The following is a 72,089-nucleotide window of genomic DNA, read 5'->3' on the forward strand; positions in this document are numbered from 1 at the left end:
GGTCTTACTGAAGAGCTCAGTGACTTTCAAAATGGCACTGTCATAGGGTGCCATCTTTCCAACAAGTCAGTTTGTCAATTTCTGCACTGCTTGAGTTGCCTCTGTAAACTGTAAGTGCTGTTATTGTGAAGTGGAAACGTCTAGGAACAAGTGGTAGGCCACACAAGCTCCCAGAAATGCTGAAGATTATAAAAATCACCTGTCCTTGCAACACTCACTACCGAGTTCCAAACTGTCTCTGGAATCAACATCAGCACAAGAACTGTTCGTTGGGAGCATCATGGAATGGGTTTCCATGGCCAAGCGTCGGCTGGAGTGATGTAAAGCCCACCGCCATTGGACTCTGGAGCAGTGGAAATGCGTTCTCTGGAGTGATAAATCACTCTTCACCATCTGGCAGACGGACAAATCTGGGTTTGGCAAATGCCAGGATAACACTACCTGCCCCAATGCATAGTGCCAACTGTAGAGTTTGGTGGAGGAGGTATAATGGTCTGGGGCTGTTTTTCATGGTTCGGGCTAGGCCCCTTAGTTCCAGTGAAGGGAAATCTTAACGCTACAGCATACAATGACATTCTAGACGATTCTGTGCTTCCAACTTTCTGGCAACAGTTTGGGGAAAGCCCTTTCCTGTTTCAGCATGACAATACCATACAGAAATGGTTTGTCAAGATCGGTGTGTGGAAGAACTTGACTGGCCTGCACAGAGGCCTGACCTCAACCTCCTTGAACACCTTTAGGATGAATTGGAATGCCGACTGCGAGCCAGAAGAGTGGAGGCTGTTATAGCAGCAAATGGAGGACCAACTCCATATTGATTTTGGAATGAGATGTTCGGCGGGTGTTCGTCTGGTGTCGACATACTTTTGGTCGTATAGTGTAATTCATGATAACAGAAATTGACAAACTATTATAGTTGCTCCTTGTGTGATTTAACCTGAGACTTTTCAAGTTTGTTTGTGGTTTGCTGTCTTTTATCAGTAAATGGGTTATTTTCTAAATAGCTATGCAATGACCCTGCACAGAGGCAGGTAGATGTGACCAAAAGAAAGCCCGTTCTTGTCATTGCTCCCAGAGTCTACTGACTCCCTCCTAGTGATCTTGGCCATGTAATGTCCATCCTTATTGGTGGTTGAAGTCCGGGAACTGCATTAAATGGGTGTTCACCTCCACTGAGGCTGACCAGCCTCCTTATGAGAGTAACATAAACTAAGACAAAACATCACATTGTTTCTGGTTGCGTAGTTCCACAGTTCTCCTCATTGGCAGGAGCTATTTTGACCTTATGAGGGGTGGAAGGTTACCAGTGTCAGTAGGGTCTGATTAATGAGTTGGTATGACTCCCTCCTGCTGCAACGAGCACACGCAGTCTAGACTAAGATTACCTCCAAAACTCTCTCTTGCCAAGGGAGACAGACATAGCCAAACATTCAGAACTTCAGTCCCAGTGACCTTTGTCTTCTTGAACTTGTTGAAACACCTTTGTTCCCTGACATAAAAAAACGAATTGATTTTTAAGACAAGTGAAATCAAGGCACAGAAGTAGGTTCAAACATTGAAAAGGGTAGAAGTCATCCAGAACTTTCAATTTAATTCAATCTATCCCCTCGTGGTTTATCTCTTGAATATCATCAAAAACCCAAAGGAGTCTTTCATTGAAGACAAAAAAAAAATGGTTCTTCATCGGTCTTAATTTCTTTCAGCGGAAGAATCAGGTCACAAATAGACGTTTTGTCGTTTTCGATCTCTCTGCTGATCTGGGTTCATTTGCAGCCGTCGTCTAACAGTGGAGCTATAACCAGTGAACGACAGCACTTTGTGGCAGAGCAACACCAGCCCTGTGATTTATAGTGTGTAGAAAATCAGACGTGGCTGATTCACGGTGGTCACTGACACCTCAACAGGTCCATCAAACCTGCTCTTATTTTGAGAAAGAGACTCTTGAATAATGGAAACAGGGTACCTTTAATAGAGAGTGCATTACAAAACAGCAACACCATAATGAATACATTGGGTGTCTGGGATGTTTCTCAGGGAATCCTATTTCCTTTTCAGTAAGAGTGCCATGCTGAGAGCCACTATCTCACCTGACCTTTACTACAAACACTATTCTTATTTCCAATTCCCTGTGAGTGTTGGGAACAGCCGGGGCTCTGCTGGGGACTATAGGACTCAAATTATATCATTTGTCCAATTTGCTATTGTTTCATCCATGTCAGGATAATTTGCTTCGGGTTTCTCTGTAATGTCTGGGGTTTTGACAACGCCCCCTGAGAGGCCTGCAATACAGTGTGTGCCCTAGATAGCCTGTTTATCAAGTGCCCCTGCGTTCTGTCAAGTTGACTTTCCAACCAGGATACACCGATGAAACGTACAGCTTCATTTCAGCTGTTCTCTGGAGAAATAACCCAGTGACCACTTGTGGTTTTAATTGGGGCCGAGTTGGTGCAGCAGAGAAGGGTGGTTCAGACGATCAAGAGAGAGCAGCAGTCATTACTCAACAGCTAGAATGACACGCTCCTCTCCCTCAGCAGCCATTCTCCTACTGATTCATCTCCTCATCTCTCCTAATAGTTGGACGGTTAGCAGCTCAGCTTATTAAATTAGTGTCTTCCCTATATATTATATACTGTGAGAGGGTGACCTATTGTCCAATCATTGTGATCTCAGACACAGAGCTGCTCTCTCCTTTGCTAGGACAGATTGGTGAGAATAGTCAGCATGAGCATTCTGATTCGTTCCACCCCATACCTCTTTACAAACATCATCTGGGCTTTAGAGGAATTGCACCTACCCAGTGGGGTAAAAAGTAAATATGATTATATCCGTATGTTTACAAACCTGAAGGATGCCATTAATCATGAATCAATAGCTTCAAGTAAATGGATTTACTGCATTATCGTGGCAGTCCTGCGAGTAGTTCGGTGTTAACAATCGGTGTCCGATTTTTGACACGAAATATGATTCTATCTGTATGTTTACAAACGTGAAGGACGCTATTAATCATGATTCAATAGCTTCAAGTAAATGGATTTACTATAAGAGGAGTGCATTATCGTGGCAGTCCTACGAGAAGTTCTGTGTTAACAATCGGTGTCCGATTTTGACAAGACATGGCACAGCACTCATTAATCACCTCGTGAACTCGGCCATTTTCTGCCTCCTGGGTTCACTAGGCACATGAGTAATAGACAGACAGCGGCCACAGGACGCCATGCAGCCCTGCGAAGACTTCCTGACAGCACAGTCTGGCTTCTCCAAAACATACGGCAGCCTTTTTTTGCTGTGAGATGGGGACAAATCAGTCGTCTTTGTCATTAATAATGATGAAGTGTTAAAACCTCATCTCCTCCTTCATCTTTAGCAGCCAGGGTGTCATGCTTCTTCAATTAATTGCTTGTGTTCCAAATGTATCTCTGCACATTATCTTGTTCCATCTTTTGATTGCGTGCGCTTAATCCTTATCGTAATTGGCTGTGTTGCGCGCTGCCACTGGGCCAGTCATGTCTCCTACCAAATTAGGCTTAAAATTGTTTTGCTGTGCTTTCTGCTTTTGATGCAGCTCTCTTTAGCTACGAATTTAATATCACCGAAAACCAATTATATGCTCCCATACTGAATAATCTGGACGGGGGAAAACAACAAATATAACAACTCTCTGGTGTGACTTTCACTGCATGATCTGCTGTTTGTGCTTCATGTAATTGACGACGAGAAGTTCACATCCAGTGAGATGTTGGATGTAGAGATGCTGCTAGACCCTCCGTACAGTACAGAAGTGTTGGGAACGGCACAGACAACAAAGAAGAGAGGCGAGTAATGGTGTCCATCACTATCATGAATGTGCTTCATGGGTAATGGGGCACTGGTTCTATTTCTGGTTGGGCTGTCAAGCCATTGTTCTCCCTGGAATGGAGCCGGAAAGCTGTTTGTACATTATAAAAGGAATTTACAAGTCAAGATGACATTCTTGACCATTTGAGGAGACAATAAAACAATCCATTCATGGCTTTTATTTTCAGCTAATAGCCCTGTCCTGTTCTATAGTAGGGGGTCAAATCACCTCAGCAGACTAGAGAGATAAATCAGATAACAGCCAAGCGGTGTGTGGCGTTATGGACGTTATTTACTGCTTTGTCATTAAACCAGTTGCTTTAGACCAGAAGTGAGAGATTTGATTGTCTCGGAGGTGTTCGGATGTCTTAAACAGATCATGTGAATATCTCTGGGGAAATGTAGTGGACATTCTGTCAAGGGTATCTCACGGTTTCATTTAGCTGAGTAGATCTGAAATCCCTCACTCCCTACAGAGATAAAACAATGGTGTGTAAGTCATTACGAGGCATGGGGCAAGGCTGCCTCCTGTTACGCTTTATATTATGGATGTTTTATACCTCGACATGTATTATTTATTTATTTCATCTTTATTTAACTTGGCAATTCAATTAAGAACAAATTCGTATTTACAATGGAGGCCTACCAAGTGTCAAAAGGCCTCCTGTGGGGACGAGGGATAATAAAAAAATACAAATCAGTACAAAACACAAAAAGAGAGACCAAAGACAACAACACAACATGACAACAACACGACATGGTAGCAGCACAACATGGTAGCAGCAGAGACATGGTACAAACATTATTAGGTAACAAACATTTGTGATTGTAGGTATATTTCTACTCCCTTACATTCAAGTTTTAGTAGGTCTAACATGAGATTCCATGTCGTGTTTATACATTGGCACATCAGTGCCTTTCCTTTCAAAGGTGCTCTAGTGTAATACAAAGTGCCTAACTGGTTCCATAGGGCCCTGGGCTTTTTCATACAGCTGAGGACCAGGAGCATATTGTCAGCTCAGCTGTCAGCTGTTTAACAAACTCCACACATCTTGTTTTCATGAGCATGGTCTTATCTATGCTGTTTGGTGTGCAATTGTTACGGTGTGTAAATTTTCTCTATGATCTTAAGTGACTTATTGCTTTAAAGCCACATAGTGCAGTGATTTAACACCAACAGGGTGGTTTTGAAGTCTGTCTGTCAAGCTCTGCTTGAACCAGTTTGGGTAGCACTGAAAGGTAGCAGCTATCTCCTGGAGGCTCTGCTGCTGAGGCATAGTCGCAGACATTGTTTGCCTTGTTAATTAAATTTCTTCTCCTCAGCAAATGAGGTCATATCCTGCCATGGGTGTAATGTCTCTCTCATGTACAACAAAGGGAACAGTGAGAGCCCAGGAAAATTAACTGAAACAATCAAGGCTGGATATCTTTGTTTGTCTGCAGATCTATATTTTTCTAAAGCATCACCACAGAGAAATGTGAAGCACCGCTAGTAGTTTTTATTGCATCAATTCTACAGACAGTGAGGATTAATGTCAGACTCTATAGCTTCCAGGAAGAACTGGCAATAATGTAGGGGCTTTTCCCATTATTCTGAAGCTATATAGGATAAAACATATTTGCTCTTAACTCACCTCGTGATGGTGGCACGATTGTAACTGTGGACCATTTAAAATGTCCTCCATCTTGATTCATGTCATATTGACTTACTTACACAGAATCTCCTGGGTGATTGTGTCTCATATTGCCAGAATCATCTCACAGCTATAAATATAAGCACAGGTATTTTATGTTGTTGTTTTTTTAAACATTTTTTTCAATTGTATGTGATCTTGAATGACATATGTACAGTATGTTTTTTTTTAAAACACAGCGAATGAAATGTGTTGAAATGCAATTGGAACTCTACAGGCCCGTTTAAGTCTCCAGACACATAAGGGGTTTACAGAGGACAGAGAAGAGAGACTTGTTAACACTGTTGCATCCCATCATGCCTAAATGCCATAAAGCACAGCCTTTTTGAACTGAAAGGAAACAGTCATTTCTCGTTTCAGTGGAACAGCTCACTTTACTTATCTCAGCACAGGGCCTCGCCATTCAAGTGAAGTAAACGTGCCGGTCCAATTAAACAGAAAGGGAACATTTACATTTTGATATCCATTTTTCTATTTCTCTATCCACCTCTTCGCTTTTGTTAAAAAAAAAACAACATTCGAGTTGAAATGAAATCAAAGGTTTGCATGGAACTGCTGTCAAGCATTTACATGTTATTTCCTGTCTTGTGTGGATACGACAATGCAACGTTGAGAATATTTCTGTGTGCCCTGCAAAAACATTTAATTGCTTTGGAATTCAGCGTTTACCGATAACATTGAAAGACCCGTCTCAAAAAGCAAAGTTGAGCAAATATAATCACTGTGACTTCAAAATATTTACAAAATTGTCAAAACTAAAAACAATTCATTACATACTATTGTTGCTGTTCTGCTCTGGAGCAGAGAGTGAAATTATATGCGATAACATCACAACTTATTTGAATTAAAAACACTACTAGTTACTTATATCAACTTTGACAAATGCAATATTTGTAGATACCTCATACAAGCAAACAAGAAAGAAATGTACAGCAATCACGTCCCTTTTGAAAGTGGTTATTAGTTTGTTTTTATGTTATTACTATCATGGGGACGTAACTCAATATCTTATACAGTATGAGGAAACAAGCCATATAAATTAATGTAATGCTCGTGCTTCTACACCTGCATTGCTTGCTGTTTGGGGTTTTAGGCTGGGTTTCTGTACAGCACTTTGAGATATCAGCTGATGTACGAAGGGCTATAGAAATACATTTGATTTGATTTGATTTGATTTGATTTAATGCTACCTTATGCATTCTACATATTACATTTTCTGCTATAACCCAGTGTCAAAATCAGAATCATGTTTTGTATATGAGCTATGTAAATGTGTATACCGTTATCATGTTCAGATGGAACCTGTGCATATCATTATAGTCACTGTTTTCAACATTTGATCCAAAACAGCTCATGTGCAGTACATGAGCCAGTCCTCTGAAGCTCGATAGTGTGTTCTCTCTAGGAGATAGGTATAAGTAGAAGCTCCAGTCAGGCTGACACTGATGACACAGTGAAGATTAAAGTGGCCGATAGGAAATCTCTATTAAATTTGCATTAACACATTGTGTAAATCTGCTGATGATTGCCTCACAGAGACCCCATGGTTCAGTGTGCCATCCCCAGCTCCTGTATATTGGCCAGATGGCCACTTCAGAATGAGATTGACACAGCGTTTCAAACTGATTTCATGCTAACTCTCAGGAGAGGGAGACAGACCATCCACTCTGTTGGGACTCGGGATTACAAAATAGCCAATTAAAAAGGAAAGTGGTGAAATCTTGGCCTGATAAGGTGGAGATTAAATCGGTTATAGTTTATTAGGCAAAATGAGTTATTAGAATCCATTCCTCTCCAAACAGATTCCCATTACCAGCCTCACTTCTTTTATCTGTATTCCTCTATCTGTAATTATGAGTCTCCCAAACAGCAATCATGACACCAATTGGACAGCATTTCCTGTACATTTCCATTTATTCATCTTGATGGCTTTCAAAGACCTCCTTGAAAATGCCCCCTTTGAAGAGGGAGACATGTGAGACATAACTGAGAGCAGATTGTTTTAGTGATAGAATGATCAACCTCAAAAACATTCTAACTTTGGGTTAAGATGAAAATGAATAAGATCACACTGAATCAGTTATCTAATAAGAGATTGCAGTTATTCTTTGTAAACTAACAAAAAACATCCCTATTGCATTTGTGCTCCTGTTTTCCCAGGATCCTTCATGGTCCTGCATCGTGTGGTGTGGGTAATTACTCGCCCACAACCAGACTGGTTCAGCAGATGTGAGGGGCCAAGGAGCTGTGGCTGAGACAAGACCAGGACCAGAACCAGGGGGTCTCCAGTGTACAGCCGCTCCTGCCCCAGTGTCCCAGTGTCCCTGGATGACTGGTGCTCTCTCGCTCTGTTCCCTCCCTCGCTCTGGAGGCATCTGTGCAGCACCTGTGGACAGAGCGCCACCCCACCTGCTCCTAAACATCAGCTGTCTACTCAGAGCCATCACCAGAGCCAACAGCCTAACAGCCTCCCTCCCCCAGAGCCATGGAGCCTCCCTCCCCAGGTCAGCCAGGATCATGAGAAAACACCCAGTCTACCCTTCTCACCTTCCTCCGTCAGCCTAGCTTCCTCAGCATTAAAGGGCTCCTCAGATGGTCTGAGGATGATCCGCTGCATGGGATATCCTCTGACCTCCACTCTGCCCTGCCCACCTTCCACAAACATCGTTAATCTCACACGACGAAACCTGAACCCCCTACAGCTAGCGGATGACAGTCAAAAGGAACTGGCACTTCACTACCGTCTAACCACCACCCCGTATACCAAACACTGAGCTCAAAGACACCAGAAGGTTTTCTTTTAGACCCCTTCATTCTCTCACTAAGGACCCAGGATAGTCATCGAATCAGATTTATAGAAGGCATTCCAACCTTGCCTTTTGTGTACAGCCATTTTGTATTCATGAAATGAAAGTATTTACCTCTGAGGTGAGCATCTACGATGTGTCATGCATATCATGCATATAGTGAAAGCTCAAGTGTTGATAACGTGCAGCAGTAATAATGGAAGGCATTTCCACATCCCCGTTCATCAGTGAAACCCAAAGCCCTCCACTTTGTGTGGCGATGCATAGCAGTGATTGTGCTGAAGAGAGAGGGAGATGAAGAACCATTCATTTGGCTCATAGAAATTAGAGGCGTGTGCCCAGGACAATGGGTTTAATACCCAAACCTGTTCTGTAAAGTGTTATAGCAGCTCTGTGCTTATCTTTAACTCAAGATACCTCTTGCGTATTAGAGGTCTAATAATGGAGGGTATTAGGTTTAATGATTTGGAACACTTGTCACTGATTAACTTGGCAAGTGTTACTGCAAACAAAATAATAACACATCAATTAGCAACATACTCGTCCAGCCAGAACTTGATATTAGCAACACTGTCTTCCTCCAGGCTTAGTCTATTGCTGGAGAGTAGAGGAAAAAATATTTATGTTGTTCCAAATCAACAAACTGGTCACATTTAGAATTTGGCATCATTTCATTGAATCGTTTAGGATTTCATAGCATACCGTATGCGATGCTGCGGCCACTGGTATTCTTGGGCACGTCTCTATGTCATGCAAATAAGGAGGGAAGGATTTCAGCTGTTGGGGGCAGAAGCTCATTCAATGTGAAGATAGCAGGATTCATTGCTGAGAGAAAGGGATATCGGGGCCTCCTTTTTGATTTCATTAGGAAGCTAAATTTGATGAAAGTCTTGATCTCAGAGGACACTTAGCAACGCCTCTGGCAAATTGACAGGCATAATGCTGTTTTATTTGCAACCCAAACTGAACAGCTGACTGGCTCTGAATATATTCCGCAAACAGATTGTTTGACGTTATTAAGCGGCAGATGACACCCCTCCACACAATAAAGAAGAGACAAGGAACAACAGTGTATAATGTGTGATGGTCCTGTTTTATCTGTGGTTCGTTATTGTTAGTTGGTCTGAGGAGGTCTGAGGATGATGGACATAGTGTTTAATATATGTTGTTTTGTCACACCAAATCAATAAGTAGCAGAAAGATTAAGCTATTGAAATAAAAGCACTGTAGCCGGGCTGCACAGATCTGTCCATTGCCAAACAGTAATGGTCATCACGGGTCCGGGTAGACCCCTTATAACTGAGACCCGACCCTGGTCCGATCTGGTTCGGGTCTGAAATTGTAACTTGTCCCCGATCGGGTCCTGTTTGATTGTCATTGGGTCTAGGGTCTATGTAACTATAGCTGATAGACACGAGTGGACACGAATGGACCTGACCATGGCTCTGTATAGCCTATAGCATATTTATTTTACGCTAATAAGGTGCATTTATTGACTTATAGAAGGCCTAGCCAACATATCAAGACCTATTCCTTATCCAGAAGAGAAAATTGGCTGATTTAAAAAAAAATGTCACTCGGGTCCAATCAGGTCTGGTTTAGACCCGGACCCGTTAGGGTACGTGTCGGATCTAGGTCGAGTTGTCCTCGGGTCCGTTCAAGTCCAGGTCCCCATTTTTTTAGTCTATGCAAGCCACTACTAAAGAAGATTCAGGCCTTTCTATTGGATAGTACATTAATCATTTGTATTTTGTGATCTGGCTGTAAGTATATCTGATGCTACAGTAGACATGTCAGTTTAACCCAGAAGAGAGGGTTGTCCATTATGGCTTTAAGTGGTAGCGTGTATATTAGAATACCCCCAAAATATTTCTGTTTGAATAATAAAGATTGAACACATATCCTATTTTTATTTTCGCTCACCCTGTATTGAAGCAATATTTGAAGAATCTCCACCAGCTCCTTATCAGTTTGCCACGGTAGAATCTTAAACTAATAGCCCTTACCATGCACATTGGGCTTTTGATGAAGACAATTGCACTTCCCCACACAATTACAGGTCACGTTTACCATCCTCCGCCCTGCACACACATTTCTTTTCACATGGTGTTCCGTCCCTGAGTGGCTGTCAGGGTCTTCTGTATCCATCCGTGGCTGACAATCATACTTTATTGAGAATGGAAAAGTGACGGCTAATTGATTTTACAGTGATACCGATGGAGAGACAATGAATGTGCCATCAATTCAATCCGCTATTTAATGGTTCCAATTTAGCCTCTGTAAACGCTCACTAAACTAATTTCTCCGGGTGCAGCAATCGGAAAAGCTATCATATATCTAATCTCCTCCTATATATTCATCAGGAAAAGGGAATTTAGCCAATTCCAAGGTGTGGAGATGATCTGTTAGCGCAGTGTAAATGTTTAGAACGCTGCAATCGAGTTCATTTATAAGGATATGAAAAGTTTTATTGGCAGGGTCAGTGGAGTGGAACTGTTGGATAATAGGCAGTTACCCAGAAGTGTTTGAAAGCTATGAAGCATAGAGATGTAGGGAATAAAATGCCGGGACATACCCTAATCGGAAGCTAAACTGAAATTCTAAAACAGCAGGGCTGTTAGATTCCCACTGATAAAAGGTTCAGTGGCACAGGCCATTGCTATTCAACCATCTATTTATTTTCCTCCCTGTAAGCTCTTCAATTTTGGCCAAAACTGGGGAGCAGTGAGCCGCATATGCCAATGCGATGTGAGATGGAGACGGGGATGCAATGGGCTCTACTTTTCCATCAGAACGTCTCCCAAACCCAATCATCATCGGATATGACTTTGACTTCACGAGGAGAACAGTATGATAATATGGCTATTCTCTCAATAAAGGGGAAAAATCCACAGTAGCCTTTTAGAGATGAGATCATTCCATTCAAAACACAATACAGTGTCCGTCAGAATAACCCCGATCCTTCCCTACCCTCCTCTTCTTCTTTTTTTTACTCGCTATTTCCGTCTCCTTCTTGGCGACAGACACACACCTAAACACCCTCCAAGGCCTCCAAGGTCCTGTTTTTGAGTTTTCTGAAAATGAAACTTTTAGAAGCTATGGTAGGTGTATCAGGTCCAATAGTCATCAGTAAGTGAAGAAAACAAAATAGTCCTTTTTCTTACAGAAGGTTCAGCTCCAAGGTTCATATTTGTCTTTATCACATGCTGTGAAAAATAGTAACCTGGATAGATTTCAGTGGGGACATTTCCTGATGCTGCTACACTGGCTGTCACTACGGAGAAGTCCCTACTGAAACCCCCTGGAGTGTGATGCTGTGGGGTTTAGCACAGCCCATTCCCACCCCGCTGCTGTTTGTTTACTGCAGGTTGGACTCACTAGGCTGCCATTTACTCACTAATTTAAGCTATTTGAGCCGTAATGTGCATCAATCCAAATAGATGGAATCAGGCAAGCAGAATTGGTGTTCTCCATTATCCAAATCAAGCCTTGAGATGAGATCCCTCCTTCACACTGAAAGATGAGACTCTGAAGCATGAGACCCTGAAACAAAAAACAGTATAACAATGTATCTCTTTGCTATATAGGTTAATAAAGTGGGGAAGACATTTTCAATCATGTCTCAATGGATGCACATTGTGGTGTTAATGTTGGCAATTAGTCTTGTGGAGAGTATTCCTGAGTGTCAGAGAGACAGGGGTCTGAGAGATGCTTGTGTCAGAGGCTGGTGATTATCTTCCAGTGATATTCCTTTAGGGGACTGAAGTTCTACACTTATGCCTGCTCCCTCAAGGTGAAGATGTAAATATACTGGATAAACTTGTTTTGTTACCATAGAGACAACTCTCTAGACTATTAACCTCATCGGGTTTCCAACACCTCTCTGAAATATTGATGGAAATCCTTTAAGAAATATACTTCCCATTTCAAAACTGCTTTCAAAAGTACTTATACATATTTTAATTGTTAACCATAGCAATATACTAGGTCACGAAATTGTACTTTTTTACAAAAATTTTAGAAAAAAAAGCAAGGTTAGAAAATATATTATAATAAGACATCGATTACAGTTTAAATGTAATATCCATAGCTTTCGGATTGTTTCTGGCTTATTGCATAGTATCGATTTAATCCAGCACAACATCTTGATAATTTCAGTGAGGCGCAAATTCATTTTTTTTAATTCATAAATTGAAATTGGAAGTTAATAGGCTCTTCCCTATTTTCGAGGGACATTATTAAAATATCCATTATGAGATCAGCTCTATAGTTTCTATGTTGTGGATTATTTTTATCGTCGTCAGCCTGATAAATTATGGAACTCTGCTCTCAATCTAATGAGGTAATTGCTTAAAATATATTCATTGTTCACTTTTCATTCCATCCTAGCAACAGAACTCTCTCATGGCTATGAGCTCTTCCCAGCAATTGTATTTTCTACTTTTCCCTCCATTACTTTATATGCTTATATTTAGTACACTTTTGTACCACGCATTTCATTTGACCTCAAATACGTTTACAGTGTCTCGTTTTCTCTCTGTGATGGTTGAGTGCTCCAATGTTTACTCAACCTGGTTTGCTCAGGTTCAAGTGAGCTAATAAAACTTGGTCAGTGGCCTATGCTGATGACAGAGAGTGATGGCACTGGAGCTGAATTATACCACTGTTGTGGCCAAATAGGGATGATGCCACAGAGGTAGGAAAAAAACTATAATCCCTGACAAACAAGCATCTTTGGCTGTGAGTGCTTTTGTGTTTGGTGGTGGAGCGGCACGAGGCGAGGCGGGGCGAGGGCCAGAGTTAAACAGTGGGCCCCCGAGTGGCCAGGGGAGAGCCCAGCTCAGCACAGATAAGGGCGATCATGCTGAAAATGACTCATAGGTAAGACCCCTATCTCTGGATACCCAGCTAGAACAAGCCTTATCAACCCTGGCCCTGATCTGGATCTTAAAGTCCAAACTGCATGAACTCCCCCAGCAGAGAGCTAATACAGTGGAGGGAGTGGTGGCTGCTTTACGGGATCTGAAATTGTAGGCTTACCCTGGGATAGGTTAGAGTGGTCACCCAGGTCTAAAAGATATAACCCATTTATTTTGGGAAGGGGGAGTATTGGTCATTTCACCTATCTCCTGGAGATTTGTCTTGGGATGTTTTCCTCAATTTGCCAGGAAGGGTTGTAGTGAGAGGAGAGTACACAGGCATATAAATGGAATGTTTTATTATTTGTCAGAATCATACCACTTTCATTACGGTGTCCTTACTGTATGTATTGTATGTATTGTATTTGCAAACATTACTTGCTTTGAAAGGGATTGTCAGCGATTTGGATTTGGATCATGAACATCTATTATTTTTCAAAGTACATAAACTCAAGCTGTGACGACCATTTCTTTTCATTTCAAATGAACAAATCATTTGCAGCTATTGTTGATGAGAAGCTTAAAACATTTAAAACTCTCCTTCTGAACTACTTTGAACTCACTCTACCCCAGAGCACAAGGCTCAGGGATCTCATTGTAAGGCTCTTGTAACGGATCTCATTGTAAGTGCACAAACCTAATTTGCAAGTTTTATTTCAATAGTTAAGGAGAGTGAGATAAGGATGTTTCTGTGAATCAGGAGTATTCCCTTTCAAAATCCCATCACAAGTCCCAACACACAAGACTCCGGATTAAAAGAGCCTGATTAAGAAACTCAATTTAATTAGAGTGAACGGATAGATCCACCGCATGAAAGAGCAATAACTAAGGTCCCACTTAGAGCCAGATATCTTCTGACCCACTGAGGTATATAGCTGCCTACACCACAGGTAAAATTGAAGATCCAATCAGTCCCAGTAAGAAGTACAAATAAACTGCTCAAACAGACTTCCTGTCTGGGGACATAGGGTAGCTCTAGTCTAGTGCTTCATGATGAGCCCTGCCCAGTGTTCACAGGCCTTGTAGCCTAAATGCAGATCAATTACAGGGCAGAGAAGTCACTGTGTCACATATGATTCGCAATATCAATTCCATGCCTTTCGGAAACTGTTTGGCAAGTGTTTCCTCACTTTACATCTGCTAACCAATCGGATGGCGATGTGTCGAAGAGCAAGACAATTTAATGGTGTGACAGTTAACCAGGGAGTGCAATGTGTAGAGAGATTCTCCCAGCAGCCTCACTCTGTCTGTCATGGGCAGATATTTATTTATTTACGGGCACGGCGCTGCACAAATAAAATGTCACATCTCATTTACACGTCTTGGTCTTTTGTGAAGCAAAAATTCTCTTTAAATCAGAGCTATGGGGAATGCTGTCTGATTAAAGCTTCTCTAGCAGCGAGGCCAGATGATGAAAAACCACTGTGGCTGTTTATGAGGAGGACGATACAGAGTCAATGAATAGGCCTAGTGAGTCCCCAAATCATCTGCTCTGTCATGCTGGCTAATTTCACCACTAAGCAACTGTATGTGGCCCTTTTCCAAGTCTGGGCTGTCTGGTCTATGTACGAAGTGGGTAGGATAAGATGATTTGGTCTGGTAACAGAATTGGAATAATAATCTTTCAAATTATGATATCATTTTTCAATCTTTAGGTAAAAGGGAAAGTCTAACAAGAATAAACCCATACAGTATGTTGCGTTTACTCCTAGTTTTCAATATTGTGCTTTTCAAACTCGCAAAGCTGAGTGGCCAAAGGTAGCATGAATAACATAAATAGGTATTTTTAAAAGAGCCATGAAACAACAATGAGGTGAAATCTCTGGTCTTGGTAGCAGCCATAGTGATCCCCAACCCCCTCTTAAAGATGGCCTCCACAAAGGACGCGGCTGAACTGGATGAGGGCAGGCAATGGCGCTCTCAAGAAAGAGACAAGATGCTTCCTCCTGTCCTTGGAGGCCTGTTTTTTTTTTTAAATAAACATGTGGCAGTGCCAAAGCCATTTCAAAATCTGAAAGGCCGCGGTCCACTAATCTATGAATGGGGAGCCCAGGAGCCCCAGTGACAAATGTTATCTCAGCTTGGCATAGAGGGTTCAGACCCCATTCAGCCCCCACTCTACAGGCCACTGCTGAGATTATGTCACCATAATCCCCAAGCAGGCCCTTTGTTGCCTAAACGGGCAGGTGATTCTATGTGTGAGCAAAACAGCCAGTGCAAGGGCAGCAAGGAGGACCTGTTATTTATTCTCGGCATGGTGACAGAGGTGTGGACAGTCAACGTGTTGTCATATTGCATGTACACATTTGGGTTTTGGGGTAGATGTAATTCCAAAGGAAAAAGAAATACTGTAGAGGATGGATTATTTTCTCATATCAGGGCGAGGACATGGTCCACCTTTTATACACACCTCTGGGGGCGAGCTGTGTGGCACCACGCCACACATTTCTATGTTGATTGATAAGGAGCTGAATGTTACAGTGCAATCTTGTGTATGGGCACATTTGAATGTATTAACCAAACAAGCAAATGAAGGAATGGTGAGAGTTGAAGAGGTCAGTGCATGCATTACTTCTGTCCCAGAGGAGCCCGAATAACTTTGTGAGTGGGCTATTTTAATTGATTCTTCCAGAACTACAGTATTGATCACTTAAGAGCCTCTGGTTTTAATGCCCACCAACCTCTTCACACCCTCATAAGCAATAAACAGCATTCCCAGTTTTACAGCACCTGTGCAGCTGTATGTACAAGGATCTTAAAAAGGCCTCCGCAATAACATCACTGACCCCACTGGATGAAGGGGATGGTGCCACCTTGATTTGATTGCATTGAGTTTGTATCTGCTTTCATTTGAATGTTGATGCAGCCTTGGATGGGGTCACTTACAGGACCATGATTCAATGAAGAGTAATTAAAGTTCTTTCATTTGGTGGAGGTTTGGGGAATTAATCGCTGGACGCTCAAGGACACCGAGCCAAGATGTCCAGAAATGGAAAAGGATTAATTGAAAATCTTAATTACTTTCTGAGGGCATAAACATCTCAATATCAATTAAAATGTGTTTCCACTGCACTTAGAGGATATGAGGAGCAGCAATAATTAGATCTGCAGACTGAGGGGCTAACTCAGTGCTTTTCAACTGAAGCCCTTAGATTGAACTACTATGATTTAAAGATGCAATCTCAAACCTTTGTATAATTTCAGCCGGTCGTTTTGAAAGTGGTGCTCATGAGTCAAAAGTGGTCCCTGTTTTTTGTGTACTACGTCGTCAAATTGTGTACTACGTCATCAAATTGTATACTACGTCATCAAATTGTGTACTACGTCGTCAAATTGTGTACCACGTCATCAAATTGTGTACCACGTCATCAAATTGTGTACCAAGTCATCAAATTGTGTACTACGTCATCAAATTGTGTACTACGTTGTCAAATTGTGTACCACGTCATCAAATTGTGTACCACGTCATCAAATTGTGTACCAAGTCATCAAATTGTGTACCACATCATCAAATTGTGTACTACGTCATCCATTTCGTATGACATGCTACGAATCCAATTCGTAACTGTATGTTATGAATTTGTTGTGCTTAAGATCCTGGAGTGCGTCTTTAAGTGTGTAAATAATACAGACCATTTGAGTGTTCTTGCATGTTGTGTGTAAACGTTCAGAGTCACTTACTCGAAGTTGAACAAAGTTGAAGGTTAGATTAAAGAGAGGTTCGAGGAAAATAAAGAAGCAAACAAATATTCGGGGTTATTATTAAAGTTTCTTAAATTATAGACTGCATATTAAGCAGAGTTATATGACTGGGGCCAACAGGGAAATAATATCCTCCAGCTGCTTCGCTAGCGCCGTGCGGTTGAGTGAACAGATAAAAGCTGGGTAAAAATGGCTAGTGGATGAGGAAATGTTTTGGAGGTGTAACTGTGATTGTTATTCAAGGAACACCCTTCTGCCACTGCCGGCAGTGTGGCCTTGAGCCCTGTCTGTCATCTCCCTGAATTTAACACTTATCTTTTTGAATAATGTGTGTTTATTCATTCATTTCTCTTTTTTTAGGGTTCCAATTGATCTTTTTGGAATTTTTCAAGGCCTTTTGTTTTTACTGGGTATGTATTGGTAGTAGTTCCTCCTCCTCCAGAGCAGGAAGAGGGGACCAGTCATGAACCATTTAACCAGAGAAAATGGGGAGGGAGCTCCTCCAAAACTGGTATTTCTGGACCAATCTGGGCAGTGTATTCGAATTGCAGAGTAACAAATGGACAGTGGAAGAGGTTTGTAATGGTGATTAGAGTCTGAAATTGGTTCAGATTTACAGTGTCAGTCAGAGATGGAGGGAGAGGAATAAGCAGTCTAAGCGGTCTAATGGATCCATCAGCTTGCTTCGGCTGCTCAGTGGGCCGAGCGGGGTCACCAGCCATCCGCAGGCGCAGCCACAAAAGCACTTCAATTTTGTTAGGAAATGTATCAATTTAACTGACTCGAGCGGCACACTGGAAACCTAATGAATCTGGACTCAATTTTCCAGCACACTGCCTCTGTGAACCGGAGGAAACAATGTTGGTGGTGAAGGGGTGAGGTGAGGCCACTGTGATTGGCTGGCTCTGGTCTTCCTCAGTCCTCACCGAGGCCCAGTCCGGGAAACAGGGGCAGGCCTCCGTTTATCTAGCGATAGTCGTCGCGCCGACCGCTGTCACTCATCTGACAATGATGTCATTAAAGGTAAATTGGCTTCTATTTCAGCTGGATGATAATGCTAATTGAGTGGCAAAACATAATACCAGGGGCTGTTGTGCGCTGTTAAGGGGAGGAAGGGGACAGATTAAATGGCCGTACAATAGTGGGCGTCAGGCACGGCAGATGTTGCTTTGTGCTGAGGACTGCATTGACATATCTCTTGCTTGTCAGGCCTGGGCTTTAGGAGAGACTTATAGGACAGGGGGACCAGATGGTCCCACACAAAGTCCCAATAAAAGCAGTTAAACAGCGGCACTGTTTAAAAGAAGACAAGTCAGCCACAAGAAAATGCGGCTAGTTGGTAAGTAAAAGGAGCGGGACTGGCTTATCGATCCTGCTGCCACGCGCCAGCCCTGACTGTAGGCTAATGAAGGGGCCCTAGTCAGTAGGCGTCATGTTTATTTAGGGGCCAGGCTGTGATCACTGCTGACCCCCCCCCCCCCCCCCCCCCCCCCTCTCAGAGGAGCTGTCAGCCTGGCCTGCCTTATACTGTAGGGATAGGGGCTGGAGAGAGAGAGAAAGGAAAACCTGTGAGAAAGGCTGCTCTTATAAATGAGGTCAGCAAATCATCCGGTTACATGTCTTGTAATCTCTTTCTTTAAATTAAAGGAATACAATGGTGAGGTCAGTCCATTGATGAATATCCCCTTTGAATAAGCAAGCGTTTCATTTGGGCCTCATCATCATTTTTACATTTATAAACATGATTGTAATTTGAACGGTGTAGACTTTATTTGGATTTATGGTAATTCCCTTAATATGAGCAGTATCTTCCCTTTGGATTAAACCAACGCGTGTGCAACGGGGGACAAAACTGATGGGGTTTGGCTTAGATTGTTGACAACACGCAAACAATATTTATTCTCCAGTGTTTATCGAAAACATAAATACATTTGCACAATGAACACTTGTTGTCTTTCAAATTCGTCCTTACAGTTCTTGGTTTGCTAGCTAAAGATTTTTGTTGTTGCCATATTAGCATTGACATTAAATCCGTCAAAACACCTCAAAAGCAAGACATGGTTTCGGGAACGAGATAAAACCACCTGAAACGAGTCACTTACAATTTCCCACATGGCAGTTTCTTGTCATTGTTTGTTTGTAGCTATCTGGCCATCCAGAATGACGACTCACGGACTTCTGCCCCATTGAAGCGTGCGCATCGTATTCATTACCGTGTCAGCTTACCCATATAGATGACCATCCGTGATATCAACATTCTAGTTTTAACCATGTTTTGAGGCTATAAATTGGTTGTTTACATTTACATTGGTTACCAACATTGGAGAAAAACAATCTTATAATCTAGGTTCTGATGGGGTATGACAGTTGAACCAAGCTCATATATATATATATATATATTTTTTAATTACTGGAGGATGTCTGTGGCACACTACTAGTAGTATTTTGGGATATTTTGGCTTTCAAAGACTTATACAATCCCAAAAACACTGAGACCACTATTTCTGGTTTCACATCTTCTGTGTCGGAATGAACTCTTTGTGTGTGGCACGCCACCAGGTTCAGTCCTCCTGCTATTCTTAATTGATTGGGTGGTGATCACATGTCTATGTACTGTACTCAAAGCACATAATGCTGGCTGTCATTCTGCCATGGACTAGAGAGGCTGTCCCTCCACTTGACCCCACCATTATTGTGAGCACTGATCTCATTTGGCAAGGCAGGCTCGAGCAGCCTTCAGTGTCTGACATGTCTTTGCAGCAGCAAATCCTTCCCAATGCAGAGCTAATGGGGAGATGGAATAGAAACCAATGGTAATCAGAGGGCATCAGATCTAATGGATGCAGAATAGTACGTCTCTCTCTTTCATCTTGATGGATGACAAAGTCAATTCCAAGCCATTGGTCTAATCCATGATAATTGTATCACGGTGTGATAATAAAGTATTAGTGGCAGTTATATTCACCAGCATGGTGTGGTCTTTCACAGGGGCAAAAATGAATAGGTGCCAAGTCTGAATTTGACCATTTTCAAGTTGCAGTACAGTGCTGATGAGGAATTTATGTTTTTCTATCAAAATATGTAAATTTTTAATCCCTGAAACCCATTTACAACATTAATTTCCACCAAACAGGATGATAACATGGTATTATATGGAAAGTTCCAGTGTGATAATGTTCCCTCATTTAATGTCATCTTAACCTGATGGACAAAGCCATCGTATGACTTTTGACATGTGCAGAATTTGTTGGGGAAATGCCTATTTATCTGTGACTGTTTAGGGAGCACTTCTGTATGAAGCATTGTATCAATGTTTTGACCTTCAATCTTTGACCTTCGCTATTTTGTGTCATACAAACTACATTAAGCCTTGTCCAAACATCATGTTTTTAGAGTATACAATCAGTGTAGATATAAGGGCTAGGCGGATCACTTAGAATATCTAATGATCTTAACCAAACCCGAGATTGATGTGTGATTTGCTGACATTTCCCCATGTCTGTCCTGTTTTTCCTCAATCACACTTTAACCAGCCGAGCTCTTGTTATTTCAACTGGAACAAACATAAACAGGTAGATGTGTGAAGCCCTGAGAAAGGGGAAGTTAGAGATCCTATTTGACAGGTTCACAGTGACTATTTTATTTTGTCTCTCCCCTCTGTCCCCTAGGTGGTTGACTGTGAGACATTTAATCGAGGGACTAGCGGTTTCATATCAGTAACAAAAATCTAATAATGCAAGATGATTTACTCCAGCTAGCAACCAGGGAGCGTATTCTTAGCAACCAGCCGAGCCCCGGGCCTCGGTGTAATCAGCTTGAAAATATTTCAATTATTGTGTTGATTTTAGTGGATTTGAGAGGTGGTCGGTGGGCGCCTTAGTACATTCAGCCCATGACCTGCAGAGGAAGACATTGATTTAAACAGGTGCCAGAAAGGAAAAGTAGAGGCAATTTAAATGGGAATAGGATAGCAAAGTCATTGAGCATTGTTCAGTGCATGTGTGACATCCACCCGATGCTGCCAAATCAATGTAGCTCAACTGAACTAAAAAATGTACCTTGAGGAATCATCCATCTGCCATGGACCACTGGAGCAAGAGGATTGACTCTCCCTTCCCTTCCTCCATGTGCTCTCTTTCCTCGCCTATCTGAAGCACAATCACATTCTTTTCGCACTATTAAGATATCTAGTACCGGGGATGATTGATCAACTTCCTGTGACAAAATGCTCTGATTGATGAACGTTTAGATTTGCATCTCTTCGTGATAGAGCTTCAGCAAACGTATGTCACACACAACCAGGGAAAGAAATAAACGACATGTTATTGACTGTTTTGTCATGACTGTTTCAAGCTGTGTCGTTAGGTGGACTGAAATCTCTCCGATGCATATTGCCAGTAGCAGCTGGTGTAAAACAAAGTCTGGTTTTCTATGCAATGGAACGGTATTCAAATATTTCCTTTTAGAAGATCTAGTCAGGCCAAATTGGCCAGTGGTGACCCCCATTCATCTTTAATGGGGAAATATTAACACACCATCCTTCATCAAATTTGCAGGGTTACGTTTGGCATGCAAATTGATTCCTTTCACTTTTCCACAAATGCAGATCATTTTAGCCCAGCTAATTTAGAGGTTGTGAGAATAGGGCTGTAAATTAACATAACAGATTTGCTGTGGTAGGCCGACGGTGTCCTAAATGCATTCCCTCACTCACTAGCCATATACATCCCCAGCCATGATTGTATCATATTGCCTGGCTTATCTTGAGTGAGCGGTGATGTCAGTGGGCACTTTTTGCACTCAAAGCTGTGGAAATTGTTAAACGTTATACCGTTAATTACCAGTTGTGCAAAATAGTGAGCGACAATATTTCCCTCCCCTCCTTGCTCTCCTTATGAATATTATCTTCTGTAAAGGGGCAATGTAATGGGCACTGTACGGCACCGGCGTGAGATGACCAGCCGAAGAAAGCTTCAGGGAAGGTTCGAGAAGAGAAATGATTCCTGCTTGTTCGTGACCTCAGGTGACAGCAATTAAATGTGTTGCACTGCTTTGAGATCACATGGACTACCATTTGAATCATGTCTCTTGTTGATATTGAAGTGTGCGCTGTTATTCTGAGTGGGCTTGTGTAGGTGTTGTTTGTATTGTAATATGTGTGGGCGCTCCGACTCTAATGGTTAAACATGCTTTCTCTTCATTTAGAGATGAAAAGGATGCCAGTTTTAAATATTTCATTTTCTACTGTAACTAACGTAAAGGACTGACCTTATAACACCAGGCGTGAAGGATAAATATTGGCCTATTTCAATGCCAAGATACTGTGGCCTGGCTTTAAAGTAACTCAGGTGCATTCAATCTCTCTAACATAAACATGTAACCCCCCCCTCACCCCCTTTTAATGTCACAACAGCTTGTTTGATTGTCTTATGACTTTTGGAACATGCATTCTTACTTTAAGTCCATTGAATTTATGTTTATTGAAGTAATTATATGTAGTGCATTAATTGCTACTTTTCATGTATGTTGGAGAGAATGAAGCTTGCACAGTCCATCTGTCAGTCAACACTTGCTTTAGATATGATCGCAATCCGTGCAATCAGTTTACCTCTAACATATGGTTGTCCCCTAAGCTCATGAGAGGACACATTTTAGAGACATGTTCTTGAGTAGCTGATGTCCATGTGTAGCTCAAAATGGGGGGGGGGAAGCCATCAGAAAATGTCGTGTTGGAGAGGTGCTAATGTGTGTGATCACACATTAATCGTCTGACAGTATCTCACATTCTACAGTTAGTCCATTTTCACTGAAGTGAGGTCTAAGTGTCAGGTGTCATAATTTAATTGTGTTGTTTTCTATTTCTCTGCAGTACTTAGGGGACTGGAGAGCAGGCTAATCTATGACAGAGTCTACTTCTCTCTTTCTCTCCCTCTCCCTTGCATTCTTTCTTTCTTTTTTTAATTGGGGACACTAGGGGTTCACTTCACATTTCCCTTTAATCTTGACCTTAGCAGATTAACTGCTGATAAAGATAAGAATCGTTATCTGCCCAAAGAAATTCAAGGAACAATTTTCTCTGCTCATTTTTAGTTCATTAATGGAAAAGTGCTTTTGTAGTTGAAGATATCTTGAACATGCACACAGCCCATATCTCCTGTGATAAAGCAAGCTTTTGTAAAGGAGTTTACAGATGTGTCGTCATTTATTTAAATGACCTCATTTGAACAATAGCTTAGCAATTATATATTCAATACATTTTCTAAATCACCACAATTTTGGGTGATTGGAATGTATATTGGAATGCTGTCAGATTGACAGAGTGTTTATTTTTTTGATTTTTTTTGTGGGGGGGGGGGGGGGGGGGGGCGGTTGCAAGTAATTCTGTTTATATAAATAGTCTGGAGGCAGGATTAGCAATAAATAACCCAGACAAGATATAGTTTAGGTAGAGCTCTTCTCCTCTGAATTCATTAAGGGAGTGATATATACAGTGTTTCTCAAATGGCACCCCATTCCCCACAAAGTGCACCAAACCCGACCAGGGCCCATAGGCCTCTGGTGAAAAGTAGTGCACTATACAGGGGATACGGTGCCACCCGAGACGCAGATATAGCTAGAGGTCAACAGCCTGTAGGGGCTGCCTGCATCTATGGATCTACAGCAGGTATGTACAGCCAAATCCACATACACTGTAAGACTTTTCTATTATTTCAACAGTAAAACACTGTAGGATGCATAGTGTAATACCATAAATGTGTTTTACAGCATCCATGCAGTAGATTGCACTGCATTATGGGTAAAAATACTGAAAATAACTGTAATTCGGACGCCTCCTGTAAATATTACTCTAACATATTGTATTTCTTTACAGCAATAGCGTATGCCTACAGTAGATTCAAATGATTAGGCAGGCCACATGAAACTCAGACTATTTTAGTAAATATCTTCTTGAAGTGGCTGTGAAGTGGAGGTATATTTTCAGCAGCTGCTGGATAGGTACCTTGCCTTGTTAATAAGCATATTTATTACTAGCCAACGTTGAATTACTGCATGTTTCCTTAGCTAACCATTGCTAGATAGCTTGCTAACGTTTCCTAGCTAGCTAGCTCGAGTTGACAAAAGCCATTTCGGTCTGCTCTAAAGTTCTTGTAAATGTCTGTATCGCAGCCTCTGAGCGCCATAGAGAATACACTGAGCGCGGATTCGTGACCGTTTTGTTTCCACCATTACCACAGAGAAAATGGCTTGTTTCTAGCAGTATTTTGGGGGATTGATGGGCCGCATTTTCCGCATAAACCATGTTGTGGGCCGTACTTGTGAACCGCTAAAGCTGATATGAATGACCAGTGCACCATATATGTATCGAGGTGCCTGCCGACCTAAGGTGCAGTGCCACTGGTCAGCTGTAGCCTAACACAGCGTCAGCGGTGGAAACTAAGTAAAGTGTCAGATTTTCCCCTCCAGGATTATACAGTATTTCAAGTAGGATAGCAGCCTACACAAGAAATAACTAATATTGGTAGCCATCTAGATGTCACCGTGACATATTCTACTCAATGGGGAGAGCATAAATGACAAAAACACCAGAAGCAAAAACACCAGAACAGAGTGTTCACTTGGCTCTCATCTGCGCAACATAAATCATAGTTTTGTAAGCCAGGATTGTCCATATTGCCTCTCCCGCTAGCCATTTGTTTAATTTAAAAAACATTGTTCTGTAATGTTACAGTATTAGCTAAACCTGTTCACTTTTACCAGTGGTTCGCAAACATTTGGTGGCACAGCTAGAAAGGAAAATGTTGTATATACTGGTAAAATAATCAGTGATATTGTGTAGGCTATAGCAATGTTGTATTTGTTTGCAAGGTTTGAGGTAGGTGTATATAGCTGTCTTATTTGTATTTGTTCAATACCTCAATTGATTTCATAAACTATTCTGGATATATGCTGTAGGTTCGATTCAACCCAAGATGATGAATCCTGAAAGATGGAACAAAGTATATGACAGGGTGGCCCAGAGGAAGCCAGCTATTTGTTCTCAATCCCTACCTTGCCCCATTCTTCCAAGAGCAAACTGAGTTTGAATGAAGACCTCTAGTGAGGCAAGAACACATACACACGACACCAACTTGGTATGTCCTTTGTTCCCTGTCTTTTTACCCACAGAGTAACGGCCCTGGTGCTCTCTGTCTCTCATTCTATTCTTTCTTGTTCTATGCTTGTCCTAGGGGTGAGAAGAGCTGACAAAGGTTTGTTACGGAACCCCATGAGGAACACCTGATGCTGCACTGACTTCTCTGTCCTGGATGCTCTATTGCCCAAACTGTCCGGTTGTGTTTCACCTCCACTGAACCCCCTTACCCCAAACAGAGTTGCCCCTGATCATAGATTGGGCTGCATCACAGACTGGTATGGCAACACCACCGCAGCGGACTGAAAGGCGCTTCAGAGGGTGATACGCCCCCCCCACCCCAATGACATTCATCACTGCAGCAGTTGCTAATAATGTACACATGATTCTTTGTTGTTTTATTATTATTTGTATTGTTTTATTTCACTTTGTCTCCACACCCCTCAATGGTAATTTAGTCTGACTGTTAGTCCACCTATGGTCAATGTCCACCCCAATGGACATGTATTTATTGATCACTGCTACTGTTGTTACTATGTACACTACCACTCAAAAGTTTGGGGTCACCTAGAAATGTCCTTGTTTTTGAAAGAAAAACAATTTTTTTTGTCCATTAAAATAACATCAAATTGATCAGAAATACAGTGAAGACATTGTTAATGTTGTAAATGGCTATTGTAGCTGGAAACTGCAGATTCTTTAAGTAATATCTACATACAGAGGCCAATTATCAGCAGCCATCACTCCTGTGATCCAATGGCACGTTGTGTTAGCTAATCCAAGTTTATCATTTCAAAAGGCTAATTGATCATTAGAATACCCTTTAGCGATTATGTTAGCATAGCTGAAAACTTGTTCTGATCAAATAAGCAATAAAACTGGCCTTCTTAAGACTACTTGAGTATCTGGAGCATCAGCATTTGTGGGTTCGATGGCTCAAAATGGCCAGAAACAAAGACCTTTTTTTCTGAAACTAGTCGGTCTATTCTTGTTCTGAGAAATGAAGGCTGATCATTTATCAATTAACAATGTCTACACTGTGTTTCTGATCAATTTGATGTTATTTGAATGGACCATTTTTTAATATTTTCTTTCAAAAACAAGGACATTTCTAGGTGACCCCAAACTTTTGAACGGTAGTGTACATAGTACTATTTCAATTTTTCTTATTTACCATTTTCAGGAGCTCTGAATCTGAAGATCTAGGACTGTACCCAATCCCAATTTGAACTCCGTCTCCCTCTCTCTCTTTGTCTCTCTCCCCCACAGCCCCCAATGCACAGGCATACATTAGTGTTGTAATGATTCTCTTATTTGGTTACATGTGTGGTAACTTCTTGTTACTTCTATTGTCACTTCTGTTGTTAATTCGTTTTTAATTTTGTTACCTATTTGAATTCATTTATTTTATGTACAAATGTATTGTTTTTCTTACATTTAGATTTGAGGTAGAATTTCACCGTACATTTACAGCAGTATCCTGGTACCAGAGTTGTCAGCTTAATACTGTAATTTTGATTTACAGTACTATTTTCCTTACTGTAAAACATTACAGCATCCCTGTAAATGTACAGCAAGGATGGTGTAATATGTCTGTACAGTAAGGAAAATAGTACTGTAAAACATATTACAGCATCTCTGCATCTCAAAATTACAGTATTAAACTGGCCACTGGTGTGCCGGTGTAGTTCTGTAAATTTACAGGGGAAGGTTTTACATTGTAATAGGTTCCTAAACCTGACCAGAAGAGATGCAGCACATAGGCACCATTAAAGAGCAGGACCACAAGACCAATTGCTTGGCCCATTCACCTGAACTCCCTTCAATTCAGTAACATTATGGCCTAGTCATGGGCTAGTACTGAGAAGCAAAGTCTTTATTTCACTCCACCATACAAGTATTCAATAAGGATCTCCATAAACTATCAATTAACGAGGGGTAAATGTTGTCATGCAGCCACTTGTTCTACTGGATCCACAAAGAGTGGCAGCCCAGTTAGGGTTAGATTGGGTGTTTTGTTTGTTGATTAAACATGGCTGGTGCACCTTCTGGGAACGAGCAACAAATTATTACAGTCAATATTTCCTGATCAGAAGCCATCCTGCTCTGTGCGCGCTCCGTCAGTATTATTAAGGATTACAGTACCTCCCGGACAGAGGGTGGCCCAAAGCTGGCAAACACATTGGATTAGTGAGTCAAACTGCAGCCTTGCACAGCCAAAACTAACCATGGCGTATGGCGTAGCACTGAGAGAAATGTGAGAAGCCCTAACGCAGTGGCTTCTATACAGTCTTGCCCCCTATGCTGTCTTGCTCATTTATTCATGAGTATGCCATTAAGATTGAGTTTCATACCAAATGTGATTATTAGATTTAGTGGGCTTTGTTTTGCCAATTTCAGTGGACATTGTCATAACCCAAGTGATTGGAATGTCTCTGTGCAAATCTATTGTAAATGCTTGAATGTTCAACACTACCTCCATTTGAATTTCCATATGGCATCTCGGGTTAAAGTAATATGTGTGGTTTGTTCTTCACAGTTGCATACCAGTGTGCATTAAAATTCCTACTGATATCTACTTTACATATATTACTTTTAATTGAATTCCTATTTGGGAGCCTGCCTGCTGGAGAGCACCTCAATTTGTTCAGTAAATGTATGTCCTCCAACTCCCCATTTATTAGGCTTAAAAAGCTGTAGGTGGTGCTTTAATTATTTCTCCTGTGCCATAATCGGTTATTTTGAAAGGCTGGCCTGCTTATCGATATCGCTGAAATGAATGTTATGTCTTAAAAGGTTCCTTCCTCAGGTCCTTCCTCTAGCCGTCGATAAGGTGTTCGGTAGGGAAGCGATCCTTAGACATCTCGGTGGTTGTTGATGGATATGGTCACACTTCTGAGAGGAAAACAGCATTGATTCTGTCCCACTATCACTTCTAATTTTCTTCCAGCCTTTGCACAATGGGATCCTTTATGCCTAATCACACCCACTTACAGGGCTGGTACAAGGCTTTCTTTTTATTTCAAGAAGTGTGCCTGAAGCTCCCAGTCAGAGTGTGTCAGTATTGAAGTGTTTCTGGCCTGTCAGATCTCTCCCACTTCCTGCTCTAATGTGATCGATCGGACTGGCGACAGAGGCATAACATGCTCCTCCTCTACAGTCTACAGGACACTTTGATAGTGACATTTCAGGCCCAGTTAGACCCTATTTCCCATGGCCCATTAAAAAAAAACTGGACCTCAAGTGAAACCCTGTGTCTGGTCCATCCCTGAGCTTCCAGCCGCATTAATGACAGAATTGTACGTGTCAGTACTACCAGGGAGTCCAAGGATTAAATAATGTGCATGTAGTAGTCAAATCCGAGGTCTTGGCCTTGATGTGTAAAGAGCATTTGCAATACCACTTTAATGATGAAAGGAAGGAGAGAGCTGGGGGCTGGTGACTAGCCTATTGGAGGACATGTCAAGACCTTCACGCCAACCATTTTAATTGCAACCAGAAAATGCCTATTAGCTAAAGAACACTTCCGCTGCAGGCTGAAATAAGATCACTAACACCAGCCCATGCTCTGTTTAGTTCTGATTGTGAGGGATGTTATTTAAAAGTAATTATGTATCGAGACCATGAGGATGAGTAACTTTGATAAACAACACTGGGGAGTATTGTTACAGGCTGCATGGTAACTTTGTAAAGTTTTTTTTTTTAAACCAACCTCTGACACCTCTTTCATTTGCTGTAGCTGACTTATGTAGTTAAAAACTGTGCCTTTTTGGGGACATTTCTAAAAGGATAGTTAGAAGTAAAAAGCTGGAGAAACTGCTTTGATGGGACGACTCAGGGAGACAATCTCTCTGTTGAGGTGTGTTCTGGGTAATGGTTTTTATAGCTAACTTTTGATGGAGGATGGAACACTGCCTGGCAGTGTGATCAGAACCAATCCCCTGTATGAAATGGAAAAGGTTAATGCAGTTTAAGGGCTGAAGTAATAACTAATTATCCTTGGGTTAACTACACCCTATGGCAATTTCTCTCATGTCCTGCTATGTTTGGCTTGACCCAAATCAATGAAAACAGTCCTCCTATCAAATCATTTAACAAAGCCTAACCTCCAGCAGAACAGCAACCTACTTTAATGACCACTGTGCAACTGAAGGCACACTCCAAAGGGTGCAACTGAAGGCACACTCCAAAGGGCAGCTAAGGTCTGGAACTGAAACTGAAAAGTACCCCCCCCCCCCACACACACTTCTACTATTATCTGGATATTTGACTTGTAGTGACAGATCCAAGATGCCACAGGAGGTTATGTTCCATTTTTACGAGCTCCCAGAATTGTTTTATTACAGTGTAGTTCAGACATTGGAAATTATATCTCAATGTATTCCTCTATTGAAGTACGGTGATCATCAACAAAGCAAGTGGAGATCAATCTCATGATAGTGAACTTTGTTAGTGTTACATCCTATTGATTACAATACATTTTCTGAGATGATCCGTATGCAATGTTACATGTCAAACGTACCTTCATGGAGTTGAAGTCCTATAATAAACCACAACATTTACCCATTTCGCTTTTATCCTCTGACTGTATTAATTAACTAAACTTTTGAACTTTCAATTCAATCTCTCATAGGGTATTCTATGACAACACACATATATTACTTTACATTGCGACAGTATACTAAAAGATAAATGCCCTCTAGATTGAAAAGTGCCAAGATCTACAGATGGGGCGTTTTTACCTTCTGAAAAAGACTGATTTGAGGCATATGAAAAGAGCTGACATCCACAAATAGATTTGGACAGTGTTGCCTTAACATCTGAGGACACTTTTTTAACTCATCCCATCTCAGGAGGTTTTCACACTTCACGCTTCATTAACCTCTGGGTCGCAGGTTCCCTGGGAAGTCGGGAGAGGAAAATGCCTGTTTACACCGTTCTCTAAAAAAACCACCACAAAGTGGTTAGTCTTCATTGTGGCATATCAACACAGGTGAAACACGTGTGGTGGTGGGGAGCGAAAAGCCCTGTAAGCTGTCTGAATATAACCTAGCTTCAAAAACATAAAATGCTTTCTATATACAGTAGGTATCACCCAGGTGGATCGTGCATATGTGTGCTGGATGATGCTGGTCATGCAACGCCATACAAACAAATGCACGTTCTATCTATTACATGTAACCCATGATATCATTTCTGGGAGCAAAAAGAGTAAAGCAAATAAGACCTTGTGTGGCAGCACCTTATTGATTCCATGTAGGTTTCTTTTTTTCCTATTTTTTGCTGTATGGATTTGGAAACAGATTGAGTGATCTTTTTAAAGCATGTGGGTGTTGACATATGGGTTCACTGAGGAAGTACATCCATCCATATCACACATAAGCTGAGAGTGGCTAGATAAGCTGTACAGGCTATAGGTCTATCTATAATACATGGGCCTGTGTTAAATGTCATTACTCGTGACTTTGAGGAAGACCCCTTATTAGTTATTTGGCTGGAATTCCGTGGTTGGTTCATTAAATGAAAAAAAAGCTAATGAAACACTTTTCACAAGGTGATAATTAGCAGAGAAGAGCAGGGCTGCAGTCACAGGCTGTTAGATATTTAATAACCACAATGACCAAGGGAGTTGGTGTTAATTTCTGGGTCATGTTTATGATGTTGATTTATTCCAGGTCAAAATAATGGATGGTAAACGCGTCAAATGTAAACCAGAATGTCAACATCCGGATATGACAAGATGCATTTGCTATAGAGGAAGCATTTTGAGACATACTGTATTGAACGTAGCTGAAAGCAGATTGGAGCTAGGCCTATACCTCGAACCTTACAATAACTGAATAATTCTAGGTGGTTGCCTTTGTTTCCCACATGGTTTGATGTAGTTGGTTGATATGACAGATGGATAGAGTCTAATTCAGTCCCCCACTGCCTGTACTTTCCAAGCGTGAATTTGCAGATAAAGCCGACAGGCGACAGTTGAGATGATGAGATAATTAAATGTTATAGAAGTTCTTCAAATGGGTGGGCCTATTACACAACAGACATTAACATTTCAATAGAATATTTCCGTCTTCACACATCTCTACACTCTTGTAAAACAAAAAGTGCTATCTAGAACCTAAAATGGTTCTTCGGCTGTCCCCATATTGGAGAACCCTTTGAAGAACCCTTTTTGGTTCCAGGTAGAACACTTTTGGGTTCCATGTAAAACCCTTTCCACAAAGGGCTCTACATGGAACCCAAAACCCTTTCCACAAACGGTTCTACATGTAACCCAAGAGTTCTACCTGGAATCAAAAAGGGTTCTCCAATGGGGACAGCCGAAGAACCATTTTGGAACCCTTTTTTCTAAGAGTGTATAGCCAACGTTCTACCTATAGTGGCCTATGTTTTTATCTTGGCCAATAGCTACAAAAAAAGACTGCTGGCTTCTCGCTTGTCACGCTTTGATTGTACTGGATGCTGTATAAGACATGGTGTAGTTTGTGCTATGGGCTAGTAGTGCATTGTTCATGAACGACTAGGATCGACTAATCTCATCAATGTATCCAATGACTTGATGTCAAATTGATGTCATTTTAGTTTAGGTTACCAACGTTGTTTAGCTAATTCAGTGAGAGAATGAAGGGGACTTCCTTCTGTCCCAGGTATACCCAAAGAGAAACACTGGAGAAATCTTTAACACAATCGCTTAAAATGCTACTTGACATTTGGCTCCTATGCTGGAGCAACTCCGCCATGCTTTTTTAGGATTTCATTACATCGCATGCTTATGGACCGACATGACTTAATCGCTCTGATCTCGGCCAAACTAACGTGGGATAGGATTATCATAGGCATGTGCATTGTTTTACGGTCAATGCCTAAATTGATTTTGAGTCACGTGGAAATTGAATAATTTGCCATGTTTTGTCTATGGGTTGTTGTAGCCTAAAATTATTGGTGTACATTTGCTTTGTTTGGTTATGATATAAGATATAGGCTCACATCTGCAAGTCATATACGCATGTACTAAGCTATGTTGTAGGACTAGCTATAGATCCACATCGAATAGCTAAACAAATCTGTCATTTGATGTCTGTCGTGTATGACTGATCATTCCAATCTTGAATTGATTTGGCACAGTCCTTCTACATTCATGCTCATTTCGAGCTACTGAAACAAAGCCCTGCTAAGCAGATACTATTAGTGACAAGTTTGTAGAAAACCTCTGGCAATAATACGTGAAAAACCATTTAGAAACTCAAAGAATCTTCAAAAATATCCTAAAGGCTTGTTAGGAAACATGATCTTGGAAAATGTATAAGGAAAAGTGCTTAATAACTTTCCTATAATCTACAAAACCAACGAATTAGCAGGTCACTAAACACAATTTTCTTTGTGTTAATTCCTATAATAATGTGTACTAGCCATCTTCAAATAGTTAAGACTGTAACAAATTAAATGATGAGACAACAATTAATGAATTGCTTCATGACTAGAAATTGATGTTACACTCATTCATTTCTAACACCAATAGGCCCATGCAATGCTGAAGAAAAACTACGTAAGTGGATGAGTAATACATTCGTAGGCATATCTGTATAATTATGTTGTATAGTTCGGCATTGGTGTGTGCTATGAACATTGCATGTTGTAAAAAATATTTTTCAAAGTGTGCGTCTTTCATTCTTAAATAATGTCAATGGCATAATTCCTGGTTGGGATTTGGTTCACCCCCTTAGTTTGCAAAAAAAATGGCAAATGACAAAATAAGTTAATTTACTCAAAGCTGCGAGGGAGGGAAAAGAGAATGTTGCAAATGAGGTTCTTGATATCACGCTCATAATTAATTGCGCAAATTTGTTTCTATTAAATAAAAATAACACGTATTGAGAAACTCAATTAGCATTAATTAAGCTTGATATCCTAATTTGGATGTGTCGTTGAAAACAAGCTTCTTCGTAGTCTTTTTTCCCTCTCTGATGCTGAATACGAACGAGCTTTCTGCCTTTGGGCTGCTTTTCCCTCCTTTGAGAGTTGAAAATGAAAAATGGAAATGAAATATCAGGAGGTGCTAAATTAGCTGCCTGATCTGCACTTATTGCTGCATATACGCCCCTATTACTTTGCCAGTCTGTGTCTCTCTTTTAGCATTCCAGGCATGGAGAGGCGTCGAGATAGCAGATTTATCAAATGGGAAAATGAATGCATGATGATCAGTTAAATTGAAAATCAGCGCCTGCATGACAGCCCGACCTGACACCTCCGTAATTAGAAAGAAAAATGATGGCGTCCGATGCATAATAGAGCAAAAACAATTTACACTCTCCCATAATGATCCGGCGTTCAAATTGAAAATTTCTCCGGGTAGAAATTGAATTCATAAAGTATGATTCACGGAGGACACATTTCCTGGAGGCTGCCTGGGCCATATCGATTGATAGTTTGTCTTGAATCATACAGCGTGCAGCTCTCAGGCAAAAAAAAAGCTTAACTACTTAAGCAAATCGCTAATTTCACCTTAAGGCCACCAGTGTGCAGCCACGATACTCCTGTTCGGTATGCTAATGAATTAAACATGAACGCCCCCTACCATGCAACATACGCTCCAAATAAGACACACACATAAACATATATATATATTGAAGGACACATCCAGACAACTCTAATTTCCAAATGGCCTATCCTAAATGGCAACCTATTGACAGAAATAAAGCTCAATAATTGGGGGAGCTGGACTGGCTGTGGCTGGCTGAATAAGAAGATAATGTCTTTAAATATTATGTCGGGTATAGGAATATATATTTAATAAAAGTTCAAAGTATTATCCTTGTTGGGTTGAGGACTTCCAAGGGCCATTGTATTTGGATCTGTTTTCATCAAATAATAAGTTATTCATTAGCTTATTGACTTTCTGTCTCTGCCATAGGCCTATATATTCTCTGTTGAGATTACATTCTCCCTTTCCCTATACACTTTTGCCTGTCTCTTATACCAAGAGCCCCCCCATCACCCACACCCAATAAGTCATTGCTTCCTCTGAGCAAACAGCAGTCATCGGGTGAAAATTATGTAAATATTTTGAAAGGGACACAGGCTCAGAAATTCATTTGCGCCGGCTCAGATGTAAAGCTGCCCCTCTGATTATTTTCAATTTATTTGCAAATCAAGACCCTAAAAGAGTAGCAGGGCCTCTGGGTATTTAAGAACAACTACACCACACTGGAATGGATGTTTTCCATTTTTAGGATTTAGATGTTCGTGTTATTGGGGGCATTTTCTCGTGCGTTATACCTATAGGCCCTATCTTGTAAAACAAGCTGTTTGAGATGTGAATGGTCTTTCCTTTCTTACCTAGACTTTAGATCTGGTCAACATTGCTAATATTGCCATGGCGCAGATGTCCCCGAGCCTGCACAGCATCCCTGGGGACCGCCAACCCTATTAGAACAAATGTGTTCTGCTATTGTAAATAGGCACGTTTGCTTCGCCCGTCCTATTACAGCCGACGCATGATCAATAGGCTGATAACACAGAAACATCAATGTAAGCGACAGAACAATGAGGGATATCATCGAACATCTATCTTAATATAGCCGGCTACAAGGGCCCTGACAAAGTGAAAAGCTCATGAAAATTCCGCCCCACGAATTCCCATCTCCTATCCAATATGCACAAACACACTCCCAGCTGCCGGGGCTATTATTTTCGTATTTCAATTTGACACCCCAGCCTTTCATGCTAATTCTATTATTCTTGGAAGTTTATGTGATTTCATATCACTAGAAATCGGTAATGTATAATAACCCTTTGGGCTAAAATAAACTGAATCCCTGCAGTAGCCACCGGGAAAATAATGACTTTCATATCAAACCTCTGCAGGAGTCGAGCGGGTCCTTTCGCCTCCGGCTCGTAACCTCATTTCAGTGAGGCTTATAGATGAATAAATTTGTTAAAGCAATACACAAAATACAACGTCAGATTTGAGCAGAAAGCGCTACCTATACCCACTATACGGGCTATTTAAGGTCTCACACGGTTTGGATGTATTGTATACAATCGATTTATTTATGAAAACCTTACATATATAAATTTTATAATACTTTTTACAGCCTTTGAGGATTTTTGTGGTTTTTATGTATTTTTACAGTTTGGTACACAAGGGGGCTAGTACTACTACCACCACCACCACACACACACGTGCACATATACACGCACGCACGCACGCAGCAAACACACACACAGTTATAACCCATCATCATCAGAAAATAGGCTATATATGTCATCTTTGAAATGAAAGTTTATATTCTAAGACGTGATTGAGCTTTGGGCAAATAAAAGGTGTTGTTGACGCTATCAATATTTTTTCTCACCTATAGGTCTATTATTCCATACCGACATCTTGAGTCTCTGTCTTTGTCTCTGGTGGACAGTTGGTTGTCACAGACTCGGAACTCTCTGGGTAGTCTTTTACAGACTGCTCTTTTTTGTCTAATGGCAGATACTTTGAATCATCATCATCTTGGAAATATGTTGCACTACAACTGGCTGAAGGCTGACTACAGTTGCTACTGGAAAAGGTAACATGGCCTGGGCTGTTCTGTGGGGAACTAGTCTTTTTCGCGGTAAAGTTGACCTGCACTTTGATTGCTGTTGCGTCGTTGAGATTGTTGGACTCCTTGTGGTTTTTATGTCCAGTATTGGCAGATAAGCTGCTGTCATTCACTGGGGTTCTTTGTGTGGAGTTGTCAGTATCTGAGTCTGGTGGTGTTGTCTTCAAAGCAGTCTGATGAACAAGGAATCCAAGCGGCTGGGTGATAGGATAGAGTAAGAAATGTCCTTTCCCTATCAAAGGCCGCGAAGAAGGTAAGGCAGAAAATCCATCTATGTTCGGTTTGCGCCTTGGTCTGGAGTCGGATAGAAGGCTTTCTACGCTGAATGGGTTCAGCTTCTGAAGGGTGGAGGCTCTGCTGTTGGCGCACATGCTTGACTGTTGACTGCTGTCGGACGAGTCCAGCTCGGATCCACCAGCATCTTGGTTCAAGTGTCTTTGGTTCTGGAGGGTTTGTGGTGTTTGGTCACAGCTGGATTGGGTTTGGTTTCGGCCTACAGAGTCACAATGTGGATTTTGTTCACTGTCTGTCACTTGTGACACTCCGCTGTCACTGTCAGATCCTGGGGTGTGAAATAGGTCCCCTGACAAAAGTTTATTCTGGGACCTCAACAGTCTTCGCTCCTGCTTCCTCTTCTTCTTCTCCATCCTCTCCAGTTCTCGCCTGGCGATCTCCTCCGCGTCCATGGGCTCTCCACTGCATGTTGTTGGGTGGGAGTTGTGAGCTGGTCGCCCTGGACCCTTCTTTGTGTTTTCTTTTTTCCTCCACTTAGCTCTACGATTTTGGAACCATACCTGCATATTAGAGAAACAAATCATGTTACCCACGTTCAAAAAGAAGTCCACTTTCTATAGTAATAATTCAGGATAATACTCGTGTGAACCATTGGAATAATGTTTTGTAGATGGTTCCAAATTACACAAAACCAAAGAGCAATGCCTCTTGCTTGTAGGCCTACAATTGTTTATTATCAGATGCGATGACAAAAACAAGCATATTTATTTTCCAATTCGACTAGGCCTACAATTATTCCGTGTGCTTGTGCCTTCTTCGTTATTCAATTAAAAGTTAAATGCTGTCTGTCTGATCTGGAAAATGCTCCATGAAAACATATATTTGTCCCAATAAAATGCATAATAATAAATGGTTTAATATGGTTACAAATACTCAAATTTCCCCCAACACTAACTGCCTAAAAATTGCTAAAGTGACATGCCAAATATAGGACTAGACCAGCATTTCCCAAACTCGGTCCTCGGGACCCCAGGGGGTCAACGTTTTGTTTTTTTCCCTAACACCACACAGCTGATTCAAATGATCAAAGCTTGATGATTAGTTGATTATTTCAGCTGTGTATTGCTAAGACAAAAAATAAACGCTGGTTTAGTCCTATATTTGGCATGTCACTTTTGCCATTTTTGGGCATTTTCTCTGTGCATAACACAATATACAGATGAGCTTTTGGCATCAGAAGTGCAAATGATCACAATAATAAGTCCACGTGCATGGACATTTGACTGATGAGGATAGATGTGGGAAAAGGTGTGTCCTTTATAAAAATGTACGGCTTGAAAATGTATCAATATTCATGTTCAGAAATGTATGTGTATACTTGGGTGTTCTATCGGTTTATATAGGAAAATATAAGTGAAAATACTGAATGTGCATACGTCGATGTATTCATTTTGAGTATGTTTGAGTGCAAGTAATATAGCCTTGCCGGCTGAATCTACACAATTTATATTGATATCAAGTACAGCAAATGAACTGACCATTCCATGGTTTAGCCATATTTAAAGTATTTCTCCTTGAACCAGAGGTCCTCTTTATACTCGGTTTGCTGCTCGTATCACCCTTGATTTCGAAGACTGTATCTCTATAAATATATCGTATATTGTGTTATCTAAATAAATATTCACGTTTGATAATGTTTTCCTTTTTTAAATAGTGAAAATGATTTGCTTTCATTTGCAGTTTTGAAGCATCGTACTGTATGTGTATATATATTGTGTATATATATTGAGGCATCGTACTGTATGTATATATATATATATACAGGCATCGTACTGTACATACTATAATAGGCCTTTATGTGCCTATATTACACGAGCTCCCTGTGGAGTTGTTGGTCACAGTACAAAACAACAAAGAGACAGGAATTACAGGACAGCTATATATCTAAAAGAGACTATTGTAACATATTTGTGTAAGAGACATGGGGAATAAATAGGCCTACTTTCCTTTGTTCAAACAGCCTATCAGTGTTTAAGAAACATTAGGCTACACATCATAACAAACCAACAACAGTGAATTCCAAAAAGTCGATATGGTTGATATTTACCTGTACCCTCGATTCTATCAAGTCCAATCTCAGAGCCAGTGCTTCCCTCATGAACACGTCGGGATAGTGACTCTCATTAAAAGCCTTTTCTAATTCTTCCAGTTGCCAACCAGTGAAATTTGTACGAGTTCGTCGTCTCTTACAACCAGGGCTATCCTTGTCTGGGTCACACGAATCTAGCATGAGAATACAAAACAAGAGAGTGTGTGAGAGACGAAAAAGTAGTCGGCATGAATTTTTGCAAGTTAACGTTCTTTCTGTGGTCCTTTATAAATAAATGAATTAAATATAGTCTAATAAATTGGACTATTATGTCCGTTTTCGATGGTAAGAAAATATCAGTAATAATAGACTATTAATCACACAATATTCATCCTATTAATAATAACAATAACACAGTAAAACATTCTACTAACAATAGAGAAATAGTGATGTTTCCCACCCTGTCACAACACAAGGGGGTTTCATGTTTGGAGTTGAGCTCCTATGCTGCTCTCCACTGAAATGAATTGCATAAAGCCTAAATTTGAAAGCAGAAGAAGCGTCTTTGTATGTTAGGATTTGGATTCCCTCTTTAACGCTTTATGGAGAGGATATACAGGATATACAGACACTTTCAGTTCTTTGTTTAGTCCTTTGATCTAGAGCCAACCTTTTGATAAGTATTGTATTTCGTTTTGCTTACCTGTCAACTTGTACTGCTGGTTATCTCCATTCATACCACAGCCAGACAAGAGGGGGTTTGAATTAACCACTGAAGCTGTGCAGGAACCATTAAGTAATCCGTCTATTGAAAAAGGAACTGCGGCCGCAGATTGAAGTTGATGACCGGCTAATTCGTAAACATGATGGTGGCTTAGATGGTACGGAAAGCCCACCATCCCGCCGAGAGAGCCTCCGAACTGGGCATGAGGTGGATCCAGTATCCTGCTGTCCATCATCTCCCAGGCAAAAGGAAACGACGTCTGGAGGCTGGTGGTGTGAATTTAAAAAGCATGCAGTGAGTGTGGCCAGCGAGGAGGGGACATGATGCGGAGGGAAGGATGAGCTGTACTTTATCAACATGAACCTTCCAATAATTAGCCTAGGCTTTGGGAATTTGAGACCAATGAGAAACGGTAATCGAGTATGACGTCAGAGGCGCGGTCTGCAAACGCTTTCCATATCGATTGCTAATTAAACCTGACATCCACCTCAATAAACAATATCAGAGCTGTCACAACAAGACAGGAGGGCTTTGATAAGAACTACATCACAACTACACGGGGGACCACCAAGAGAGAGTGATCAGATTGTATCCCAGTAAAAGGTGAAAGAGATGGACTAATTTCGAACGCTCGCTTCCACATCGAAAATGACGGAGGCTAGTCACAGTTTTTGGTCAACATGTTGTGGCGTTTTAAATGTTTACTCTCTCTAGTAATCGATGCCGAGTTACAAATACCCTAATTTTACACAAAGACATTTATCATCCAACGCGGTCAAATTTTATTCGAGACTATAACCAATTCGCGTGCAATATAACGGGATGTTGATGAAAGGGGGCGATCGACTCCTCAGCCTGCTGTCGATAGGCTGATTGAAAAAAGGCAGATGTTAAGTTATTAATTACATCACACACTAATTAATCTTCTGCTAATAAGAGGAACGATGTTAGGAAGAAATGTGAACCCTTATTCCCCAGCACTTATACTGTAATTAATGAGACATCATTTAGAAATGTGTGAGAATTTTTCCCAGGTTTACAAAGTAGCTTCTTGTGTATACGGTTTTGTAGTTATAGTTATATATATTTTTTGGAAGGCTAGTTTTGAACTCATGTAGGCAGGTAAATGCAAACAAATAAAACATTGTAGCTAGATGTGCAGCACCAGTGTGTCATCTGATATCTATCTCTCTCTCTCTATATATATATATACATATATATATTCAATAATTGTATTATATTTACCTTTATATGCCTAGAGATGATTTATTCTCGCAGTTCAAAATAGACTCATCTCCGGTGAAAACTGAGGACATTTATGATTGTGTAAAAGGTTAACAAAAATGTATGACCATAGTCTACTGCGGGGAAGCGCCGAACCATTCATTTTTGTTACATTATGCTATTTGTCCGGAGACCTTCATAGTACTAGTTCATGTTTCCACACTCGCTTATGTACAGAAATGTGTTGTGAATAAAGCGAATCAATCCTGTCTAGTAGTTATGTCTCTCTGCTCTTTAGGCTACAGAGAAAATTAATTCGACTTTATTTATCCCATGTCTGGTGCTGTCATAATGTTAATCTGAGTGAAATTTCGCTCCCCACTCACTCCCTGACCCTTGGCACCCGGATTGGCGTGTTGTAATAACCCGAATCTCTCAACAGAAGCCGTGATAATTGTTACCTTATTAGCATGCAAATTGTTTAATTAATATTATTATGAGGAAGTATATAATCCGTTCGTCACTTGACCTCAAGCCCAAATAGCACCCCTCTGCATTTCAATGTGTACATTTTAATGAACTCCTTAGAAATGTCTCAGGATCTGGCCGTTTTATCCCTCTCCCCTACAAAGATGTGGTTAGAGTTGCCTCAGATGCCTTTTAACTAAGTTTATCATGTTTTACAGATGTTTTATGAATAATTCCAACCATTCATTTATTTTTTGAACATCTAAAATTCAATAATTGCTTCTTGTCAATTCTGATCGTAACCCCATCCAGGCGCACGGGCTCAGTGAAAAGCAGCCCTTGACACGCAGTCCCGGGAGACATTGCATTTAAATCCGTTTTTCTACAACCGGGTGACATTGTCAGATCCTAGCTTTAATTAACCCGATAATAAGACGAACAAGGCTTGCATTCAGTGCCGCTACAGGCCTGTCTTTTCATTTGAATTCAAGAGTTTCATCAACAATTTAACTGGCCTTGGTCGATAGGACATAAAGGTTCAGTAAAATAATAGAAACGTGCCTCAGAGTCAGCACCCTAAACTGCAGAACAATAGACTCTTAGGGAAGAAAGTGCTATATGGAACCTAAAATGGTTCCTCGGCTGTTACCATAGGCTTTCTCTTTATGAGAGCCCTTTGAAGAACCCTTTTTGGTTCCAGGTAGAACCCCTTTCCACAGAGGGTTCTACATGGAACCCAAAAGGGTTTTACCTGGAACCGAAAGGGTACATGGAACCAAAAAGGGTTCTCCTACGAGGCCTGCCGAAGAACCCTTTTTTTCTAATAGTGTTTTATAGAGCTGGTAGCTTAGCCAATATGGCAAGTAGACATACATTGGTTCATGTGATATTTGTCTACCTTATTGTTGCCTTTACCACCTGATCTTAAATAGTGACTTTCTTGGATAAACAAACCCACATGCGGATGGAAAAGGTAGCTCCCTACACATCCATCCCTGACCTGCAGGTCAACCATTGGCATGAAAGGCCTGTCTTTTATTTCAGATTCATTGAAAGAAACTGGCTTAAATCACACATTTGAAGATCTCAAATCATAATTACTGGAGACCATCAAAGCAGCAGATGAGAAAACAAATAGGCCTATTTAGCCTACCATCTAAACTCAGCAAAAAAAACAAACGTCCATTTTTCAGGTCCCTGTCTGTAACGGGTTTTGTAGGTGGACCAAAGCGCAGCGTGGTACATGTTCATGATTTTAATAATGGAACACTGAAATACGAAACAACAACGTGAATAAACGAAAAAAACTAAACAGTCCTGTATGGTGCAGAAAACCACTAAACAGAAAATTAAACACCCACAACCAAAATGGGGAAAACAGGCTACCTAAGTATGATTGAATCAGAGACAACGAACGACACCTGCCTCTGATTGAGAACCATACTAGGCCAAACACATAGAAAATAGAACATAGACTACCCACCCCAACTCACGCCCTGACCAACCTAAAACAAAGACATAACAAAGGAACTAAGGTCAGAACGTGACAGTACCCCCCCCCCCCCTCAAAAGGTGCGGACTCCGGCCGCAAAACCTGAACCTATAGGGGAGGGTCTGGGTGGGCGTCTGTCCGCGGTGGCGGCTCTGGCGCGTGACGTGGACCCCACTCCACCATAGTCTTGGCCCACTCAAGTGGCGCCTTGGGAGTGGCGACACTCGCCGCCGACGGAGTGAAGGGCGATTCCGTCAGCTCCTGACTGAGGGGCGGCTCCGGCAACTCCTGACTGACGGGCGGCTCCGGCAGCTCCTGACTGACGGGCGGCTCCGGCAGCTCCTGACTGACGGGCGGCTCCGGCAGCTCCTGAGTGACGGGCGGCTCCGGCAGCTCCTGATTGACGGGCGGCTCCGGCAGCTCAGGACAGACGGGCGGGTCTGGCAGCTCAGTACAGACGGGCGGACCTGGAGGGAGGAGACGGAGAGACCTACAGGAGGCCTGATGCTTGGAGGAGGCACCGGATGGACCGGGCTGTGGGGGAGCACTGGAGCCCTGGTGCGCAGCCTTGGCACCACTCCTCCCGGCTGGATCACCATTTTAGCCCGGACCATCCAGAGTGCAGGCACAGGTTGAACCGGGCTGTGGGTGAGCACTGGAGATCTGGTGCATACCACTCGCACCTCTCCCTTAGGCTCAATACCCACATTCGCCCGGCACGGGTGGAGCGCACGTATGGGATGCACTGCACCCTCCCTCCCAGCGCCTTGGAGACACAGCACGAGGAGCCGTGCTGGAGACCAAACACGCTGGGCCGGCATAACACGCCCTTGCTGGATTCCCACTCTCGCATGGCACTTGCAGGGGGCTGGCCTATAGCCCACCGGGCAATGAGCGCGTACTGGCGACACAGTACTGACCAGTACTGACAGCTTTCGCTGCCTCCAGCTCTGCCTTGGGGTGGCGATATTCCCCAGCCTGTGCCCAGGGTCCCTTTCCGTCCAAAATCTCCTCCCATGTCCAGGAGTCCAGAACCCTCTGCTCCTGGTCGATACCACACGGCTTGGTCCTTGGTTGGTGGGTGTTTCTGTAACGGGTTTCGTAGGTGGAAGAAGGTGTGGACCAAAGCGCAGCGTGGTACGTATTCATGATTTTAATAATGGAACACTGAAATATGAAACAACAACGTGAATAAACGAAAAAAACGAAACAGTCCTGTAAAGGTGCAGAAAACCACTAAAACAGGCTACCTAAGTATGATTCTCAATCAGAGACAACGAACGACACCTGCCTCTGATTGAGAACCATACCAGGCCAAACACATAGAAAAAAGAACATAGACTACCAACCCCATCTCACAACCTGACCAACCTAAAACAAAGACATAACAAAGGAACTAAGGTCAGAACGTGACACTGTCTTTCAAAGATAATTAGTAAATATCCAAATAACTTCACAGATCTTCAATGTAAAGGGTTTAAACACTGTTTCCCATGCATGTTCAATGAACCATAAACAATTCATGAACATGCACCTGTGGAACGGTCGTTAAGACACTAACAGTTTACAGACGGGAGGAAATGAAGGTCACAGTTATGAAAACATAGGACACTAAAGAGGCCATTCTACTGACTCTGAAAAACACCAAAAGAAAGATGCCCAGGGTCCCTGCTCATCTGCATGAATGTGCCTTAGGCATGCTGCAAGGAGGCATGAGGACTGCAGATGTGGCCAGGGCAATAAATTGCAATGTCCGTACTGTGAGATTCCTACGACAGGGAGATAGGATGGACAGCTGATCGTCCTCGCAGTGGCAGACCACATGTAACAACACCTGCACAGGATCGGTACATCCGAACATCACACCTGCAGGACAGGTACAGGATGGCGACAACAACTGCCCGAGTTACACCAGGAACGCACAATCCCTCCATCAGTGCTCAGATTGTACGCAATAGGCTGAGAGAGGCTGGACTGAGGGCTTGTAGGCCTGTTGTAAGGCAGGTCCTCACTAGACATCACCGGCAACAACGTTGCCTATGGGCACAAACCCACCGTCGCTGGACCAGACAGGGTTGGCAAAAAGTGCTCTTCACTGACGAGTCGCGGTTTTGTCTCACCAGGGGTGATGGTCGGATTCACGTTTTTCGTCGAAGGAATGAGCATTACACCGAGTCCAGGACTCGGGATCGAGCGGGATCGATTTGGAGGTGGAGGGTCAGTCATAGTCTGGAGCGGTGTGTCACAGCATCATCGGACTGAGCTTGTTGTCATTGCAGGAAATCTCAATGCTGTGCATTACAGGGAAGACATCCTCCTCCCTCATGTTGTACCTTTCCTGCAGGCTCATCCTGACATGACCCTCCAGCATGACAATGCCACCAGCCATACTGCTCGTTCTGTGCGTGATTTTCTGCAAGACAGGAATGTCAATGTTCTGCCATGGCCACCGAAGAGCCCGGATCTCAATCCCATTGAGCAAGTCTGGGACCTGTTTGATCGGAGTGTGAGAGCTAGGGCCATTCCTCCCAGAAATATCCGGGAACGTGCAGGTGGCTTGGAGGAAGAGTGGGGTAACATCTCACAGCAAGAACTGGCAAATCTGGTGCAGTCCATGAGAAGATGATGCACTGCAGTTACTAATGCAGTTGGTGAACACCAGATACGGACTGTTACTTTTGACTCTCCCCTTTGTTCAGGGACTCATTATTCCATCGATGTTAGTCACATGTCTGTGGAACTTGTTCAGTTTATGTCTCAGTTGTTGAATCTTGTTATGTTCATACAAATATTTACACATGTTAAGTTTGCTGAAAATAAATGCAGTTGACAGTGAGAGGACGTTTCTTTTTTTGCTGGGTTTATAGACCTACTGTATGCTACTTGTTGTAGGCTACATGTCACATCATCTTCACAGCCTTGTATATGTCACATCATATTCACAATCTCTTCATACTATGTTGTGAGCGTTGAACCAGATGACATCAAATCACTCCTTCGATCACAGATGTTTAGAAATGTGAAGAATGAAGCATGTCCTGTGACCGCACACAGTGCATATCAAACTTGTGTGTCTGTGTGTGTAGGCATCTGTCTGTCTGTCTGTCTGTCTGTCTGTCTGTCTGTCTGTCTGTCTGTCTGTCTGTCTGTCTGTCTGTCTGTCTGTCTGTCTGTCTGTCTGTCTGTGTCTGTCTGTCTGTCTGTCTGTCTGTCTGTCTGTCTGTCTGTCTGTCTGTCTGTCTGGGTCTATGTAGGCCTTTGTTTATAGGGCTAGAATATGTGAAAGCATCATAATAAGGGCTATAACACTGTCATAACATATCATGACAGGACAGGTTATTATGAAAACAGATTTGACACTGTCTGAAACGATCCATTAAAGCCAGTTTTCTAGCTTTGAGCATAGCCAACTGACTGTTTGGTATTATAGCCTAGCCAACTGACTGTTTATAGCCTAGCCCATATGACAGAGTGTGCAAGTAAAGTGTACTGTTTTTGCATCACACTATCTTTAGGCTATAGAAGTGTGGAGGACAAAACATTACTGTGTTCACTGATCTTCCACTGGGGTTTGTTTTCCTGTGTTCACTCTTGGTAACTGCAGGTGACAGGGCAATGGTAATGATGTGGACAGGGAGTTCCCGGCACCTGAAAATACAAAATCAGTCCTTCAATTCCAAACTTTCCCCCTGACAGAAAATGAGCATGTGTGGGCAAGTAGACATGATTGACCCTATTAACATCAGGTATTCAAATGTACCACCCCGAAAACAAACAAACTAATCAAACCAGCCATCTAACACTGATGCCTACTTTACCAACATTACAGAAAATCAAATTCATGTTTAATTAGGCTAGCAAATTAATAGGCAGCAGTTGAGGAGTTTAATTACTCAATTAACTTCACGCAAGTACATTTTTAACTATCTAAATGAAGTTGCACATTATTCGATTTGATGATAATTATAGAATTAAATCTAAATGAATTGTTGGTGGATAATTTGATACGATGAACTAGATGCAATTCCAATTAAACAGTAGAAAGCATTGGTTGCCATGTTAAGCTACCAAATCCTTTGATTCGTTTTTAAGCAAGAAACTCTGCTTCTAAATTTTCTCTGATCCTGAAAATTCTCTCTCTCTCTCTTAATCCCCACAATTAAAAGTTTCCTCCATCTAATTATATGTAATTGTGCTGCTGTCAAAGTAGAATGGAGAAGTGAAAGCGATTGATTTGGACTTTTAATTCACTTCATTTCTGATAGAAGAGAAAGTAATTCCCTTCAAATTACCTCATTCAATTCTGACACCCTAATGCCCTTCAAAATCTTTTTACTCACCGCATTTATATATTAAAATGAATCTAAAATGAGTACTGCCTCGTAATAATAATAACCAAACTTCCATTAGAATAATAATTTCATTTCAATTAAAACTGACTTATCACCTTTGCTAAAACGTGCTTAATATGCCGAAAATTATCAATGCTTGAAGGAGCCCAAACTGGGGAGTCTAATTGTAATCAGCAAATCAGAGGTGCTTGTCGCTCCCGTGCCTTTGCAGAAAAGCAGTTCGGAAATAGAACTAATTTACTCAACTCCCCCGGGAAATCCGCTCAACAGATTAACATTTTCAAAATATAGTAATGATATAATTTGAGAAATGGTGACGCCAATTTGTGAGAAGCCTTTGTGCAGAATAATTTGCATTTTTTTTCACCGCCTGCATTTTCCCTGTTAATTACAGCTCCGCAGATGAAGGGTGTGCAGTTTGACTCATTGCTTATTATTCAACTTCAATCTAGTAATTTAACACTACAGGAAAAAAATGTCTCTCCAAATCTTCAACTAACCCCATTTAAATCCGAAAGTGCTTCCGATGTGAGGAAATTTGAATAGGTACCTTTTTAAATGTCTGGTAAGTGCTGATATGTATGTATGTATGTATGTATGTATGTATGTGTATGTATGTATGTATGTGTGTGTGTGTGTGTGTGTGTGTGTGTGTGTGTGTGTGTGTGTGTGTGTGTGTGTGTGTGTGTGTGTGTGTGTGTGTGTATGTATGAACAGTGTGTGTATACATAGCCTTATATGTAGGAGGGAGGTTGCAATGTATGTAGTCTACTTGAAATTATGGAGTGAGAGACATAGATACATTGGGAGACACAATAAGTTAGTTTTACATTAATACGATTTTTGATTGCTTTGCTTGATACAATCAAACATTGCCGTATCATTGGCTGCATTTACACAGGCAGTTCTGATCTTTTTTCCACTAATTGGTCTTTTGACCAATCACATGAGATCTTTTCACATCAGATCTATTTCAGAGCTGATCTGATTGATCAAAAGCTCAATTAGATAAATCAAATATCCGAACTGGGCTGTCTGTCTAAACGCAGCCATTGCTCCCATACAAACTTGGGCCTACCAATAGGGTCTTTTTTTTGTATCCTTATCTAAAGGGAAGGGTGTCATAGGCTGGTTTATAAGTGAAACGTGAAACAGAGACAAACATTTGGTGGACAATACCGTGCATGTTTATGGCAGAGGAATGACATAATTAGATATTGATATTTGTCTAATTGAACCTCTCAGGGAGACTGCTAATAGTCAGCATTGAAATGGTTAATATATCTTCGATACAAGAGACGGCTGGATATGAATCCCCTGCTATGTCGGTAACTCACATTGTACAGATCGGGTAGAGAGAGAGAGAGAGCGTTAACTATTTTCCTCACCCCGGCCATCTGCTGTTGTAGAATATTCGAAACCCAGGAGATCTACTTATATCCACATCGTAAACGAGAAAAGATGTTTTAATTAAGAGAAATCAGGTTAACTTAGCGCTAATTTACAAGCCCCCTGCTTAATGAATTGTGTGTGCAGTTCTCCCTTTAAATAAATGGGATATCTCTCGGTTTCCTGCTATAAAGACTAGCCTATTAAAAAGTAGCATGTCATTTAATAAGTCCGCATTTCAATAATTTTCACATGAAATATGCATATTGTTTGACAATCAAGACCAAATGATTGATGAAAGATTACGTTTCTTGATTCTGATTAGAGGTTTAGGCATGCAGGCAATGTTAGGCATATGAATTAATTGCCGTGGATGAAGACCAGTATAATGTTGCAGCAATAGGCCAAAACGTGCATGGTGACAATTCTATTTCTCACTCTTCAGTGTGTCTTTACACTGGCCATTATCCATTCATCAGAGGCCAATGCAATGTCATTACTTACCATATAGGCTACTCGGAGGTTAGATCAATGGAAAGTGGCGAAGCGTTGGAGAGGCATGCCCAGGATCCCAGAGCAACTGCACCTGCTCTGCACATGGGCGTGGGCCTACACCTTGACCCCACGGACAAACCATGAAACGTTATTTGTTTTCAATATGGCGCCTAAAGTCTAAAAGAGTTGTGGCGCCAACTCGTGGCTATTCTAAGTCTTCAGCAAAGGCTTCGACCGCAAAGCTACTATATAACATTGTTAGGCCAATTTGTCCTTTCCAAAGTGATTAAAAGCACACAAACTGACATAGCAAATTGTAACTATTCAATGTAGCTCATTGCGTACTTAAATATTTAACTGCATCTATGAACTAAAATAATCAATTAACTGGGAATTTGTTTTTTCAATTGTCATGTTTGTTTGACTGTTTTCTTATTCAAATTAAGCCAATCGTTATTTCATATGCCCATCCTTAATTTCAGTAACCCTCTCCCCATTGAATTGTATTTCAGAGGCCTGCTCTCTGCTCCACTGACCCTGTCATTGCGTTAACTCCCCATTCTTCTCCATCTGTTCATCTTCGTCTCCTTTTCAGTTGGTGTGTGTTTTACCACATTCTCGTTCACACGTTTATTGACACCTCTTCTTCACGTGCACTCTGTTCGCCTTTGCAGGTCGCGAGCAGCCTTCTCATCTGGTCCATTAACTCATTGAGATGAAGTCTGGTTAAACAAAAGACAGAAATGTGATGCCTTGTATTCATAAACCGTTCGTACCCTCACGCCTGCTTCCCAGTCAGCCTCGTGGGCATGGGATCCATTCTATAATATATCTACTAACACACCATGAAATCTGTGAATAATCTCACAATGTTAAACAGACCATGTCTATACTAAATCAGGCTCATATATACTTGATAATATATTGACATGATAATGGCTCCCAACGTATTTATGCATTTAAAATGTCGATTTTAATTGCTATCATTGGTTGGAGAAAAAGTCCAAGAATGTTCTATATGCTTGGAAAGTTCTATATAGTTGTAATAATGAAACCGAATTGTGATCAATATTTGACATTAAAGACAGTGTTCATGCTTAATTGTGTTTTTGACCGAAAACAATACAGATATGGCCAGCCAATAGGCCTCTCAGATGTATGGATTATTAGGGACAATCCTCATGTAGGCAGCCTATCGGAATTGAATCTTGCATAAAAGGATTATTAACCAAGAATAATACTATCTTATAATAGAAAAAAAATAAGGCGGGTTTCTGCCCCCTAATTTGTCATGATGGCAATTACCATCCAATTTAGCAAAACCACCAATCTTGTACTTGTCTGGATGCTCCGGCGTTTTTATAGCAGGATAAATAAATCAACCAAATCGTTATTCAGTTCTCCTGGAAACGCACACCTATTGAATAAAAAAGGCATTCTGTCCCTGAAAAGCACAAGGGGCTATTTGAGTCGTTATGAAGGTTAATTCAAATGACTTGTATCTCGCTTCATTGAAACTTTTAAAAACTGGATTAGATATCAAATGGAGGAGACTTGCAAGAATTGGATTTAGAATCAACGGATTATATGCATTTGAAGTTAGGATCATCCATCTGATTAAGATCATATTTTTTACCAATGTAATTATGAAACTTTTTTGAAAGAGAAACTCAAATGAGTACAAAGATACTGGTTTAATAATAATGGTTTAGTAACAGTTTTAGTAACTGGTTCAGAACCTGTTTTATTGTGGTCTCTCATTCTAGAAAAAAAAAACATTTGACTCCTGTTTTCCAGGAGTGTAGAGAGAAACTACAGAGGTTATTTATATATTTATATATATATATATATATATATATATTTTTTTTTACATTGAATAGGCTTTAGGATACTGTTGCAGGGCTAGTTGTGCTATAGCTCTCACCTGAGAAATAGTGGCATCCTGAGATTGTCCAGAACAAAGTATGACCAAGGAGACTCAGAGGTGACTGGCACCATGAGGACAAACTGTCCGGAAGCCATGTCAAATGTGGCATCCAAAATATTGCTATGGCAATAAAGGGATGGGGGTTTGAAATGATTACAATAATCTTCTAATTCGAGCAGATATAGTGTGAGCAAAGGAAGAGGAATCCCTATGATGAACCAGGTGTTCAGCAAGCGATGCCATCTGGCAGCAGAATTAGCAGCTTATGAGCCAGGTGCTACAGTACAGGGGAAGAATCTAGACGAGTGCCTCTGTGATCCCTTCTCCCAGCCTCTGATCATAACACTGTACTGTTGCATAATGAGAATAGTCCATTTTGTGGGTTGACTCTACTATAGAACTACTATTTCTAGCTAGTTGACCTCTTGGTGATGGGGTTGATCCTGCTATGCTGTGTGTTCATGTGGATTCCAGTGCCTCTTCAACAGGGAGTTGCTGCTTTAAGTTAGGCTTTGTTTCTAGTAACATAATCATTAACAATCACTATCTATGTGTTTTTCATACTCATGTCGAAAGGGTCTACAATTTCATACTTTCAAAATCTGAAACTGACCAGGTAGGCCCAACCTCACTAACCCACCCAGTGACACTTCTGTACATATATATTGTAACTTTATCTTTGCAATGACAACTTTCCTCTGCAGTTACCCTTCTGTTAACGCATGCATGAAACATGAGATTAGAGGGTCTATTAACGGGACTGCCACAAAACAAAAACACAGTGGCCAGTCATAAACAACCAGATCTTGAAGACTGTATAGACGTCTGAAAGAGCTCTGCTGCCACTATCTGGTAATGATATGCCATTACATTGACTGCAGTATTGCACATTTTTCTCTTTAGACTCCACAATTGCTTCTAGTGTACACAAAGGTACCTAGCCCATGTGAGCCATTTCATCAGCATGAATGATTCACCTATATCATCACCTACAGGCTATATTGTGCTGATGAATAAAAGGGCACATTTACTTGTGAAACAAAGATATGTGCTCTGTGAATAACACATCTCTGTTATTCAGCAAGTAAACAAATACCATATCAAACACAAAAACAGTTGGAAGGTGATAACTATCCAAAATCAAAACTAGCATTATTCTGCTTATTTTGTGTGATTTGTTATACCCTAGTTATATAGACCTACCATGATTCCAGAAAAGCGATTCATTCTGACATGGCCTTTAACTAGTCTGGCGAGAGACTAGCTAGTCACCTTCATATCTAGTCACAGTGACACGGCATTATTTTGAGCTGTCCGTGGTGCTGGTTTAAGACAACCCAAAAACGTCTCAATTAGACGTTTCGTAAAAACCAGCACCATGGACAGTTCTCAACAACGCTGTGTCACTGTGATTGATCAAAACAACGCTTCACCCCTGCCTCGCGTGGTACATTCTGGAACTCCCTAGCTAGTACAACCGTGAGGAGGGGCGTAAACAACAGCGTCAGTGACGCTTCGATGTAGCTGGCTGTCAAGAGAGCTTGCTAGCCACTCGCTTCCTCAAAGTTCAACGTTAATCTCAAAGCAAGAGGGGAAAGAATAATCAAATATAGCTGTCTGGTTGAACCAGGTCTCTGGGTAAGTGAGAATAGTCGTCTATTTGTGCATGTATTTTTCAATTTACGATGGTTTGCTGTTAGCTATCGTATCTAGCTAGCTAGTCAGCCAACCAACCCAAGGCAAGGGCAGGAAGGGTGTCTCCAATCCAATATTCGTTTAGTGTTAGCTAACTAGCTAACGTTCGTGATGATAAACAATCGTCCCAAATATATTTCTGCTAAATATGATCCGTTTCGAATTAATGCTAAGTGAAATGAGTAACTTAAACGTTAGTTAACTACCAGTAACGACGTAATGTTAATGTTACAGACGTTGTCTAGAATGCTAGCTAACAACGTTAGCTTATCATCAATTTTGTTGTTGTTGGCCTGTAAACCAGGAACAAGCTCATCAATGGTATTCCATAAATAACTCAATAGTTAACGTTAGGTAGCTTAAGCGCAGACAATTCTAACATTGGTCTGCTAGGTAATTGCATTTATGTCCTCGAGCGATTGTACAGGGAGGAACTGGCCTAGTTACTAGTTAGCTAATTAGCCATGATACGTAGCTAGCTAGCTGACTGCTTGCAGCGAAGGAGACTGCTGCTAGATACCCCATAATAACTTAGCTAGTTAGCTAACGTTCGTCAACATGGCAAAATGTAAGCAGCAAGAGGCGATGGCATGATTCAGCATTCGTTATCATAGGAAGTCCAAGCTACCTACATCTAGATGGGTAGCTAACGTTAGCTACCTGTATCTGTCAGTGGACATTCTTCCACTGACTGTACACGTCCATAATAAACCTGTTACATAAGCATAACTAACGTTAGTTGAAAGGGAAGCACGTAAACAAAGGGACTTTTTAAATATCCTAAAATTGACATGCTGAATCTACTGTTCTTAAAAAATGAAGTGATGCGGACCAAGTTAGTTTTATTTAAATAACCTGTCACGGATCAACAAACATTGTTTATGCATGATCTTAGCTTATCTATGTATCTTTCAATTGAAGGTTGTATCACCATAGTGCCATGGAGTTTCCAAATCTAGGAGAGCATTGCTCTGAAAACTCCTGCAAGCAGCTGGGTGAGTGGTTGTTTATGTAATGCTGTCTCCTTTTACTACCTCAATGCCTCTGGGACCCTTCCAATACAGAGCATGTTGTTTGTGTTCTCTTCCTGTCCTTTCTAGTATGGCTTTGGTATCTGTAAATAGTTGTGGTTTAAGTCAAGTCCTCCACAACCAATTGTCATGGGCTGCACTACCCATTATCAGGATGGAAGAGGGATAGTGAGAATTGAATTGATCTACATTCATATGGATGATCTCTATCCTTTGCCATGGAATCAAGACCTTGACATATTTCTTATATCTGACAGATTTCCTACCAATGAGATGTGATGCCTGTGAAGAGATTTTTTGTAAAGACCACATAACCTATGCAAATCACAAATGCATGTCATCCTACAAGAAGGTACATTTTAAATAATTTAGCAGCATCGTATGTTTGAATTAAAGCAAAGTTCCTATAATGTGCAATTAGTATGTAGAAATGAATGTATGCTGTTCAACCTTATTAGTTGTCTATTGATCCAAACAGAGCTTTAATACGGCTCTCTGCTTGATTCTGCCCCACAGGATATCCAGGTCCCTGTGTGTCCTCTGTGCAACACCCCGATCCCCATCAAGAGAGGGGAAATGCCAGACATCAAGGTTGGGGAGCACATTGATCGCGATTGCCAGTCGGACCCTGCTCAGAACAAGAGAAAGGTATGGTTGATAGGCTTCTCTACAGGACCATTTACACAAACTGCCCATGGTTAAAGTGAAGTAGCTATGCCTAATCTAAGCTAACCAACCTTTTTTTATGGTAGATATTTACAAACAAATGCTCGAAAGGAGGCTGCAAGCAGAAAGAAATGATCCGAGTGACATGTGACCAGTGCCACATGAATTATTGTCTTAAACACCGACATCCACTAGACCATGACTGTAAGCCTGAAGACAAACCAGTCTCCAAATCTGGGTAAGTATTTCCCTCCACCTTATGCCATTTATTGATTGTGGTGCACATTGTGAGCTGTTGCGGTATAATGATGATTACATTGGATTTCTTTCAGATTTGCTGCTTTCATGCGGTCCCAAGGAGCATCCTCTAGCAGTGCCTCCACTTCAAGCAGTAGAGGAAGTTCTAGGCCTGTTTCTAATGGGAATGCTAGGACCCAGAGTAGTCGGTGAGGATCCTCATGTATTGATTTTCGAAACGCCACACTGAAGAACCACATGAAGCTTAAATAAATAAACAAGTGATATTGGCAAGCACAGTTTGTCCTCTAAATTCATGAGAGGCATATTGTCACTAAAACACATGGGATGGACGAATTGACAGGTTGATTTTATTGTCAGCGAAATATACTACACATGGAAAGGATGTGACATTTTTGTCCTTCACAGAACTGCTCTTACCTGTTACCGCTGTGCTTTCTAGAAAGTGTTGACTTGTTGACTCTATAACCCCACTGAGCATTATTGTTTTTGATTCTATCACAGCAGTGCTCAGGCCATTTATAATCCAGCTCCGGCCATGCGGCCCCCTCCAGCACAGAATGTAGTACCTGTTTCGGCATCCTTTCAGGTTGGCCTGGTATGCCTAACACTCTTACACCGCTTGATTGAAACTACTGTAAACTCTCTTCTCTGAATAATTCCAGTCCATTCATTCAGATTCTGTAGTCTGCTCCTGTTTATTCATTGAGATTCCAAGAAGAAAATATAGAACATCCTGTAAGTGTTTATCTGCATTTTGTGATTGCAGACTGAGGAGCAGGCCTTACAAAGAGCGCTGGAGATGTCCTTGGCTGAGTCGGCTCGCAGCACAGTCCAACAGCCAACACTCAGGTAATAAACAATCCCCAATAAATCCCATAATCCAGCATCACCCACACATAATATAGGCTGTTATCATGTCCAGATGCTATCAACACAACCCTCTTACCTATTGTTTCTCATCACTAGCTCTTATTGCTACGTGTTTGCTCTAGTTGAAACGCAGGCTATTTAGTTACTATAGGAGAACACAATATTAATAGGTTTGACATTCCACTATGTAGCCCATGGTGGGATGTCCATGATGACTTCATAAATGAAGGACAGTGGTGCCCACAATTCAGTGTTTCTTCACCTCATGATGTGTGTTGCTGCTCCTCAGACCTGTGTGTGTCGTTGTGCCTCTTGCTTGCTCTCTGCAGTGTGATGATGATGCATTCCTCTGTGTGACATAGAAGTGTTTATGTCTGTCTCAGCCCTCAGGAGCAGGAGGATCTGGCTCTGGCTCAGGCCCTTGCTGCTAGTGAAGAAGAGTACAGACGCCAGCAGCGGAGACAACAGGTATCCAGAAAACTTAGGCGTCAGTAGCATGCTAACAGGACAGGACCTCACCTAGGTACATTGCCTCCATGGCGTCCCCTATATTCCTTCATCATCCTCACTGGGTGTATTTAAAGATCAGCTAAGGAGAAAATTAGTGACACAATTTTGAAGTACTACTTAATGTGTATTTTATCTGATGGACCTATTAAATGATCCTATTTATTTTTTTCTCCCCATGTTGAATATATGCCATAAATGGTGAGACAAGCCTCTCACTAATGACTCTTTGTCTTGAATTAAATCGACTTTTGCCTGTACTAATATCTCACTTTCTATCGTAGGAAAGAGAGTCCGCCAAACAGTCTTCCTGCAGCCTATCATAAACCCAGATCAGTGTCTGAGCCCAAGCTGCTACCGCCAGTAATCAACTAGCAACTGTGCTACATCGATGGAACCCTCCAGCAGAACTCTTAACGTCCAGTATCACTTATCCCAACTAATGAACAGTCTGGGACTTTCATAGAGATATATTGAATAGTATCACTGCTTTCTCTCTTCTCAGCACATAGTCTAGACAGGCTTTCTGTCCTTTTTACTGATGGCTCTCTGTACATATTTTCTATGTTGATCATGGACATTTAACCTCAGCATCAATGTTTCTTGAATAAATTATTTTAAAGATGTATTCGTTTCTGAGGCATGTTCTATGTGCAAGGCATGTATACAGGAGGATGGATATAACTGGAGAGGAAGGAGGTTTGGAGAACTAGAATGCGATTACATTTCTATGGGTTAGAGAAAACGGTCTCAGCCCAAGCTTTGCCAATTAAGAATAAAAAAGCAAGGCCATTATTTAATCCAACATATTTAAATCGAAGATTATTGGTCTAGTACACAGTTTAGCAGATGTTATAACGGGTGTAAATGAAATGCTAATGTTACTAGCTAGTCAAAACAAGTAGACACTGAAAACCAACAGGTACATCATACACAATACGGAGTTGGTTTTATTATGCTATTGACTAGTCTGAAATTGGCAGTGCTTGGTAAATGGAATGAACACAAATACACTTGTTGATTTCCGTGATGTTGATGTGTATTATGTCCCCCAACACATCCATCAGGACCTTTGCAACGCAGTTCCAGCTTTGAATTCTCTCAGGGTAGGCCTTATCGACCTTGGCTGTTGAATTGAAAGGTAAGTGGATAGAAAGTGTCTTTTTATTGTCAACATTTCATTGGTAATGTCTGTTTTCAAGAATACTTTAGCGGTTATTAAGCACCAACCATAGAAAGAATTCCTGACAGAAAAAACAGCTGAGACAAAACCAACATGAGCAAGAAAGGAGTGCAGCAAACTGCAACTTCAGTGTTGTGCTGGTGCATATTCAGTACGCCCATTCTGTTGCAAAATGTTTCTTAAACGGAACGAAATGTGGAGGGACCTTCCTGAATTTGTCCAATAGAAACTCTTGTTTTGCTTCCGTTTGTTTCTTAAACGGTTTCCGTGATGAATACACCTTTTGTTATGCATTCATACTTTGTCCAACAGAGAGCAGCATAATGTTGCATGTGAAATCTTTGAGGGAGGCCAAAGAGGATCAAATAAAATTGTAACATTATGTCACATGCGCCGAATATAACATCTGTAAACTTCACCATGAAATGCCTTAACCAACAATGCCGAGTTAATAAAATATTTACTAAATAAAGCAAAACATACTTTTAAAATAACAATAATGAGGCTATATACAGGGGGTACCGGTACCGAGTCAATGTGCGTGGGTACTGGTTAGTCCAGGTCATTTTTACATGTAGCTAGGGGTAAAGTCACTATGCATAGATAATAAACAGCAAGTAGCAGCAGTGTAAAAACAAAGGGATGGGTGTTGTTGGTCAGGTTCACAAGAATGGTGTTTTTTTTTCTCTCCATATAAAGAAGGCTCATTTGTTGACTTTTTTTTGACAGATTGGGGAAGTGCTGCTCATGTTGTCATGGTTATGAATGAGTCAGGCAAGTGTGTCACTAGCATGATTGTGGCACTCAACAATAATTAAATTCCTTGAAATACATCTGATGCCATAAATGAAAGATTATTAAGGTAAATACATTCTGAGTAATATTTTTCACTGATAAAACATGACCAAGGAAGCTATGCATTACATAAAGAATTGATGGAAAGCAACCATGTTCATAAAAAAAAACTTTTAAAAAACATGTTAATTGGCAAACAAAGTTCATTTGCATAATGGTGTGCTTAGTCACCTTCATTTAGCTCCATTAGCTGTTACGACCTCTACACCCTCAAACACTGGAAAATAGCACATAATTGTCAATTGTCACAAAGTGACATTAGTTATAGGATTACTCATTTGGATCTAGTTTCATCTGAGCAAACAGAATAAAGGCACACTCTGTAGCTTCCCCCTGGGCACATCACATCATTTCAACATGGAAATGTGGGTAATATTTGATTGAGGTTGATCAATGAAATGTCAACCTTTATTCACCCACTCAAAAAGACAGCCAGAGGTTTGTTCAATTCCCAATGTGTTATCACTTTCAACCATCTAAAAGAAAAACCAAATTCCATTGGAAAAACTGTCCGATTCTTTATTTAGTTGTCATCATGTAAACGTGTTATCACTGCGCTTTCAACCATTTAAAAGCACAACAAAGTTCAAATGTAAATACAATGTCAGATATTTTTTTATTATACAAAAATGTCATGCGTTATCACTGTGCTTCATCTAATAGCACAACCAAATGACCTGAATTTCAGTTGAGACAACATTCAAAGTACATAGTGTAAGTACCGGGAATAATAGCACCAATGTCGTCCTAAAAGTTATATGTTTGAATCTGTTCATAGAACATTCTTCCAAGAGTCTTGATGATCATCCAGGTGCTTCCAGGTGCTTTTTTGACAAACTTGAGTCAATTTTTTGGATGACATTATGGCTGGCGAAAACCAAACACTGCATTCCACAGTAAGAACTTGTCAAGCATGGTGGTGGTAGTGTGATGGTTTGGGGATGCTTTGCTGCCTCAGGGCCTGGACGACTTGCCTTAATTGAAGGAGCCATGAATTCTGCTCTGTATCAGAGAATTCTACAGGAGAATGTCAGGCAATCCGTCTGTGTGCTGAAGCTGAAGCACAGCTGGGTCATGCAGCAAGACAATGATCCACAACACACAATCAAGTCTACATGAAAATGTCTGAAAAGCAACACATTTGATGTTTTGGAATGACCTAGTCAGTCCAGACCTAATCCCTATTGAGATGTGGCAGGACTTGAAATGAGCAGTTCATGCTTGAAATCCATAAATGTCGCTGAGTTAAAGTAGTTCTGCATGGAAAAGTGGTCCAAAGTTCCTCCACAGCAACTGATCAACAACTACAAGAAGTGTTTGGTTGGAGTCATTGAAGCTTAAGGTGACACAACCAGCTGTTGAGTGTAAGGGGGGCAATTACCTTTTAAATATAAACATTTAAAGAATATGACTAAATCAAATCAAACTTTATTTAAAGTGCATTTAAAGTTTGATTTGACTTAGTCCTATTCTTTAACTTTGGGTTTTGGTTTAGATGGAAATGTGAATCCAACATATCAATTATGAACTTGAAGATTACATTTGAAATCAACAAAAGCTTGAATCTTGATATTTATTGTAAAGTTTTTAGTTGAACCCTGGGTTGAATTGAAACTAGCTGTTGATGATTTTGCAAATGCTGTTTAAGCCAATTAATGATTGTTGATGATGTATGACTAAAGTATAGTTACATTTCATTTGCTCTGTTAAACCTACCATTGGAATAGTTATTAAGAGATCTCTCAATAATCATTCTCACAATAGCACATTAGTTGTAGTCAATCACAAATATCAAAGCTAGACAAGTCTGGCCATAGTTAAAACCCTGGATGCGAGACCAAATGGATAGCTGTAGATAGATCAACTTTCCAGGAGGAGGTGCTGCTGAACTTATAGTTTTTTTTTCTGATAGTGGATATATAATGTTGAACATCTGACATTGTTTCAAATGTACTAATTCAACATATTTTATACAAGGTTTGTCTGTTGTTGAAAATTGGTAATCATGATGACAATCCTGTTGCAATTTTTTTTAATCCTTGACTTTTTGCAAATCCAATGTATTTAATCTGTAGATTCCACATCACAATACATTGTGAAATTCCATTGAAACAATGTTGTGTGCTCAGTGGGTTATGTTTCCTGTCAACAGTGTGGTCCTGATTGGTGTAAATCAATGGTAGACTGTAGATCGGGGTAACTATGGTGTGGTGATGTCTATGGTATAAGAGGAACTTGTGAACCCATCTGTTGTTAAGTCATGTATTCTGGGAAATACAACCAAAATTCAGGTCCTCTCACATGTATCATTCGTCAGAGTGACAGAAGAACCATCCCTCCAATGCACCCTGTCTACACAGATCCTTATCAGTTGGGATGTGAAGCATATTCAGGGGGATGACAGCTGCACCTGTTACACCAGAAGCATGCGATTGAAAATATATCTGAGCATCATGAAAATATCCGTTATTAGGAATCAATATGCAAGTGGGTATCAAACAAAAATCTATCTTGTTGCTGCACATTAACCAAGAACAATCCATTTGATTACTAGTCTCTTTCACTCTCAGGAAAGCTGGAAGATCCTCCAATCTGTTTTGTTTGTGCTTTGCAGTGCTCTACATCAAGGGTTTTCAAACTGGGGCCTAGTATTGCAGGGGTTCCGCAATAAAAATACAATGACACTGGGAAGTCTACAGGAATAGTTATCATGCTAGCTGCTCCTGATCATTCTATTCTGGGAAAGTAGATAAAGGGCTTCATTGCAAAATCTCAAACTATCCCTTTAATACAGAGGAAATTACAGTCATTTGGAGCTAATTTCACTTTTTTTTCTCTATAGAAACATCTTATGTGGGCTGTCTAAGTGGTCATTTTTGGGATGAAAAACTCTTTCAGTGCCAACTTAAAAGACCAAAACCAGATAGAAATCGTTCAGAAAATAATTGAACTATATATCTTTTTTTCTAATACCATCTTTGATTTTGTTCTAATGTTTGAGCAGTGGTACACAGCGTTAGCCATGACAAAATGTATAAAATTGCAGGAAATTAGCTTTAAAACTGCAACATTGTCTCTCAGCTCATTGTCAAACTGTATGGAATTCCTGGAAATTAGCTTTAAAACTATAACATTTTCTCTCAGCTCAATGGAATATTTTTGAAAAATGTGCTTTACAACTGTGAAAATGGTCTCTACGCCGCAAGATACATTTACCATTTTAGCTGATAGACCATGTTAGAGTTTACATTTCCTCTTCCAATGAGCTGTGGGGAGATCAAAATAATGAAACTGTCTACCAAATCAATTCATTTCAAAATGATGATTACTTCTACTCAAGACATTTTTTTTTTTGCTAACATATGATGGGGGTCCCTGGGTCGCCGATTTACCTGAGTGGGGGTCACTGGGCAAGAAAAGTTTGAAAACTCCTTCTCTACATTATTCAGCAGCACCTCTTGGCTGACCTTGAAACAAGTTTCTCTCTGCATTGTCTGTAGTGCTGGTAACAGAATGGATCCTTTAGTTAACTGTGTGGATGGTAAGATTCAGTGAAAGGATATTTACCTTGAATCCAGTGGTATTCAAACTGAGATAAGATTTCAGTCATCAAAAAATAAACAGTGTGTGGGCAGGGTGTTTGTTTTTCTTGCACATAAAGCCCTCAGTGACTGAAATAATATAACATAGAAAACAGCAAGTAGAAAACATGTAGGCCTAATCTCATATCAACTACAAAGCCGCAAATTCAATGTATCCTATCCTCCTACCTCCTTTTTGAAGGATTTGCACACTTATTTTAATGCTCAGTCTCCAATGAGACAGCCGTTCCCAAGGTAGTGCTATGTTTTATTGCAGGTACATCTGGGTTAGCGCTGCTCCTTGGAAAATGATTTTCATCTCGAGTGCGGGCTGGCAGCCTCTCAGACGGGTGGGCGATTGTGGTTCAGTGTGGCTTCAGGGGGTTGGTGATGAATTTGTGGGCTTTTTTAGCTTCTTACAGAAAACAGGGCTTTGTGAATATTGTCAACCTCAGTAGGATGTGTCCTTAACCCTCGAGGATATGGTTTTGTGGTTTTGTAAAGAGGTCTGTCTTGCAGTGTCCTTTGTGTTCTCTAGAACATTAGATAGGCATAATGTTTATTACAGGCCATAGAAAAGGATGCAATGATCTGTATTTATTGGGTTGTACCTTCTTGTGCTCCGTCCAATACATCCAATACATTGACATAAGTAGGTAACACCAGACTCTCTGTCTGTTCTATTTCCTGAATTATTTCCTGTCTTTGACAATCATGTTAACCTTTTACCAGTCTCAAAAATAAAACAAATTAAACTCATATTCATCTGAAAAACAGTTGCTTTCGTTACCCTGAATGTCTTTTTTTGTTCATGGAAACTCACATGGAACAAATTCTTCAAAATTATATTATCATGCCCACATGAAAAAATACTTCAGTTTACTACAGAATACTACATTACTTACTGTATATTTGTATAGTAAACTTTAGTATACTGTAGAATACTATACTACAGAATGTACACTTTCCCTTTTACTTACTATAGAATGTTGAAGTATAATGAAAAATACTATACTAAATACTACAGTAGATATCTGCCAAAAGAAGACTGTAGTGTCTGCAAAGACTGTAGTGCCTGCTCATTCCACTCCCCCATATCGCAATTTGCCATATTGTGTTCCTTACAGCTTCTAGAAAAGAGCAGAAAATGTGCTCTTTTAGTATTCCTCCGGTAGGTTTCCTGAAATGTCCGCAATAACACTACAGTAAATACTACAATATACTACATTCTGCAAAAACACTACAGTATAGTACAGTCTCCAAAAACGCTACAGTAAATACTACTACAGTACTACTACTACAAATACTACTACAGTTCGCAATAAACATGACATTATATTACAGTGATTTTACTACAGTATTTGTACTATAGTTAACTGTAAATACTATACTATACTACAGTCGTTAGTCTGCAAAAACACTACTGTGAATACTACAGTAAAGTCTGCAAAAACACTACACAACAGTGTTGGAGGGCCAGTAGGAGGCACCCTTTCCGCTGGTCTAAAAATATCCCAATGCCCCAGGGCAGTGATTGGGGACATTGCCCTGTGTAGGGTGTCGTCTTTCAGATGGAACGTTAAACGGGTTTCCTGACTCTCTGTGGTCACTAAAGATCCCATGGCACTTATCGTAATAGTAGGGGTGTTAACCCTTGTGTCCTGGCTAAATTCCCATCTGGCCCATCTGGCCCTCATACCACCACGGTCACCTAATCATCCCCAGCTTACAATTGGCTCATTCATTCATTCACTCATCCTCTCTCCTGTAACTATTCCCTGCTGTAAATGAGAATGTGTTCTCAGTCAACTTGCCTGGTAAAATAATGGTTAAATAATAGTATTTATACCATAGTATACTATGATATTTTTTTTAAGTGGGTGGAAGTGGCATTCATAGTAGCCTATGTGCTGTCAAATATTTCAGACACTATTTCAGACACACTGTGCTGTATTCATCGCAAGCAAGGTCACATAGCATAGAATAGCACATAACTGTTATGTATTCAATTTCTTCAATCTAATTGGTTATCTGAAATGTGATGTGTAGGTTTCAAACATGCACTAGCTTTAACCAGATGCAGACCACCAAGTGTCACATAGGCTGCGTTTACACAGGCAGCCCAATTATGATATTTTTTTTCACAAATTGGTCTTTTGACCAATCAAATCAGATCTTTTCACATCCAATATTTTTTTAGAGCTGATCGGATTGGTCAAAGAAAAATCTGTGAAAATATCAGAATTGGTCTACCTGTGTAAAAGCAGCCATAGGAATTCAGACACTGTTGTGATCAAAGGATGACTTTGGGAGCTATTCATGTCTCTCAATTAATCCTCTGGGTCAGCAGCTCTTAAATATCACAAAGTAACGACTAACTAGCGAGGCGAGAGGTGCAACACATCCTGACTAACAAGGATGATACCAATCAGGGCAAACCACACCCAAACAGAACCAACCTCGAAATCAAAACTCAATTGAGAAAAACCTCAAATCATATAATAGCTGTCAAATATTTTAGACACCATTTTCTGTGCTCCTCTCATCGCAAGCAATGTCACATAACATGCGTGGACTGTTATGTATTCAATTTCTTCAATCACATTGGATATCTGAAATGTGTACAGTGACACGTGATGTATTTCCGTGACATGATACAGAGGTATTGTATGTTTGTTGTGTAAGGTTCAAACATGCAGTGGTGGAAAAAGTACTCAATTATACTTGAGTAATAGTGAGTCACCCTGTGAAGTACTACGTGAGTAAAAGTCTAAAAGTATTTGGTTTTAAATATACTTAAGTATCAAAAGTAAATGGAATTGCTAAAATGTACATAATTACCAAAAGTAAAAGTACAAACCATTTCAAATTCATTATATTAACCAAACTAGATGGCATAATAATAAAAAAATGTTTTTATTGGCAGAAAGCCAGGGGCACACACCATCATTTACAAACGAAGCATTTGTGTTAAGTGAGTCCGCCAGATCAGAGGCAGGAATGTAGTGGAGTAAAAGTTGGCAAAATTATAATTAGTAAAGTAATGTACAGATACACCACAAAACTACTTAAGTAGTACTTCTAAGTATTTTTAAGTACTTTACACCACTGGCACTAGCTTTAACCAGATGCAGACCAGCACGTGTCACATACAGCATTTGGAATACAGTACCATGCAGGAATTCAGACACTGTTGTGATCAAAGGATGACTATGGGAGGTATACATGTCTCTCAATTATTCGTTCCCCCCCCCAAAAAAAATAAATAATAATAATTAATACGAAAGCTACAAAGCAAGTTTGTGATTGTGTCAAGCTCTTTCAAGAGGCTGCAGTGAAATTCTACATGGAAATATAATTCGAAATGAAACCGTAAATAATTTCTCTTATAGCTCCATTTTATTTTCAAGATGGAAGTCATATTGTGTCTTTCTGGGTTTTAACTGCACGCTGACAGTCTTTCCTGTTCTAAATGGTTCCTTCTACTAGAAATACTGCCTTTGGGAAATATGTCTCATAAGCAATGAAACAGTATAACAAAGGGCTGCGTTCATTTAAAAATTCACCATAATATCTTTGAAGCTTGTGTTCTCTTATGTAATTCATTAGTGTCCATCAATGTTTATAAAAGCAGATATCATACAGTATTAACGCCTGTGACAGCTCTTTATCGTCAAATGATTGCAGGAGTTTCCCATTCTGCTTTGTTACTGTGTTCTCCTGTCTGTCATCAGGTAATGTTGAGCTGATTAATAGACAAGAAGGAGAGCTATTACCTAAATACACCTGGAATTACAGGTTGTACTGTTATCCTAATCAACCCCTCTGCAGGGGGACTATTCCGCATGCTCTACCAGCTCTCACAGTTTCACGTCAGAATCAGACATTCATCCATGTTTATCACACATCAAATTTCGAAGTTGTTCCAAATGTCAAATTTCTAAGTGTTTAAGGTTAAGTTTAGGCATTAACTCCAAATGTTTAAGGTTAGGATTAAATTCATGCATTAACTCCAAATGTTTAAGGTTAGGATTAAATTCATGCATTAACTCCAAATGTTTAAGGTTAGGATTAAATTCAGGCATTAACTCCAAATGTTTAAGGTTAGGATTAAGTTTAAGCATTAACTCCAAATTCTTATGTTTAGGAATGAACTCCGAATGGTTAAGGTTTGGGATAGGCTTAAAAAAAACAACTCAAAAACAACTTTCTATCACTGGATTCGAACATTTCGCACAAGAGGCAGATGTTGACGCCCTAGCAAACCCAAAACTTTCTTGAAGGTAACAGCACTCACTGCTTCTGGTGGTCGGTTTCTACATCATCTCCCGTCGTCCACAGATATAGATGTGACTCGTATCATGATTGAACTGGCTGGCGTGCTAGTGTTTCATCACAATGTGTCACAGTCACACATAGCAAAACACAGGGAGAACCCCATACTGAGCTCTTATTCCCGATATGTGCTGGAGCGTTCTAGTATTGGACGAAAATAGTCTGAATAATTAAGTGAATCAATATAATTCCCTGCAATTTGTTTCTCTTAGTCTAAAGACAGACTGCCAGGAGGTGTCAGGGCAACAGGTGGGACTGTTAGAAAAAGCATTGGTAGTGCTGCAGGCCCTGGATGTTCTTATTGGCTGCAGAGGCCAGTAGAAGCAGTGAAGTAGCAACATCTTGAAGTAAAGAGAGCTGCAACTCGTCTGTCAAAGACCAACCAAGCCTCCAGAGTACACCCTGTAAGAGTACACCCTGTAAAAGTACACCCTGTAAGAGTACACCTGGTAAAAGTACACCCTGTAATTACAGCTTTCTTTAGGTATTTGCTCTCCTTCTTGGCTATGAATCAAGGCCAACATCAGGTAGTGCAGCAGATGGCATCTCAGTGACATCAATATTTTAAAGCCAATTATCTCCACTGCTTTTTGCATGAAGCGATTCCTTAAAATAACTCCCAGAGCTCTAAAGGCACACTATGTTGATATCCACTAAAGTGGTTACAAGATGACATACTATATGCCAATTTCTCGAGCCTTTACTAGTGTTATAGCTGGCCGATATTGACGTATGTAGCGCAATCTCCACTTTCTTTCAGCATCTCCGCTTTGGCAACAAAGGTAGTTGTATAATTACGAACAGTATCTTGCAGGATTCAATTGTGGGAATTGTAAGAATTGTTGCCCCTGTCCCTTTCTCTGCGATTGTCATTCTAATGGAATCTAGAAAGAACAAAACCCTGTCCTCAAACACTTCCATCAAAAGGTACAGAGATATAGGCAAAGAAACAAAACATCCACATCAAAAGTAGTGCACTGGGCCTTTACTAGTCCTATATTAGAGGACCGATATAGACATCGGTAAAAAAAAATGTAGCACCCCCACCCCCACAATACTTCCTGGGGCTATGGACACACCACTGCGAAGTGACAATGGAGCTGATTAATAAATTGAGCTTTGACTGTATATTGTCAGGTTCAAGGCCCGCTCTCATTAGCCTGGCCAAAAAAGTTAGAGCATCTAGGTGAGAGAAATAAGACAAAAGTGCACCTTCATTACAGCTCACAGAACATCACTGTCTCCTTTGCCATTGAGATCTTAGCATAGGCTATTCCTGTGCAGTGTAGGAAGAACACGCAATCAGTGATATGCAACTAACAGCACACAGAATACCACAGTATGCTTTGCCATTTTCTTTGAAATATCGGCTAGCATATTATAACATAATATTATAATATATATTCCATTGAATCATCTGCACTAGGTACAGCGTGCAATCACTGACACAATCACTGACACAATCACTGACGCAGTCAATTTGATTAATCCTTAAGAGTCTATTGAAGCACCCGTGCCTCAATCTAAGTAGCATAATAATAAAAAATCCCCATCAAAGTCAGTCAGTTTAAATTACATTTATTTATCTTTGATGATTTTTCACACCAAAAATCGAATCAGTCTCTGAAGCTTTGCAAACTGTTGTACCTGGGTAGGAGAACTGGTTGACGATTTACTGTATGTCTGCTGGAGAGTCATCAAGGACATATTAGAGAATTTTGTATTAGGTCAGAGCAATTAGTCAACTCTATCTAACACCCAACAGACAACGCTGTCTGAATTCAGATACTTGTGTTTCCATGACAACTAGGAGAAAGACAGGATGTGATTTGTGTATTTATTGGAAGCTGGGACTGATCCCTATATTCCCGATTTAGGGAATAAACATGACTGATCCAATTGTGACTATTCCTGATTTAAAGCTGAGATCCGCAATAGGCGAAACAGCACCAATGGCTGCCCCAGGGGAATTCGTTATTGTTTTTGCTTAGCGGAATTGAGCATCCAGCATCATGGCAACAAACACAATTTTACTATACACTCTGCTTATCTATCGCTGGTGCAATGACGAGCAACGATGTCTGAGGGAAAAAAGCAGTGTTCATTGTTTGTAGTAACGTCTTTGTTGTTGTAGTATCGCCTACGAACCGCAATGGATTGCAGCTTTGAGGGAAAATATTTAAACTAAATGTAGAAGAATATTGACCTATCAACTCAGAAGCACAACTCTTTTCGATGACTTTTTAATTATGAAAAATACATTGAAAAAAAACATTAAATCGAAGGTGAAGACAGTAATTGTAGTGTATATTGAAAGTCTAGAGCGTAAATCTGGAACTGCACCCTATCCCCATGAGGCAATTTAAAAGATGCTAGCTCATCCTAGTGTCACTTACAATTTACAGCATAGGTCATCTCTTAACAGAGTGGTTTTTGCAGTTCTGGAGAGAACTGCTTAACTAGGTGATAGGTGAAAATTGTCTGTTAATTGAATGATTAGAATATTCCGCCCTGAAACATATGATTGTATGGAATTGATTAGAATGTATGAAATCAAAGTCAATAAATGTGTAGTCCTAGTCAGTATTATTGTAAAACAATATGCCTTTATGGTATTTCAAACACAGACTGTCTGAGCTTGGTGCCGACCTGACTAGAGATTTGGGAGAGAACGGGGAGTACGTCTCAAGGACAAGGTCACTATCTCTGTCGGATGGGAAGTGAGACAGACAGTGTGTGCGTAGCAGGACATGTGTGTGCGTATGTTTGTGTGTACTTGTGTGCGTATGTTTGTGTGTATGTGTGTTCGTATGTTTGTGTGTATGTGTGGACGTGAGGAGTCAGTATAAAATGAATTGATTTGTATTCTTGACTTCAGAACGTTCCCGTGAATAAACATTTAACTTTGGTAGACTGGGCCTCTTGTCTGTTTTCGTTTCTATCAGTATCAGTATCTATCAGCAAGTCTGTTAAGATCAAAATTTTATTTACAATGACGGCCTACACCGACGCTGGGCCAATTGTGTGCCGCCCTTTGGGACTCCCAATCACGAGTCCCGAAGGGACTCTGGGACTCCCAATCTACCAAGATGATTTAGGATAATATGTTCAGTGGTGTCAGATGATTCCTGTGACTCAATGTTCATGTAACCAATCTAACATCTTCAATTTAACCAAATAGTGTAAAATGTTGTGTTTCTCTTTCCACGCTTCAGTGGTCACATATCTTCTTCTAACACTTACAATTCCTTGGTGAGAGTGTGAGGTTAGTTCCTAAATGAAATCACATGATCTGAGCTGACACTGCTGTTGACCTCAGAGAACACAGGTTCAGCTACATTCCAAATGCGAAGAAACGTAATGAGAACTATATCAGGACAGAATTCTACTGTACAACATTTGAAGACAGAGATTGTGACCATTTGTTTATTTGATAAAACCTTTATTTACCCAGTCAATTGAGAACTCATATGCAGCAAGTTTCTGGGTGCTTGCCAAGGTACTGCACAATATACACTGATGTGAAAAGAGGTAATCAGCCTGTGTGTTTTCGCCACACGTTCTGTAGTAGTTTGGAGATTGGCCTGTCCTAATCAAAGCAGCTACTACTTCAACTTCCTGGGCTTTCATCATGATGGGGGAGAGGATCACCCTCTAACCACCACAGTGTTCTGGAAAATAGCCCCAATCCTGAGCCAAAATATACCTTTCTATGTGTTATACAATGACTGTGATGAGGATCCTTTTCAGCCTGCTTTAAAAAAAATGTCTCTGTGAACAGAATCCTCTGACATCTCTGCCTTAATGGTTTTATGGAAACGAAAGCTTGAGTCATATTAGTTGTAATGTACCTCAACTGGCTAATCGACAGAGAATGTTTATCCCTGTCTAATTATTCTTATCCATTTTAGTGTTAGTGTGTTGATGTTGACTGGAACTAAAATAGTGAGACATATCATGTCAACCACTGGACATATCCAAAAATGTATTGTGATTATTTTCCTGATTGATATTACTGCATACAAGCAGGCACAGATCGGCATATTCCAACCATACAGTACTGGAATAAAATGAGCCGATTAAGGATTTACAGTACATACAGTACCTCTAACTACTCTGACAGATTGGCTCCTCTTAACCCCATCATTAGAGTGAGTATTATATGAGATGAGAACCTATGGGAGGTTGAAAGTTTAGGGAAGAAATAGAAGGTTGGAATAAATCCCCTATATGCTGTATCGCAGTGCTTTTGACAACGAGTGGGTACTTCATGTTAATTCGATTACACAGCACATGAATGTCAGAAGAACATCTCACTGATTGCTGTGCTCTTGGTGCCAAATCAATCTGAAGTGTCAGATAAATCCAGTAGCATAAAGTGCTAATGGCCACGGGCACAGCCAAGGATCTGATCAGTGTCCTGTGAAAATGAGCCTTCTTGGGTTGCTATGGGAACCTGCCCACGAAATAACCCAGGAGGCATTTCAGAATGCTGATTTACCAGTACCTTGCCACAAAACTTCATAAGCCATGGGCACTTTGATAGTACTTTAATGTATTTTTTCCCCCACCCACAGACGCCCATCTTACCATTCACTAAATACATCATGATACAATGTACTGCAAAGCTGCCATAGGACACATGGACTTTTTATTGAAAAGCTCTTTGCAGCCAACAAAAGCTTCCCTAGGCAACCTTGAGTCACACGTTGAATTGTACCTCATGACGTTTCTTTCTGAATATTGTAACAATGCTTAACAACAATACTCTCTGAAATCTCAAGAAGTGTTATGACGAAGTACCACTTATGCCATTGCTATTCAAATGCAGTGTGAAGCCCCTAGAGTCGATGTCCGCGGCCCCCCTGTGGAAATCTAATTAGCATAAACATCTGTCAGTTTAAACTAGAGACGTCAGATTTGTTGCATTGGATGCGTCTCAATCCACCACATCGACGATGCCGCACCTACGGTGAAAGGTGACAGAGCTAGAGCGGTGTTGGTCAGACCACGAGACATCCCGAAAATCTGTTTTCTCGCAAAATCGTCTAGTGTCAGAACCGTTTGGCCAACAAACTATTCTGGAAAGGTGAGACTCTCACAAATACGTACAGTGCCTTGCGAAAGTATTCGGCCCCCTTGAACTTTGCGACCTTTTGCCACATTTCTGGCTTCAAACATAAAGATATAAAACTGTATTTTTTTGTGAAGAATCAACAACAAGTGGGACACAATCATGAAGTGGAACGACATTTATTGGATATTTCAAACTTTTTAAACAAATCAAAAACTGAAAAATTGGGCGTGCAAAATTATTCAGCCCCCTTAAGTTAATACTTTGTAGCGCCACCTTTTGCTGCGATTACAGCTGTAAGTCGCTTGGGGTATGTCTCTATCAGTTTTGCACATCGAGAGACTGACATTTTTTCCCATTCCTCCTTGCAAAACAGCTCGAGCTCAGTGAGGTTGGATGGAGAGCATTTGTGAACAGCAGTTTTCAGTTCTTTCCACAGATTCTCGATTGGATTCAGGTCTGGACTTTGACTTGACCATTCTAACACCTGGATATGATTATTTTTTAACCATTCCATTGTAGATTTTGCTTTATGTTTTGGATCATTGTCTTGTTGGAAGACAAATCTCCGTCCCAGTCTCAGGTCTTTTGCAGACTCCATCAGGTTTTCTTCCAGAATGGTCCTGTATTTGGCTCCATCCATCTTCCCATCAATTTTAACCATCTTCCCTGTCCCTGCTGAAGAAAAGCAGGCCCAAACCATGATGCTGCCACCACCATGTTTGACAGTGGGGATGGTGTGTTCAGGGTGATGAGCTGTGTTGCTTTTACGCCAAACATAACGTTTTGCATTGTTGCCAAAAAGTTCAATTTTGGTTTCATCTGACCAGAGCACCTTCTTCCACATGTTTGGTGTGTCTCCCAGGTGGCTTGTGGCAAACTTTAAACGACACTTTTTATGGATATCTTTAAGAAATGGCTTTCTTCTTGCCACTCTTCCATAAAGGCCAGATTTGTGCAATATACGACTGATTGTTGTCCTATGGACAGAGTCTCCCACCTCAGCTGTAGATCTCTGCAGTTCATCCAGAGTGATCATGGGCCTCTTGGCTGCATCTCTGATCAGTCTTCTCCTTGTATGAGCTGAAAGTTTAGAGGGACGGCCAGGTCTTGGTAGATTTGCAGTGATCTGATACTCCTTCCATTTCAATATTATCGCTTGCACAGTGCTCCTTGGGATGTTTAATGCTTGGGAAATCTTTTTGTATCCAAATCCGGCTTTAAACTTCTTCACAACAGTATCTCGGACCTGCCTGGTGTGTTCCTTGTTCTTCATGATGCTCTCTGCGCTTTTAACGGACCTCTGAGACTATCACAGTGCAGGTGCATTTATACGGAGACTTGATTACACACAGGTGGATTGTATTTATCATCATTAGTCATTTAGGTCGACATTGGATCATTCAGAGATCCTCACTGAACTTCTGGAGAGAGTTTGCTGCACTGAAAGTAAAGGGGCTGAATAATTTTGCACGCCCAATTTTTCAGTTTTTGATTTGTTTAAAAAGTTTGAAATATCCAATAAATGTCGTTCAACTTCATGATTGTGTCCCACTTGTTGTTGATTCTTCACAAAAAAATACAGTTTTATATCTTTATGTTTGAAGCCTGAAATGTGGCAAAAGGTCGCAAAGTTCAAGGGGGCCGAATACTTTCGCAAGGCACTGTAAATGTGATATTTCAGTTTTTGATTTTTAATACATTTGCAAAAATTTCTAAAAACCTGTTTTTGCTTTGTCATTATGGGGTATTGTGTGTAGGTTGATCAGGAAAATAAACAATATAAAACATTTTAGAATAAGGCTGTAACGTAAAAAAAATGTGGAAAAAGTCAAGGGGTCTGAATACTTTCTGAATGCACTGTATTGACATGGAGACAAACTTCCTTTTGATATTTTAAGGGATTATCGGTTGTTCCATGTAGTGAATCTGTTGTTCAATGTGTTTGTATG

General features: G+C 40.7%; 2 protein-coding genes across 6 annotated transcripts; one reads left to right on the forward strand and one right to left on the reverse strand.

The window, feature by feature from the left end:
* Positions 1 to 35,117: 35,117 nt before the first annotated feature.
* On the reverse strand, positions 35,118 to 39,528 carry LOC109897601 (homeobox protein unc-4 homolog). The gene is made up of 3 exons (XM_020492118.2): positions 38,712 to 39,528; positions 38,027 to 38,202; positions 35,118 to 36,479 (listed from the first exon to the last, which is right to left on the reverse strand). The coding sequence occupies exons 1-3, from the start codon at positions 38,965 to 38,967 to the stop codon at positions 35,457 to 35,459; spliced, it is 1,455 nt and encodes a 484-aa protein (XP_020347707.1). The 5' UTR covers positions 38,968 to 39,528; the 3' UTR covers positions 35,118 to 35,456.
* A 12,004-nt stretch (positions 39,529 to 51,532) lies between these two features.
* Positions 51,533 to 55,737, forward strand: zfand2a (zinc finger, AN1-type domain 2A). 5 transcript variants are annotated; one of them, XM_020493422.2, is made up of 10 exons: positions 51,533 to 51,717; positions 52,696 to 52,769; positions 53,063 to 53,157; positions 53,322 to 53,453; positions 53,558 to 53,709; positions 53,804 to 53,917; positions 54,234 to 54,327; positions 54,499 to 54,581; positions 54,986 to 55,125; positions 55,394 to 55,737. In XM_020493422.2, exons 2-9 carry the CDS (start codon positions 52,715 to 52,717, stop codon positions 55,095 to 55,097), a joined length of 837 nt encoding a protein of 278 aa, XP_020349011.1. In that variant the 5' UTR covers positions 51,533 to 51,717; positions 52,696 to 52,714; the 3' UTR covers positions 55,098 to 55,125; positions 55,394 to 55,737. The 5 variants fall into 5 exon arrangements, with proteins under 5 accessions (XP_020349011.1, XP_020349009.1, XP_020349012.1 ...); XM_020493420.2 differs by having other exon boundaries at positions 54,986 to 55,070; positions 55,394 to 55,735; XM_020493423.2 differs by having other exon boundaries at positions 54,234 to 54,318; positions 55,394 to 55,735.
* The last annotated feature ends 16,352 nt before the right edge of the window (positions 55,738 to 72,089 follow it).

Source organism: Oncorhynchus kisutch, linkage group LG10 (genome assembly GCF_002021735.2).
Source record: "Oncorhynchus kisutch isolate 150728-3 linkage group LG10, Okis_V2, whole genome shotgun sequence".
NCBI lineage: Eukaryota > Metazoa > Chordata > Actinopteri > Salmoniformes > Salmonidae > Oncorhynchus > Oncorhynchus kisutch.

What these genes read in the sequence shown, in the direction of transcription:
- LOC109897601 (XM_020492118.2), bottom strand. Translation starts at nt 38,967, where the DNA reads ATGATGGACAGCAGGATACTGGATCCACCTCATGCCCAGTTCGGAGGC. An exon ending in CCAGCAGTACAAGTTGACAG is followed by an intron (nt 38,203 to 38,711) that starts GTAAGCAAAACG and finishes TTCTCATGCTAG; the next exon opens with ATTCGTGTGACCCAGACAAG. An exon ending in TGATAGAATCGAGGGTACAG is followed by an intron (nt 36,480 to 38,026) that starts GTAAATATCAAC and finishes TCTAATATGCAG; the next exon opens with GTATGGTTCCAAAATCGTAG.
- zfand2a (XM_020493420.2), top strand. Translation starts at nt 52,715, where the DNA reads ATGGAGTTTCCAAATCTAGGAGAGCATTGCTCTGAAAACTCCTGCAAG. An exon ending in AAACTCCTGCAAGCAGCTGG is followed by an intron (nt 52,770 to 53,062) that starts GTGAGTGGTTGT and finishes TATATCTGACAG; the next exon opens with ATTTCCTACCAATGAGATGT. An exon ending in CATCCTTTCAGGTTGGCCTG is followed by an intron (nt 54,328 to 54,498) that starts GTATGCCTAACA and finishes TTGTGATTGCAG; the next exon opens with ACTGAGGAGCAGGCCTTACA.